Here is a 70310-nt window from a genome sequence, read left to right as displayed (position 1 = left end):
CTCCAAAACTACCAAAGCAAGATAGTATTTTTCAATCTGGATGGGCTGAAAACCTTAGAGATGTGCTGGGCTTTGCAACCACACATAGCACCGTGAGCCTTGGCAAGACCACGGTGTTAAGGGGTGAGTTGATGCAGGGAAGAGGGATCACGCTGGGTAGTACAGCTGTGGGAAGTCCTGTTGAGCTTGTCCCATACGAACATGTAAGGACACCACTCCTGGAAACAAAAGCTCCTTGTGTGCTGAGGTCTGAGCTGCGAGGAGGTCTGAGATGCTCCAAGGAAGCTCAAGGCAGAGGAACACCTGAGGGCATAATCCCCACTGCAGCACAGGATACCTGGGGGCAGAGTCTCTCTGTGAGTGGGGACATCACTGTGGGTTTTGGTTATACGCACAGGCTTTCAAGTGTGCTTTTGGAAACTCCTTTACTTGGTGCCTTGCAGGTAGCAGAGCCTTTTTTGCAGCCAGCAGTTGTGGGTCTGGAGAACAGCCCGTCTGTCCTGCACCCTACCCTGAGGCCAAAAGATCTGGGCGACCTACAGTTTACTATTAAACCAACATGCACAAGTTGCCTGGACTTGGCTGCACACTCGCAGTCTTTGTCCCCTGGCAGAACAGAAAGCAAAGAGAGCACAGATACCACCACGTACCGAGGGCTCAGCACAGTCAGCTTAGAGAAGGATGAAAGCCATCCCCAGTCAAGCGTCCCAACTGATGGCACAGCGAGCAGTGATGCTGATGGCCTTGCAAAGGGCCTGATGCCCAGCCTGAGTAGCCCGTATGAAGTGGTAAACAGGGACCACTCACATCTGCTACCCAAGAGAAGCCAAACATGCCAAAGCAGTTTTAGGGATTTGTCTATGACTCAACTTGAGCTGGGAACAACTGGCCTCCAACATACGAAGCCCATGGATATTTCCCCCCTGGAAAGTTTTAGGGAAGTTACCAGGAGGAAAACAGTGCTGCATCCCACAGCACCATGGGACATCCTGCAAGAGCATCCTCATTTGCGTGGCCAGAGCAGTCATGTCCTGCAGTCAGCCCCTACAGATGCTGGGAGCCTTCCCCAAAATGCCCAAGACCATGACTGTCCAGATGTTGAGAAAACTCATGTGTCTTCCTTGGGTGAACAAAGCTGCCACCACCAAAGTGACAGAGCTGCACAGCCAGGGCTGGTTGTACCCCCTTTGCCAACAGGGCTGGAGCATCCTCCCACAGCCATGTCCGCCCCAGGGACAGAAACAATCCCTGCACTGGTGGTCTCCTGCACAGAACCTGTCCCTGCAGACTTCAGCTCTACTGATTTCATCCCTGAAGTACGTCTTCCTCCGGAAGCAGAGCCTATCTCCAAGGTGGTCTTCTCTCCACCAGCTGCTTTGGATTTGGACCCTGCCAGTCTCAGGCGAAGTGCAGGCATCTCACTGGCTAGCCTGGGAGGACAGGAGATGGTCTCCCCTTCACCACATTGCCATCCATCAGTAACCGCTGAACTGGGCACAGATGGGTCTTCCAGATGCCTTGGCCCTGAGAAGCAAAATCTGGTGTTGGGGGAGGCAGGTGGCCAGCAAGGAGAAACCTCAGCCTCTGTGGGTTCGATGGCCAGGGGTCCCTCCCCAGCCTCTGTCACTGTCCCAAGGCCTGGTGTGGGGCTTCCTTTGCCTGAGGACCATGTGAGCAGTGGCTCTGGGGTGACACCAGCTTCCCTGCCCGGCACCTGGGGGGCGAGGAGAGAGGAGCACATGGTGCCTGTGCAGCATCAGGGCACAGCTGCTAGTGACAAACTAGCTTCTGCCTCCATCCACGGGGGATTTAAAATGCAGAAAACCACAGAAGTTCTCCGAGTGGGTGCAGGAGAGCAGAGAAATGCCTCCTCCAGCATCACTCCTGCACACCCTGGTCCTCCCATGGCCCCGTGGGGAGAAACGCTGTTGAGAGGCCAAAAGCCTCAGGAGCCCTCTGATGTATCCAGAAACACCCAGATGCCAGGAGGACAGCAACAGAAACATGCTGGTAGGTCTCCCAGTACTTTGTATCTTGGTGTAAGCCATCTTTAGAAGGCAGAAGTACTTGGCGGGGGTGAGGATGAGGCTGTGTCTTTCACCTGCAGTCCCTGCCTGGCAATCGTAACCCACTGTCTGGGGAGGGGAAGTGTGGTGGGTTGACCCTGGCTGGATGCCAGGCGCCCACCAAAGCTGCTCTATCACACCCCCTCCTCAGCTGGGCAGGGGAGAGAAAATATAGCAAAAGGCTCGTGGGTTGAGATAAGGACAGGGAGAGATCACTCACCAATTACCACCACGGGCAAAACAAGACTCGACTAGGGGAAATTAATTGAATTTATTAATTACCATTCAAATCAGAGTAGGGTAATAAGAAATAAAACCAACTCTTAGAACACCTTCCTCTCACCCCTCCCTTCTTCCCAGGTTCAACTTTGCTCTTGAGTTCTCTACCTCCTCCCCCTCTCAAGCAGCACAGGGGGACAGGGAAAGGGGGTTGCGGTCAGTTCATCACATGTTGTCTCTGCCGCTCCTTCCTCCTCACTCTCTTCCCCTGCTCCAGTGTGAGGTCCCTCCCACGGGAGACAGTCCCTCCACGAACTTCTCCAACATGAGTCCTTCCCACGGGCTGCAGTTCTTCATGAACTGCTCCAGCATGGGTCCCTTCCACGGGGTGCAGTCCTTCAGGAACAGACTGCTCCAGCATGGGTCCCCCACAGGGTCACAAGTCCTGCCAGCAAACCTGCTCCAGCGTGGGCTCCTCTCTCCACGGGTCCACAGGTCCTGCCAGGAGCCTGCTCCAGCATGGGCTTCCCACGGGGCCACAACCTCCTTCGAGCACATCCACCTGCTCTGGCGTGGGGTCCTCCATGGGCTGCAGGTGGATATCTGCTCCACTGTAAACCCTCCGTGGGCTGCAGGGGGACAGCCTGCCTCACCAGGGTCTTCACCACGGGCTGCAGGGGAATCTCTGCTCCGGCACCTGGAGCACCTCCTCCCCCTCCTTCTTCACTGACCTTGGTGTCTGCAGAGTTGTTTCTTTCGCATATTCTCACTCTTCTCTTCTGGCTGCTGTTGTGCAGCAGTTCTTTACCCTTCTTAAATTTGTCATCACAGAGGCACTACCACTGTCGCTGATGGGCTCAGCCTTGGCCAGCGGTGGGTCCATCTTGGAGCTGGCTGGCACTGGCTATCGGACATAGGGGAAGCTTCTGGCATCTTCTCACAGAAGCCACCCCTGCAGCCCACTCGCTACCAAAACCTTGCCATGCAAACCCAATACAGGAAGACTTCCAACAAGTGGTATTTGTTGGCCAAACTTCCATTGGAAGCAAAACCACATAATTCAAGCTGCTGAAGGCTGGATGGGCTGTGAAGGGCCAGACCCTTGCAGAGCAGATGGGGCCCAGGATCAGCCCCGATTGCAGAGCTGAGATGTGGCTCCAGGGGCTGAAACTATAGAAATCTTGCAGCAGGAGAGGGTCTGAAATGGGGCCTCTTCTGTGGCAATTTGCAGCACTCCTAGAAGTGCGATATCCATGTCCTGGTGCATACAATAACCATTGACCACATGTTTCTTTTCTGTGTTCCCAATGTGTCAGAGCTAGGACCTCCCTGGGCAATCAAGTACTTCCCCATCAGGAGCTGCCACCTCATCTTTCATGATGGGTCTGGGATGTTTTGCCTGCCGCTGCATGCTGACATTAAAACCAACATCTGGTGCAACTGGACCATCTGGGCAGGCCCCCAGAAGCACATTGTCATCTACATCCAGGGGTTCCAGGGGAGTGACGGCTGCGGCAAGAACCAGGACAAAATCATCTTCCAGGGGGTCTCGTCAAGCGTGGAAACCAAAGTGGTGTACGCCTGTCACAACCAAGGCACTCTGATCTTTGCTACGCAAGCTACCGCAGTCCATGTATTGTTTCTGGCAGGGAGTGGTTCCCTAAGCCATGAATACAGATATTTTAAAGGACAGTATTATGTATTCAGAGACTCTGAAACTGTGGGCTCTTCAAATGATACCATAGGTCCCCAAGAGCCTGTCCAGGAGACCTCTAAAAAAGAGAGCTGGAGGACAGCGGTAACAAAAGGTTTATTGTCCATGCTGAGAGCCTCTCCGGGCCCATCAGCTGCACTTACTGGTGGCAGGATTCAGCCTGAGCTTGTGAGCCCAGATGAAGAGGCCCAACACCCTTCTAGTCTCATGGAAGATGCTCAGTCTGGTGCTAACCTGAGCAAGCTCGACCTGCGTGACCATGGTCAGCTGTGGGATGAAACCAAGCTGGAAAGGAGCCTTAAGGATGGTGGCACTGAGGGCAGAGAAACCAAAGATGACGTGTTGGTGGAGCCAGCTCCAGCTGGGCATAAAGCTGAGCCATCTGCCTTGGAGATTGCAAAGGGGGATGTGGAGCCGGTGTTTGCTCTGGTCACCGTAGCCCCACGTCACTCAGCAGGTGTCCCTCCCTCAGAGGTGCCCAGCAGCAATGTAGGTGTCTCTGCTAAATCATCTAGCCTGGATCAAGCCAGTGACAGCCTGTCAGAAGAAATGGTTGCTGCTGCACGTTGCACGCAGACACCAATGCTGGAAGAGCCACTGCTAAACACAAGTACAAAACCTTCTCTCTCCCTGTCTCCTGGTGTGACTGCTGGAGATACGGTGTCTCTGGGAGAAAGGACTGAAGAGCTCTTTGGTAAGGTGTTTTTTGGGTTATTTGTGGCTGAACTGTTGCCTGACACTGTGCAATATCCACCTCCAGTGATGCAGCACTCTCTTAAGAGAGGTTTTATTTGTAGACACGGCTGTTATCTTCAGTTGGTCCTTCAGTTGGGGTGATTTCTTTCTAAAGAGCACTTCCCACTGTAGAGAAGAGTAGAGTGTATTTAGAGCTTGATATTTAATTTCAGTATGAGGAATACAGGAAGGAGCTGGCATGTGGCACTCTTCTTGCAAAGTGACACATACCTAATATACTTTTTCCCCCCTTACTGGTATGCTGATTCTTTCCCTTGCTCTGACAGATCTGGTTTCTGCCCTGGCATCTCTGGAGAATGACACAGCACTGCAATCCCAGCACCATCCTGGAGGTGAGCAATGCAAAAAGTTAAGCATGTCTTAAAACACTGCCCTAAGTTCAGTGTGCTGATTGGTGTTGTGCGTGGACATCGTCTGCTCATTAAGTTTAGAAAGTAGTGGAGGGTGCTTCTGAGTAGTAACCACTTTGAAGATTTTAATTTTTAAGATATCACTGCAATCTTGCAGTTGTGCTTTGGCCACTTGGTACTTACCCTGGAGAAACCTGAGTTCACCTGCTAAACCTGACATAAATGTTGGCTTGTTTGAGTTCAAGCATTGGCTGTTTAAAGAAGATTTTTCTAAGGTGAATGAGGGTGAATGAGCCTCAGTTCCTCCAGTATACTCCAATGGGTGTCTCATGACTACCTGGATCAGAAACCTGCAGGAGTCCTGTCCTCAGACCAGGGAGAGAAGCAAAACCCACTTATGCGAGCATTAGCAACTAAGCAGCATAATACTGGGCTTATATGGCAGAGCAAGCCACAGAAACAGCTTGCAAAAAGGAGACAATACAGAAGGAGCCTGAGCTTTGAAGAGGAGAAAAATTGCTGAATAAATAGGCTTTAAACAGCAGACTCTGGCAAATCTGTGCCAGCCTGCATTCAGCCAGACCACAGCAGTTTATCTAAGCTGATCCCAGAGATGGGTGAGAGAAATGGGCCTTTAGACTCCATCACAAATGATGATGATAGCTTTGGGAAAGATAATAGCTAAAGAAATGTGAATGTAATTGGATACACATTAATACTTTGTATACTTTTTTGCTGAAAGATCAATTCTAGTATTCAGCACTGAGCATTAGCTAAGGCTTGTTTTCACCTGTTACTCAACAACTTGTTCTACTTGATGCACAACCTCTGGAAATACCCATGTGGCACTTGTGGACTTACACAAGCATGTCCTTGCGGAGCTGTTCTGCTAGTGTTGATGTTTAAGGGCTAACTCATTTAAGGAGCCGGTTTGCGTTATGTGGACTTAAACATGCTAGGATCTTGTGTCTTCTGGTAGACGTGCTGTTTGAAGTAACTATTGAAATCAAACCCAAGGACTGGATTCCTCATGGTGGAAGTGAGCTCCAAAAGGGTCTTCTTGAATCTATGAAAAATCACGTAAGTCTGGGCGTGGGGAGGGGGAGGAAAACAAATGTGATGTCCCAAATCCTCAACTACTAGAGACCATGTTGTGCCCTTCATTCCAGGGATTTTCTGCTAAAGCCACGTGATGAACCAGCATCTGAGTTGCTTGTGCTGGTCATCATCTGAGGCTAATGCTGATGCCCTGGCAGGGTGCCCAGCTGCAGTGGCTGGTGGTTAGCTGCTGCAGCCCTTCATAGTGCTGTGCCATCGCAAGGCGGCAGAAAAGCATTGCAGAGACAGGGATACAACCAACCAAGGGCTGTAACTTGCCTCTAGAAATGGGCACGTTGTAAGCCAGAGCCTAAAAGAGGGCAAGTGTATGAGCATCTGCTTTCAGGGCCACGCCTAAAACTTCCTTTCTGGGATGCAAACTGGAGCAGGTACAGGGTTTAGCCTGCTGCCTAGCCTAGAAAGCCACCATCCATCCACTGCTGGTCTGCAATGGTTTAGCACCCAAACGCTTACCTGGGGCTACTATTGCCCTTCCTCTTCCCAAATTACCTCATATGTTTGCAGAGGTTGAGATGAAGCTAAGCAGATGGGAGCAATTAACATTCTCCTAGAGAAAAGGCCCAGAGCACTGGGCGATGGGACATCTAATGTGTCCTGAGTGGTTTGTGAAGGGGAAGTGCAAGGGGGAAGGGGAGACTGCGAAAAGTAACTGTTTGCTGCCATACTCCTGCCCATCAAACGTCAAGTCAGCACTGGTCACTGTTGCTTTGCAGATCCAGGAGAACCTGAAACTTTCTGCCAACAGAGTCAATGAAATAAAGTTAAAGGAAATCAAAAGGTAGGGTTACTGCTGTGCTGCTGGCTTGGCAGGCGACTCTGCTATAGCATGTAGTACTTCTTGGATAGCAGTGGCTTGGGTTCTCATTCTCCTTCCCTAGGCTGAGACCCAGCCTTGCTCTTCTCCTGGGATGTGTAACTTGTCCTGAAAGTAGAAAAAAAATCTATTTTCTGAAGGAAAGATGGTGAAAATGGATGTTTAGTGCTGCCTAGGGCCTTCATAGGTCTAGACAGATTTAAACTCTGGAGAAAATGGGGATCCTCACACCTGCCGTGGTGTCTGATGGAGAAAGCTGGGAGCTGTCAGCAAGGTCCCTGTCACACTTGGTCAAGGCTGACCTGGGGCTGCAAATTGCCACTACAATTTGCTTTACATGAATATCTAGTCACTTCAGCCTAGCTCCAAGTGAGGAGCCATTACCAGGCTTTCTTTTTCCCTTGGTCCAAGTCCAAAGCTGCCTCCTGTCACAAATAATCTTTGCAAAAGCCTGCAGCACCATGATCTGAGTGGCTGGAAGGTCTAAATGGGCTTTCAGAGCCAGGCCTGGCAGTGATGCTTTCCTCCTGCCTCACCCTGGGCTCTCCCCTGCCTGCAGGACGAGCGGTGCCAACCTGCTGCTCACCTTCTGGCTGCACCTGAAGCCGGAGGAGAGGAATGTGTCTCTGCTCCTGCGCTCCCAGCTGGAGGAGCTGCTCGGCACCTCGGGAGGAGTGGAGAAGCTGCAGCTTGTTTCGCTGTTCGTTGAAGGTGGGTGCTTCACTTTTCTCTGGGGTAAACCCTCTTATGCCAAGCCTGACTCAACTTATGGCACCTATTTCCCCCCGTTAAAGATGTGAATGAATGCAGCGCTGGGGTCGGTCTCTGCGGGGAGGAGGCAGAGTGCTTCAATGGCATGGGCACGTACCTCTGCCGCTGCAAAAAGGACTACGAAGATCATTCTCCCACCAAGTCTGGCACCCTCTGCATCCGTGCTACCGGATCAGGTAGAATACAAAGTAGCAGCTCTTTCTCCTGTGGCTGGGTGTTTTTCTTGTGGGTGTGGGTGTGTAATTTGTGCAGCATCACTCTTGCCACGTGCAACCTGGAGTGAGCGCATCGGGGTAAGGGGCTCTCTCCTTGACTGGGGTCCTGCCAGCTGTGCTTCTGCTAACGTGTGTTGCATGTGATGCTTAAAAATGGCACTGCTACTGGAGTGGTGGCTTTACATGTCTGGGCCTGGTGTGGGAAGGACATATAATACCTTTGCAAGGCAATTCCTAGCTGGTTGTCCCCTTAGGTTTCCTCCTTTGGCGTTAGGAGCTCTTCTTTGGGAGTTGTGTTCAGATATGAGCAGACTTGGAGGCAAATGTGATCCTTTTGGAAACTGAGGGGAGGGACGAAGAGTGAAGTTTAGGCAGCGTAGGTATCTAAGTTAGGAGAAGAGTCTTGTACTCAAAGGAGAAACGGCCTTTCCCGGACTCCCAAGGCATCAGCTTTCAGAGGTTAGCCTAGATAGGCATCCAAGGGGTGACCTGCATCACTTAACTGTGTCAGGTTAAAGTATCGTTGCTCGTTGGGTGTAATTTAGTGTGATATCTGTACTCCCAAAGGTTCTCCGGAGTGATGCCTGAAAGTGCTGCTACTTCTGGGCTCCTCAGTACAAGACAGACATGGACTTACTGGAGAGAGTCCAATGAAGGGCCACAAGGATGAGAAAGGGACTGGAACATCTCTCCCATGAGGAAAGGCTGAGAGAGCTGGGACTGTTTAGCCTGGAGACGATAAGACCCCTCTGAGACTTCTCAATGTGTATAAATACCTGAAGGGAGGGTGGAAGAAAGACAGAGACAGGCTTTTCTTAGTGGTGCCCAGTGACAGGACCAGGGGCACAAAGTGAAACACAGGAGGTTCCCTCTGAACATCAGGAAACACTTTTTTTTTTTTTTTTTTTTTGCTGTGAAGGTGACTGAGCACTGGCACAGATTGCCCAGGGAGGTTGTGGAGTCTCCATCCTTGGAGATACTAAAAAACTGTCCAGACATGGTCCTGGGCAACTGGCTCTAGGTGGCCCTGCCTGAGCAGGTGGGTTGGCCCAGATGACCTCCAGAGGTCCCTTCCCACCTCAGCCCCTCTGTGATTCTCCCTCCCTGCTCGAGGGAGGCTGTTGATGGAAACTCTTGGTAAAGCTTACGCTCCCTGGGAGCAGTGAGTTGATGCGACAGCCAGCACCTGAACCTGGAGCTTAGCCTGAAGTATTTAACGGGTGTTTGAATACCGGTAACAGCCCATGGTGTTCGCTGCCACGCTCTGCTCACTGGCTGCGCTGGCACTTCCAAGTATAACCTCTCCATGAGGCTTAGCCTCCTTTTCCCCAGTCTGCTACTTTCTCTGCATCAGGGTTATAACTTGGCATGTGTGAGCCTTTATTTCCCCAGACCTTCTGTATCTCCTGGCCTTGGCTGCTCAGGCTTGTTGCTATAAGCAGAGTGTGGCCAAGGGTGATTTATGAGTCACCTCTGCTGAAACTGATGTGATCTACGAACTTGGTCATTCCTCGGAGTGCCCTCTGTTCTCCTGTCACACTGTGTAGATCTTGGTGAGAAAGACCTTGATGTTGCTGGTGTTTACCCCATTGCTCCCCTGACATATTTGACACAAGGCTAAGCAGATGGCATGTCGTGCTTGACTATAATCAGAGCTGGCTAATCCAATCTTGCAGAGTAATGGGGCCTCCCAGCCTGAAAAACACCAATATTCTGCAATATGTACTCAAAACACTGCTGCTACTTTACCAAAACTACTACTTATCCCTGCAGCATTGGAAGTGGCTTAAACCTGAATGTGAGCTTGCAGCCAAATTGCATTTCTCATCTATCCTCTCAGCTCCAAATTCCTTAACCAGTTATGCAGTCTAAGCCTATCCAGACTGGCTGGATATGGTGTTATATTCATATATATATAATTTTATAAATGCATACTTATCTCTTGGGTCAAGGAGAGGGTCCCTTCAGGTCTGGATGGGAATGGTAGCAGGTCGTCTTGCCTCCATGTAGCTGCACATGGGTTTGGCAATGGCTTTGCTCTATCGGGGCTCTCCTGGGGTAGCACCAGCCCTGTGCTGTTCCTGCAGGCTGGCTCTTGGTCTAAATATTTCTTTGGGATGGAGGCTTGGGAGAGATGCTCTGCCCCGGAGGTGGCTGTGAGGGTTTCTGGAGGGGCAGCAAGGGAGGTGTTGACCCTCCTGGAAGAGCACCCATAGCTCCAGGTCTCACCCCTGAGCACTGCAGTCATGATGTGGGGGGACTCTGTGAGCACAGTGGGGGCCACTGGGGCAAGCAGGATGAGGCCATGGCCCTTCTCTTGCAGGGATCGGCTTCTTCCTCCGCCATGCTGACATCCTGGTGGGGGCAGCCATCATGGCTGGCCTGGGCATGCTGGTGGCTGCTGCTGCCCTGTGCAGGGCAGCCAGGTGGGGACAGCACCCCAGGAGGAACCCGAGCCCTGAGGAGCCCCCAGTGAGGGCTGTGGAGGAGCCGGCGATGGAGCTGCATGACCTGGCAGAGTGCCTGCGCCTTGACCCCTTCCAGCTGAAGCTGCGGGCCAGGCCCCCCGAGTGGCTGTGGGGTGCCCGGGCCCACCCTGGCCAGGCATACCGGGTCTTCCTGGAGCAGTCCCCCCCACTCTGAGGGGGTCCCGGGGCTCCCTCAAACCCCCTGTGGTCCCCATGACCTGTGCAGTCACTCCTGCCTTCCCTGGCTGACACAAGCCACTGGCTGTGCAAACCCTACTGGTTTGTTTTATGGACCACTGGTGTGTTTTATGGACCACGAATATCCCACCACAGTCATCTTCATCTTGTAATTTAATTTTTTTAATACTCACTCAGCTTGGGAAACAAAGTGCTTGCTCCACACCACTGTATGTCTTCTCCTGACTTACCCTGCTCAAGAGCTGTGCAGAACTGTCAGCGCATGGAAATTAAACACATTTTTTAAGGAAAAAAGGAAATAAGATGTTTTGGTGCTTAATTTAAGAAATTAAAAGTTATTCTGCATCTGTGCTCAGTGTTGCCTGCTTTCCCCTGCCCCTAAGGCAGAGCTCAATGGGAAGTCCTGGCATGACCAGAGGATCGGGGGGGGGGGGGGGGGGCTTCTTCTAGCCTGGCTGAGAAACACCCCAGAGCTTGACTTAAAGTTTTGGGGAGACTCCTGGCCAGGTTATGGCACATGGATCCCCTGTCACTGAACAATGGGGACAGCATTTTTGGTGCTTCTTTGAATGCTGGGTGCTGAGATGCTGGCTGCAAAAAGCACCACCACCAAATAAATTCTCCTCGCTGGCAGTAAAGCACAGTTGTCCCCCCAGCTTGTCCTGCAGCTGAAGGCTTGTAACTTGTTTGTTTGTCTAGTTTAGGGCTTTTAAAATTTGAATTACCTTTTTTTTTCCCTCTGGGAAGATGTGTGAACGGTGTGGTGGCAAATGCCCCACTGGAGGGCACTGTCTGCCACCAAAAACCCAGCAAGGGCTGCTGCTGCAGAGCTGTGCCCCTGCGGGCTAGTCTGAGCAGGGGCTGCCAGATGTGGGGCACAGCTGGAGCTGGGGGTCCCTGAGTGAACCAGGACCACTTCGTGCAGCTCATGGATGGTCTCTTTGCACTTGTTGACCAGCTTTGGCCAAGATCCGCTGTGGAGGTGCAGGCTGAATGAAGCAGCTCGCACATATGTGTGCCCAGCTCAGCGTTTGCTCTCCAGGGTGAGCTTAAAAGGGGCTGGAAAAGGCCCTGCTGCGTTTCTCTGCAGGGAAGTGGTGAGGATGCTGGTGAAGGAGGAAAAAGGGACCTCAGAGCTTTCCCTAGAGTAACTCTTTTCCATTCTTCCCCCCCCCAAAGCAATTCCTGTATCTCAGCTGTTGAATCATGGGAGAAGCAACATTTGCAGCATGGAGGGAGATATGCCAAGGGAGGGGGCTGCAGCACAAATCGGGGCATTATAAATGCCAATGTTGTGCAAAACCAGGCAAAAGCATGTTACTTGCACTGAGGTGATAAAGAAACGAGCATCACCGGTGCTTGGCTGGCAGCTGCGGTGCCCCTCCGGTGAGGGGTGACTAGGTTGCTCTCCAGTAACGGGCTTATCCAAACGAGTTGGTGCTGATGGGGCCCTCCTGCCTGCAGAGCTACGCAAAGCACAATGAACACCTCCCTGCACGCACTCCCCCAACAGCAACTCACTTCAGCACTGTGTCCTGGTTTTGGCTCGGATAGAGTTAATTTTCTTCTTAGTAGCTGGTACAGTGCTGTGTTTTGGATCTAGTGTGAGAATACTGTTGATAACACACTGATGTTTTAGTTGTTGCTAAGTAGCGCTTATCTCAAGTTAAGGATTTTTCAGTTTCCCATGCTCTGCCAGCAAGCAGGTGTGCAAGAAGCTGGGAGGGAGCATAGCTGGGACAGCTGACCCGAACTAGCCAAAGGGGTATTCCATACCATAGAACATCATGGCCAGTATATAAACTGGAGGGAGTTGGCTGGGAAGGGCAGATCGCTACTCGGGCATCGGTCAGCGGGTGGTGAGCAATTGCATTGTGCATCACTGGGTTTTTTTTCCCTTGGGTTTTATTTCTTTTTTTTTCCTTTTTTTTTCATTTGTTATATTCCTTTTCATTACAATTATTATTACTGTATTTTATTATTATTATTATTGTTAGTATTATATTTTATTTCACTTTAGTTATTAAACTGTTCTTATCTCAACCCACGAGTTTTACCTTTTTTTCGATTCTCCTCCCCATCCCACTGGGAGCAGGGAGGAGTGAATGAGCGGCTGTGTGGTGCCTAATTGCTGGCTGGGGTTAAACCACGACATGCTGTTTAGTGCCATCCAGGTTTGGGTACCGATAAGGTTAGACAAAAATAGGTCTCCCAAAGATATCCTCATCATTGCTTCCTTTGACATACATGGAGCAATCAGCTCTTACCCAGCATTTTCTATGCGTGGTTTTCAAAGTATTTGCAAATAGCAGAGAATTAAATGCAAATGTCTCCCTAGGAGGCAGATAAGTGTGTGTAATCTTCCATTGTAAAGAGAAGGAAACCATTAATGGGTTTGCACAGAGTGTGCTTGTTTCCACACGGAGGTCAAAGAAAAGCAGCAGGGGCTAAAATAATACTGTCCCTGTCTTGGCCTTGGATTTGGCCGGCCACCTTCTCCCCTTTTCCCTCCTTGGCTCCATGAAGGTGGCCTGGGGGCTCTTCAGCCTGCAAACTCCGCTCTCTCCCAGTAAGGTAAGGTTTGGATCCCAAAGCCAAGCAACTAATGAGAGATTGATGCTTCTGCTGACTTTTCAGCTTTTCCAGGAGCAGGGTGAGCCCCAAACTGTGCTCCTGCATGGAAAGCTAGCTCCTGTAATACTCAGCAGGTTAGTGAAAGTTGTTGTATCTCCCCAAGCCCGTGGTGCCATCCAGGAGTGAGTCAAAGGTACCAGCCTACCTTCCACAAACCTTTTGAGCTGCCATCCCCTGGCCAGTTATGAAACCAGTGCATCCCACTCTCCCATAGCCACAGCGTGTTTTGTCCCATTTTAAGAGGTTTCCTCAAGTTTGGTTATCACCACTGTGTAGCTGCTGGAAAGCATCAGAAGCCAGATGTTCACAACATCGCTCAAGAAGTACTGGAGGAAGGCGTGACACACATTGGGAATGCAGCTGGTGCTTTCAAGATCTCATGGCAGCTCCACTGCATTGGTGCTTCTGTAAGTCACGGTGCTTCAAAATCAAAGGACTGCTTATACATATAAAATAAATGTATTTCTACATCTGTGCCACAGCCACATGCTATGAATGCTACCCACATTGCAAGTGAAATAATTCCTCTCCAGGTCATTCCCAGCAGCTTGATCTGAAAATTGCTCTCAGGCTGACCCAGAGCTACCGTGGCACAAGGGGTCTTGCAGGTGACCCTGACTGTTTTGGCGCACTGGCAATGATGTGCCATTCCCCGGCTTGGCTTGTTGCAAATACGGAGATGACTTAGGGCCGAGGTCAGGGGGAGGTCAGGGACAGGTGTTGGGAGAAAACGCAGACTTAGAGATGAGCTTTCTGCTTGGCCTCAAGGGAGCAAGGTTTGTCCTGCCCTGTGGGCCAGGCCAAGGCAAGAGGTCTTTTCCCAGCTCCATGACTGCTCTGGGATGAGCAATCCCTGCGATCCCCAAAGCAGAGGTGCCCTATGGGGGTGGATGGAGACCTGTGTTTCGGGGTGTGCTCCAGCTGCAAAGGAGGGAGACATGCTGCAGCATCACCCACCGTGCAAGGGCGGGTGGGATGACTGCTTGGCAGCTTTCAGTCAAGGCATCAAAACTTTGAGATATATATACTGCCTTGTACATGCATAGGCACATACACAAGAACGCAATGGGCTGGAAGCCTCCTGCTCTTCATAGAGTGATTTCCTTCATTTTTTTTAACTGATGCCTCAGAGAAGAGATTGAGTGAAAGATCCCCCCCTTGTTTGGTTTTTTTTTGGTCACAAAGTATCTATGATATAGTGGACGTGTGTTTAAAGTGCTTAAAAAATCTGATCCATGCTGTGCTGATTCCCAGCCCTGCCTGTTGTAGCTGTATCATTAATAAGCAGATCATCTTCCACACACGGCGTTATGCTACTGCAGAGCACAGCTGGGACTTCTGGCAGCGCTGTGGAATTATCTCCCCCTTAATGGCTCATCCCCGCTCCGGCATTATGGCTGGGAGGTATATCCTCAGTGATACTACAGTGTACCACAGAGATAATAAGCCTGAGGATGGAGCTGGTGCTTCCCCCTAGAGCCCACGCTGCCTGCACCCGGACCAATGCATGGTTAGCACAACCCCATCAGTGCTTGGCAAAAAAAGGAGGAGATGCAAGGATGGAAATGGTTTGCTTGGTCTGTGCACTACAGGAGGGAAAGAGATGGTATCATTCCCGAAAAAGACCATCAGCTGAGCTGTCATTTATCAAGGACAGGTTTCAGGCTGGATATGTGCAGCACAGGCAGGGAGGAGGGAGCAGACTGGAAGAGTTTCTCTTCCCAGGTAGGATGCCAGCCAGCTGCATCTTTGCTGGCTTTCCCCCATTTGTAGAAATGTGGTGTAATCCTTGCCTAATGCAAAGGGATGCCCTACTCGTGAGTGCATTCCCATGCTTACATGCAAGGCGCTGCAGAACTGCAAATCGTTTGTCCCCTCCCGCATGATAAAGTCAGACAACACCTTTCCTGATGTAAAACAAGCAGTCCCTTTTACAGCTCACTCTTTGACAGAGGCCAGTGGGTTTCTCTGAGATTTTAGGTGCTTGGGGTTGTTTCTGGGGCGGGCAGAGCCAGAAGAGGATGGCCAGGCGATCTTGTGTCCGGCTCCTGAAGCGGGTGTCTCAGAAATGCTTGTTCAGCCAGGCTCGGGCTGGATCCCCAGCAGGAGATCACCCCAAGCAAGCAGCCTCCAGGTTTGGAGGCTGTGGTTTCTTGGGCAATGAGGACAACAGGCAAAGCTCTGCCTGCCTCCGCTTTGCCCAGCATGCGGCTTGCTCTTAAACCCAGGAGCGGGGAATAACTAACTCTGTGGGGAAAGTCCCCAGCATTTAATCTAACTACTTCAGCCTATTCCCATGCACTAAGCTTGCCCAGAGAAGTTGTGGATACCCCATCCCTGGAAGTGTTCAAGGCCAAGTTGGATGGGGCTTTGAGCAACCTGGTCTAGTGGAAGGTGTCCCTGCCCATGGCAGGGGGGTTGGAACTAGATGATCCTTAAGGTCCCTTCCAACCCAAATCATTCTATGATTTTATGACTTCTTAAACTCATGCTGTAAACCACTGAGGGAAATCCTGTGACTTTCACTGCGGCACAGCCAACTGCTGGAGGAGGACCTGGCTGCGTGGACCTGGTGGTCCAAGGCAAGGATGGGAACTGGTTTCAGCTGGTCATTTTTGATTTCTATTGCTTGCAGTCTGCACTGTATCCCAGGCACGAGGTTCCCACTGGACCATCTTTCCCTGCAGCCCTTCATCCAGACAAAATGTCCCACTGATGGTCATGCGCTGGCCGAGGGGGAGGGAGGAAAGCCCAGCGCAGCGATGTGCCCAGGCAGGGCTTGCTGCAGCCAAACCCACTACAGCAGCGGGTCCATCCGTGCTCGGTGTGAAAGCAGGAGGTGGAGCTGGCACACTGCCTCTCTCCTTATCGGGTGTGAAGTGACAGCACCTGCCCCTCATGGCTGCACTTTGGAGAAGTGTCAGGCTTTCACTGGAAGCATCTAAGGTGCACGTGTGATCTGTGTGCAAAACACAGCAGGATTTAGATCCAGGCATCAAGGCCATCATAAGCAATAGGTGTTACAGTTTCCCTGTTACAAATATCGACTGTTTTCAGTTCCAAATAATGTTGCTTTTTATTTTCCACTGAGGCCGAAGGAGCTGCACGCAGCCCTGCTTTGCCTCATGAACACCAGGCTGGCTTTAGGAACAGCCCACCCCTCCTTCCTGCTCTCTCGAGTCGAATCGAGAGGGGCTGAATTTCTTCCCTCTGCTGCAGGTCAGGCTATTGGCATCTGCTCTACTCACTCATCTGTGGTGGAGTGAATTAATAGACAATAAAACAAGACAAAAAGTAAATCTGCTGGATCTGTAAATCTGAATTCAGGCAGTGCAGTCCGAGATTGACTGGAAGCCCTGCTGCTTCTGACACGCAAAATGAATTTGTCACCTCGCTGTGCAGCGCTCTGCTCGCTCACAGCCCTTGGCCATATGAAATGACACACTCTATTGATTTATGGGCCACCAGGTACAATTTTTTTTGCGGCAGGAACTGTTCTCTCATGCATTATCGCTGAGCGACTGCAGTATGTGCAGAGGTTTCAGAGGGCCCGTGATTTACTTGGAGACCAGGAGATGTCCTAGGAGCTGCGGGGGAGGAACAGTATTTGAACGTTAGCTGACTTTTATTTTTTTTTAAAAGACATTTACTGAGCCCTGGTTGAACTCATTCTTCCAAAATGCTTTAAGTTCATCTGATATTGTTTTTTCCCTGGGTTTTGAAGCAGGGAGGGCAAGCCTCGTCTAGCCGCAGAGCACTGTCCTTGGACACGAATCACCAAGCTAGGGGAGAAGATGTGGAGGCAGTTCCTTGTGGGAGACCCCTTCCCCTATCCATTTGCACCTGCCTCATCAGAAAAGCCATGAAGAACGGGAGACATCTCCTTCAACATGTGGTGGCCAGGGCTGGTGCCTCAGCCTGGGTAGTGAAAGCAAAAAATAAAGTGTGGGGAGAATTGCTGCAAAGGGAGATACTGGAAAGGAGTTTGGTCTCCTTTCCCACAACCAGGAGAGAGATGGGAAAGGGATGTGGGCACTCGCAGCCTGCTGGGACACCAGTCATGTGTCTTCTACTGCTCGTGAACGTCTGCCCATTGGTAGAGGCTGGGGTATCGCTGAGGTTATTGTCATGCCAAGGGAGATCTCCAGAGGCTCAGATGTCCTTGGGTGTCCCGGCAGATTTAGGAGGACACCCCTCCTCTTGTTCCCTGCCGATATCCTCCTCTCACCCTCCTTCTCCATTGCATCTGCATGCTGGGGGGGAACCTCAGGCTCATCTAAGGCCTCATTTAAGGTACTAGATGGTAGAGCAGTAAATGGGCCATGAGTGAGCAGAGCGGATTTTCATGGAGAGATGATAAAGAGATGTTTATAGGAGTGGGGATGAGATCAGAGACCTGAAGGACGCTTCAGCCTTTGCTGCAATTGCTCTATGTTGCAGCGGCAGTAGAAAGGGCACCCAGGCACTCAGGGTGCCCATGGGGTAAATATAAGTATAAAAAATACTACTGGCCTTGCATTAAGCTTTGTGCTTTACTGAACTGGCCAGCCATGTGGCTATGTATTGTAGCACCACCGTTGTATAAGGCACTCTCCACCAAACCGAACCTTTCCTGGCCATGACCTTGACATGCAAGGTACATATGGGATGTCCCGAGCAATCTCTTGCAGTAAAGGAGGGTGTGGAGGCTTCAGCAAGCCCCATGACCCCACGGGAGGGCAGGAATAAGCCCTCCTGCAGGCAGGCAAGGCTCATAGCGAGTTGCCTCTGCTTGCGTTGCAGAAGACTGGAACAAAACCAAAGGCTGAAGCCCAAGAGAAACGGCAAAATGGCTTCAGCTTATTGCTGCTGTTCAAAAATGCAGGTAGTCGTGGGACTGGGTGGGTGATGAAAATGATTATGGTTTGGAAGGGCCCCTGAATGAAAAGCTTAGGGATTGGTGCAGCTTAGTTTAAAGGGGAAAGAAATAAAAGGCTGTGGTAGTGATATACATCCTAACTGGCTTGTCTCATGGCAGAGGAATGAGGGGACGCTCCCTGAAAGCAATCTGAAAAGGCAAACTTTAAATTCATAAAGGAAATATTATTTTTTAATCATGTGAAATGGGGCAGTGGAGTTCACTGACAGTAGATACGGCTGAGAGCAAGTTCTGTGGTGCCCAAATGGGAGTTAGGTACAGGGGTGAGGACTGAGGACAATCCATGGTTAAGTGAAAATACATGATGAAGGGATTGAAAGTTTCCTGCTTCAGGCCATAACTGGTGGGAGGAGTGAAGGGGTTTCTTTGCACTGGATACTAAACCACATGGGGCTGATGTTCTGGCACCTACAGCTGGCACTGAGCTGCACAGGGTCATGCGAGCCGAGGACAAAGACTTTCCTCTGATCAGTGTCCTGGCCAAAACATGCCTCTTTGTGAGGGCTGGTGTGATGCTCAGCGGTGGAAATGGCTCCTTGTTCCTCACCAAGCACTGGCATGCACTTCTGGGGCTTTGCTGCATGCAGGGAAAAGTGGAAATGTGGCTTTAATGCTGTGGTTTGAATGGCACTAGGCTGGTGAAGCTCTAAGATAACCACAAACCGAGGACAATCCCTCCTGGAGAAAGTCTTTTTTACCACATCAGCTCAAGTGCAGAAACTTTTAGCGGTATTTTGTTGACTGACTGGGTCATACCCACCCAAGTGAGTGATTGCGATGGAAAAATGCCGTAAATATGGCTAAGAAATTACTTGGGGATGCTGGGGAAAGCTGCATCTCCTGGAAAGCTCAGGCTGCTTCTGAGCAGTGATTTCCCACTGAACTTCCCTGGGCAGCCCTTCGAGAACCAGTGACGGCAGTTCGAAAGCCTGAACACTAGCACTTACACCATGGGACGGCCATTCCAGATGTACAGAGGCTTCAAGTTTACCCCAAATCCCTCAACATCAGTTGGAGCTGGGCTGCTGGAGAAGGTGCAGGTTGGGCCACGCAAGCTGGCATGCAGCAAGGCATGAAATGGGCATTGCAGGGAAGGGGCAAGCACAGGGAGGGCAGGCTTGGAAAGCCTGCGGCTTTGCATCTGGGTAGCTTTTGGGCTGAAAGCTTTAAATTAAGCCGTCCTGTGACACAGGTTTGAGGACGGATGGTGACAACGTGGGGAGGCTGAAGCAGTTTCCAGTTAGGCACCGCCATGCCACGATGGGAGGTGTGGTGGATGTATTAAGTGTAGATATATCTGCATCAGCTTCAAATTAACCAGGCAGAGCAGAGAAATGAAGCCTGCTCTGTTGTAAAAAGATGGTGTTTTTCTTCTAGCCTCGTCTAAAAGCCTGTTCTCCTATTTCCTACATCTCCAGAGGCTGAGGCTGAGCTCCCCACCCACCCTGTGGATATCACATGTGAGTTTGATTTCTTCGTTTCAGCTGCTGCCACGTACACAGTTATTACCTGCAGATGTGTGTGTGCAAGCACGGGCTCTGCAGGGATGGAGCAGAGAAGCTGGCTTTGTGGGGGTGAAGAGCACTGTCTAAATAGCGAGATTTCCTGGAGGGAGGCAGCACATACTGCGAATTGGGTCTGTTCCCAGAGCATCTTAACTCGCAAGTGATTAGCTGTTAATTATTATGCTATAAATTACTTAATAAATGAGTATTCTTCACAGCACCTATTGTACCACATGACATCTGCTAAGCTGTGTGAAATACACATAATTACTGTCGCAGAAATGTAATTCTAGCTCTTTCCCCCCTCAAATTCTTGTGCGGCCGCCAGCCATGGCATGGGCGCTTGGTGCAGGGCGATGCGCAGGCAGTGCCACCGTGCACCACCGGCCACCTTGGCCCCACCACAAGCTTGCTTTTGGCTTTCCAGCGAACACCGGGATTCAACATACGGAAGGCAAAAAAGCTGTGCCCAGCTGCACATCGCCTGTGTTTCAGCCTCAGCGTCAGGCTTAAAAGCACCCTGAGGATAACATTAAGCTCTCCATAGTTAGCTTTAAAAAAAACCCAACAAAACCCTACTAAACCTACTGATTTTATCCCCGTTTTGTTTATAAATGTTTTTGCTTTATAACACTTTAATAGTTAAAACTCCAAGGAAGAGTGCATTCTCCTGCTAGGGTACTTCAGTTCAAAATGTTTTTCCAGTGACCTAACTTTGTTTATGGCCCTGAAGAGGGAAAGGTGGGGTCTCTTAACTGAGATCATCAAAATATTTGTGCTGGTATGTGCATTTTAGACCTGCCCTTGAAATTATTCAGCTTAGCTGTGGCTTGACTTGTTTTGGGCATTTGAGCTTTAATTTTTCCCCCTAGTTCTTGTTGATGTGATTCGTGGTAATTTGCCGTGGGACTCTGTAATTGTGGGTTTGGGTGTTTTCAGCTAGTTTTTGGGGACGTGCAGTGGTCTGGGCTTGTTCAGAGGTGGAAGGGGAAATAGGGATGGAGAGCAGAGCAGAAAAACATCTGCACGTGGCTGAATAAGTGCAACAGCTTAAACTTATTTAAGAGGCTTTTTAACATATTGAGCCAAAGTGCCTCTCTTAGGGGCAGGCTGCACATGTGAAAGATATATTGCAGTAAAGATGTGTTTGATAATGCTAACTGTAGTAGGATTTTGGTCTTAGCTTCTACAATTAAACTACATGGTCACAGTGATGATGGGCAATTTTATTCTAGGATTTCCATGTTCCTCTGTATGTCCCTTAGACCTTGTCATGCTCTCCTTCTTTCCACTCTGGAGACAGATCATGGAAAAGACCTGACAGGGTTTCAAAGGTACAACCTGGGAGCATTTAAAGTGATCAGATTTTATTTTTTTGAAGAGGATGATGGGCATTTTCTAGAAATTAAATCTCTTAAAACAGACGGCTGAAGTCAGTATATCCTGGACAAAGAGCTGCGTGCTGTGTCTCAGCCGAGAGGCTGTCCTCCCAGCGCACACCAGAAACTTTTCCAAAGCACTTTTTGTTGCGAGTTCAATTTGCTCCACGATGCACCGCTTTAAAATCTGGGTCTGTTTGCTCTTTATTTCTCCCAACGGTAGAGCAGGAGGAAAATAATCCCTTTTCTATCGTAACTGGTGGGTGGTGAGCTACGCTACATCCACCCACACTGCCTCTCCCTGTGCCCATGCTGGTTACACAGCATCTACTGCATCTCCCCATTGACAGGTTCTGGTGCAGGCTGCTTATATTTTTTTTCCATTTTAAGGAGAATGAAGGCACCTGAGATATAGAGGGTTTAGATGACTTGAGAAGGTTTCAGCAGTGAATAAACCCCAATCCACTGCAACTCTGTGCTTGCTCTCCTGCCACAGCTTCTTCATAGGTTGCAAGGGAGCAGGAAGCTATCAACAAGGATAATAAGCACTAGATATTATAACAGGGATTTCTTACATTGCTAGCAAGAGAAAAAGCTGCCCTGCCCCTCTGCTGGTTGAAAACAGCATAGAAGATATTTCCAATAATTTTTTTTTCCCCTAAAAGGTTCCAGGCAACAGCATCCATGTAAGTGCACGCTGCTGACAGTGAAGCCCATGCCTCCATTTTTATTAGTTTCCAGATCACACTGATGTAGCAGTAGAGCAAACAAGACCGTAAACATTGCTCTGAACACAGCCCTGAAAGGCACCATTTACATGTCTAACGCATCAGAACCATACAGAAGTGAGAGCAGGAACAAGCTACATGTTAGAAAGCCTACAGGGTATTAATGATGTATAGTAAATGGGTGCTAAATAACAGGGCTGTCACTGCGAGGCTGCTGAAGCACTGAACCAGCTGTATGTGCCTGTTCTGCATACAAACAGCACCGGGATTTCTGCAGGGCTGAATTGCATGTGCCTGGAAAAGTGCCTAATTCCCATAAAAGTATGGGAAAAGCTGTGTTTTGAATATCCTTCATACAGGATGGTGATCTGATGGTATAAAATGGGCAATACTGTACTAGGTATGTGGCAAGCAGGACTGGGTAAAGTCTTTCAGCTTAGGGGGAGAAGGGGAAGGGGGAAGAAGAATCAGCCTTCAGACCCAGAATATCACTTGTTCACTGGCTGATTTCAGAAGTACTAACAACAAAGCAGTAAAATGGCTCAAAGCACTGTGCAGTTTCTCTAAACATCCTGATCTTCCAAGCATGAAGAAGAAGAAGAAGAATTTATTTATTTATTTTTACAAGCTCAAACCATTTGTTCAGCAGGGCGATGGGCAGAGCTCTTACCTGAAAGAGATGTTGTTCCCCCCAAGGGTTTGGCTTTAATTCTTTAAATTTTTTATGCTTGAAATAATAAGGCAATATCAATTTTTGAGTGCCTGGTCCTCTGAAAAAGACCAAAACCCTGCAGACACCTTTTCAGGATGAAAAGGTACCAGGTGACATTGTTGGAAGTCACTGATTTTCTGCAGACCTCATGAGAAACGAGTTATATTTACCCAAGGTGCTGGGGTAGGGGGAATACAACTGATTTCTCACTCAAGTGGGATGATATACATCCTCAGCGGCACTTTTACAGCCCATGTGCTTACTCTGGTTTTGCATTCAGATGGACGTAGCCGTAGCATGAAGGTAGGCTGGACACAGAGGTCCTGCTCAAGCTCCTGTCACAGCTGGTGACCACCCTGGCCTGGAATATTAGCAACTGGCTGCCAGCCAGCACTAAAAATTCAAGCTGCTGGCTGCCTGATTAACTCCAGCAAACAGCCTGAAACAATGGCAGCTGGCCATATGGTGAAATTAAAAACACAAACAAACTCTTCCTTGGATCCCTGCTGAGGGTTCATCTTTTTCTCAGAGTTAAAATCCCCATTGGCAGGGGCCAGATTTCAGGGCAGCGGCGTCGCTGCTTGCATTTGTGTGGCGCTGGCGCATCCCCCACCCAGGAGGGTCCCAAAGCTGCTCTGCGCCCAGGGACTGGCTTTGCTGAAGGAGGAAGGACCCCTCGGCGCACCGGGTGGGAATGTGCTGGCCAGAGAGCACAGGGAGCTGTACTGCTGCTCCCTTGCCTTCCCAGACCAGCACTGGTCCTTTAGCAACATAGAATTGAAAAGCTGTGCCGAGAAATGTGAACACGGGCAAACGTGTCCCATCCTACTCACAGCTGTTGGGCCGCTGATGTTGCGGGTGATGTTTAGGACTGAACCAAATTACTCTTTCAGTGCATCCTAAATAAACCCTTGAAGAATTTTCCTTGGTTGGGTTTTTTTTCTTCTTTTCCAACCTCTGTTATCACTGTAATATTTCATGCTTCATGCTTCTGGAAAAAAAATTCAATATTCAAGAACAAAGCAATCCACAGCTTTCCTTCATTTCAGTCTTTTGTATCCTAGGGCTGTCCTAACTCAATAACTGAGTTTTTATTGTGTCACATTTCACTGTCGCTCACTGCAGCCAGCCTGGCTAATCCTTTTGCTGCTGCCTTATCGGTATTTTTTGTAATTCATTGTTTGTCCATTCTACTTTCACAGCTTTTAGGGTTTTTTCTTGTTTCCCCCACCCCCCAATTCTAGGACATTTGTGGCTGCCCTCTGTGATTGCTCAGTCTGGTAAGTGGTCACATACAAAGACAAGCAGGTAGTTAATGTCAGGAGCTTGATTTTGGCAGCTGTCATCACATTTTCTCCAGCTGGGAAAGAGGAAAAATTCAATATTCTCCAAAGTCGACAACACAGAAAGATTTCCATTACTGATGGGAGTGGTGAAAGAGCAGAGAACCACTATATGATCCAATCTCCCTGTGCACGGGGTACAGATCAGCACATGCATTTGCACATATGGAGAATGCTAACCTCCATGATTTAAGTGGTGTTTACTTGCTAACGCCTGCCCAACACGGCATGCAAGCCCTAGTGACAAGATCCTACCTTTTCTAGGGCACAGGTTGCAGCTGCTTCTTTTTGCTAAGTAAAACTGCATAAAAGAATAGTTTTAAATTCTCAAGCCCCACCACACACTCAGGAGTCGGGGTCAAGGAGATCATAAAAGGACATGGTCTTGTTTAGAGAAATACAGATTGCACCATGCTGATGCTCTGCTACGAGGGTGCTATCACATGGGAGCAAGTGCCTTCGTGGCAGGAGAAGCATGTTGTTTCTGCTATCTATCAATCAAAGGAGCTCTATCAAGTAACTGGACAAGTTGTGATTTTTTTTTTTGGCAGATGAGAACACTTCCAATTTTGAATAAACGAATATTTAATAATCCCTCTCACTGGCTAAAAGTTCATGTGTGTATGTAGCGGGCAGTGCTCATTTGCTTGCTTGTTACTCTTAGCACAGGACTGTAGATACTGCATAGAGGTGGAGGGGATTGTTTTTCTGTTTGGGCATTATACACATAGATTTTTGCAGGCACAGGGTACTAGTATTTCAGTGCCTACCAGCACAAGACTAACCCTTATTTTTTTTGGTGTGATTGGTTTAAAAAAAAAAAAAAGGAAAGAAAATCATTGCCAAATGTCAAAACTGAGTGGTGTTTCTTTTCGGTGGGACACATCAGCCGAGCGTACTTGCTCTCATCACGTGCTCTTCAATGTGGCACACCTGAGCGGTTCACCAGGACAGTTCTGCATCACCTGCTGTTGCTGCTCCTCACCAAGTGCCCTTGTATCTCTTGGGCATGAGGAGACATCTGCTAATAGGCCAAAGTTACACCCAGGGCATCCCAAACAGCTGTCCCCATTCAACCCATTAATTCTGATTCTTGAGTTCTTTCAATCAGGGCTGTGAGATACTCCTGAAGTTGCTCCCAGCCGGCGTGCAGCCTGAGGTTATTTAATCCTTTTCTGCTCTGCAGTGAAGTATGCTCTTCTGGAGGCAACTTCTCAGGGTGGTGTTGGTCTTTCTAAACAGCTGTGGCTTTCAGGTGAAGCCTGAAGTAAGCAACCATCAATCAGTTATTCTTTCCTAGGAGCATAACTTTGTCTTGGCTAAAAGACGCTAATAACTTTTGGAGGTGTGTTTCTAACAGCATGATAACCTTGAAACTTTTCCATCGTCACAGTCTCTGTTCAGACTGCTCAGCCGTGCTTCAGGGCACCCAGAGCCACTGTCGCTGCATTTGAGGCACTCGGAATGTTGGGGATGCCTGCAGAAAGCCTCTGCCACACGCTGAGGATTTTCTACTCCCACCAATTCTGGTATTTCTTCATAGGGTGCTGGAATAGTTTGTGTGACTATTGGAAGATCCTTGGCAAAACACTTCCCCACCACCACCACCCCACCCCATGTTTTTATACATGCTCTGCTAACCATGCTGAATCATTTGAAGAAAAAAAAAAAAGTGAGCTTTAGGTTTCTCCAGGATTTTCAAAGCGAAGGCATTGTTCAAAGACTTGTTGTTCAACTACTCCCAGCTGCTTTACAAAGGGAGGATTTATAGCATTTCTGGTTGTGGTAAGATTTCACTTCAAACTGAGGTGTTTTAAAAACAAACAAAAAAATCAAATACAGAATCCTTTAGCTATGTATTTTAATTGTTGACTTTTACATTAATATCCTGCAGTCATAAGCATACTCAGGTATCTTCTGATGTGCTCTTGCAAGTTTTAATCTCATGACAAATTCTATATTTTGTATGCAAAAGGCCATGGGGTCAAGGGCAAAACAAAGAGAGAACAGATGTCCAAGCTAAAATCTTTTCTGTAATTCGAAGAGGAGACCAAACACATTGACTGATAGGAATCACTCTGGATTGACACAAGCAGTAGGTTCCTCTTTATGCAACTGGGGACCAGTAGCTGCATGGGATGAGAGGTTCTGTTCAAAGCTCCAGCCTGCCATAAGACTTCTCTGTGTAAAATAATAAGAAATAAATCTCCCCCAGCATTAGCAGTACAAGTGATTAGGAATAGGTATATCTGATATTCTTCTCACCTTAATGAATTCAGCTTATGGCAGGTTTTCAATAAATTGAGAACACGGTAACTAAAGTGTTCAAGCATCTTTGCTTGAATTTTTTACTTGGGAACAGCGTGGGTCTACCAGTGTGAATAGAGAAGGGTCTTTTCTATCCCTTAAAGAACAACAGTAGCTTCTTTCATAGGCTGCACGAACTCCTTCCCTAACACTGGATGTTCAAGGCAGCTCTCAAGGAAGTCATTAATACTTCCTAAATTCACCGGGGAAGCCATACGTCTTAGCATGGCTGCACTCGCAGCTGCCTGCCAGATTTGTTCATTTCTTTCTACGGTTTCTCTGTTGTGCTCATGTCTCTCGGCTACTATGTGCTTCCCAGGGACTATATTTTTATTACTTTCAAACCTTGGATCATCTGAAGAAGAAAGTTGTTTTTTCATAACAAGCTGCAAAAGTTGCATGTATTTAATGAATGTGGAACTGTGTCCTGTAGACTGCTGCTTATCCGGGGGAATAACGTTTCCTCTGAATCCCCGTAAGATTTCAAGCTAGTAACTTCGCACATTTATTTCCTTTTAATAAATCCTCTGCTTCATGTACCCAGGGACTCCTTCAGTGGCATCAATCATCAACATACTCGTTTTCCCTCCGTGTTACACTTCTTGAACCTATTTATTCTGTTATAGTTTAAATTCTTCTTGGTCTTATCAGCTGACCCTTATATACTGCTTTGCCTGCCTCCTATAGAAGACCTCTTTATTATCTTTGCTTTATTCGAAGCACTGAACAAAGTCCTTTTTAATTGCTGCCATCTGATCTTTGTCCTGGAGAAACAACATTTTTCAAAATAAATGATCTCTGCAGCTTTACCCAGCTATCAAATATTACTATTGACTATCTTATCAGACCGTGTAATGATGCCAATTCTACCTGCTTCATTAACTATTTAGAGATTAACACTAAGTCTAGCCTAGTTTATAAGAGACAAAGGCAAGAGTGAAATATATGATCTCATTCCTCTGGGTACAATTCTTTCAGCAATCTGAAAGAATGAATTGTTGATACAGAAAGGTTAATGCTGTACTCCCTTTGTTATCAATTGTCTGTTTTTTATCAAATCTGTGCCTTATCTCATGTCTGCTTTATCAGATCTGCTTGAGTAAGGTACATAATTGAAGCCTCTTCCAAATTTAATTTCCCCTTCTCAGAAGTCCTGCAACTATTAAAAAAAAAAAAAAATCCTTTTACAAAGTCTATTTCAGACAAGGAACACATGCCGAGTTCAGGTATTAACAACTTGGCAACTATGCCCTCGAACACAAAATACTCCTCATCTTCAAATTGATCAGTAACCTAAAAAAGAGCATTTTAAGATAATACGCCCATTCCTTATTTCTTTTCTTCAGTTAAAGGAAATATGTTGGTACAAATTTCTTTTAAAATTGGCTGTTGGCCTTTCCTAACAGTAAACTTGGTGAAATAAAATAACTGAGTTCTGTACATAGACTTCTGCCATTCAAAGATCTTGCTCGCGAAGGGAGAGCTATTGGTAGCTATCTAGATCATCAAAAAACGTTTTGCAGTTTTCTCTGCACAAACCCTAGTGTGGCAAAAAGCCGCTATTGTACAGCTTGTGTTCAAAACTGTCTAAATGCTGCTCAATGAACTTCCACTAGTTTCCAGTGTTCTTGGGTTCCCTCCTTTCACCTTTGTTTCCATCTATTCTGTGGGGGGGGGGGGGGGGAACACCGAACGCCCTCGCTAGCCAAACACCTGCTTTGCTGAATCTTAAATTCTCATGTTCTTCTCGTGAATATTTTGCACTGCAAGATGAGTATATTCTTCCTGTTATGGGACAACACACCTGCTCATAGCTATCTGAGTAACAGGAGGAAGAGGATTTATGAAGGACTGTTAGCCTTCCTGCTGTGCCCCTTGGAAGTTCTCACGTACCTTTCACTGCTGCCAGTCTGTTCTGGCAATTATTCCTGAACTTCTTCATTAAAAACAAACCTAGCTTTCCTACGTTTTTCTTTAAAACATTAATGCCATTATTCCTGCTTCACTCTTGGTGCTAAAAAGTTCCTCCATTTATTTTCTGATTTATACTTATTGTGCAAGTACCTTCTGTAGTGTTTTTCCCCCTTTTCTTCTCCTCATGTATTTCACTTGATGCTCTTCCCCACCCCGCAACGTGCTTATAGAAAGTTTCTGTTCCGAAGTTTGCTTTCACGTGTCTGAAATTTGACTGTTACAAGTGACCAGAATATTTTCTGCTTGTTTGACGTCTCACCGGTTCTTCTGAAATTTGGAAACTGAAGGGAAATTTCAGTGCAATTCTCCATTTGTTGTTCTGTTTTCCAGAGCGCTACTGTAATTTTCTTCTCTTGTCTCTGGGTACATGAGGAGTAGGAAACTCATGGAAAAACTGCAGCTGTAGGCACTGAATGTGAGTTCTAGGTACTTGCAGGCTTTCTCCATAATTAAATGTTTAAGCTAGTAATGATGAAATTAAAAATAGACTAGCAGGTCTGTTAGGAAGCCTGAGCAGAGAGAATGCAGAGATCTTGTGTTTGAAGCGTTACATCACAGACTGGTTTCTACCTTAAGCATTTCCAGGCAACTCTATTTCTAACAGTGTTTCTCTGAATTCTATTTCCTGTATCGCCTCATTGAGGCACTCTCTCCGTCCCCCCCCCCCCCCCCCGTATTTTGAATCATATCTCATGGCCAGTTCCTTGTTGCCAACATTGGTGTATGGTTGACTTTTTTTCAGCTTTATGTTGTATTTGGTGCACTTGGCATTAAAAACCTTTCCACCCATCACACTCTTAAATCTCACAAGAGAGTTTAAGTTTTAAACTTTTTAAGGCGATACAGGAAAGAAAACCAAAGGATATGCCATTTTCTAGTTAAGGCAAGGCATTGGATTACTACAGGTAATCACTCTATCTCCTCAGAGCTTGGCTTACTGTACCATCTCAGTGTACTTCCCTACTGATCTCCCATAGTGGGCTTTTAATATGGGGAACAGGCAAGCTACCTGCAGAGCAGAAGGGATGGCAACTGCCCTAGTGCCTCTTCTAAGCTGTCCCAGCACTTGGTCCTGTCAATGATATCAAGGGCAGACTCAGAGAGCCGGTGTACCTATGGAAAAGATACTGCTTTCCCTAACTTGTACGGTCTCTTAGACAAACTATTGGAAGGCACTGAAAACTAGCAGTGCTCAGCTTCCATGCTGCATCATTAACTGGCATTTCTCTAACACCCAGGTTTTCTTAGTGGTGGATGTGAGCTCCTTGGAGGTCTACCCCACATCCGTGGCTAGGAAGGGCAGCCTTTGGTGTTAGTCCCATCATATTTGGGGAGGAAGAGGCAGCTCTGTATGGTTACTGAGGCACTAAGACATCTGAGTTACAGTTCACAATCACTGGAGAAAATAGGCTCCAAGGTATTTATTTGATGTTTCTCTCTGGCCTGTCAGGACCCATTATGCCATTATCTGTTATTGTAATGGATCCTACCAAGCTTCTGTAGCTCATCAGCCCTGACCTTGGCATTCTCCAGCAGCGTAATTGTGGTTGACATAAAAATATGTGCAATGTTCCCATTGCATCAGTTAGGAATGTTTTTACAAGGAGTTTCTAATGCTGTAAAAGTGTTTTTGAAATGACGTAACTTCTGCTTAAACCTCACTGTCTCTCTTGCAGGCTCTGAATACAGGGCTCTAAATGTTTTATATTAACTGTTAAAGACACTCTTAGAGACTCTCTTACAGAAATCCTCTTTTTCTGCGCAACAGCCAATCCAAGCCAGTAGTTTGTTTAAAAGCAAAGGGGTATGTGCTCTGGTAATATATGCTTTATAATAACAAAACGAAGAAGGAAATTTAGTAGAATTAATTGCACCATTCACTCATGGATTAAAAAGAAAATGAACCGTTTTGGTATAAAACAAAGCTAATGCCTTCTTTTTGCTAAAGGTTCTATAAGCTTTAAGGATGCAGCAGCTTTAAGCATACGGTGCCTTTTTCATGTTAGACCTGTCTTCTTTACATTCCTTTAAGCAGTTTGGATGTTTGTGCCAGCTCTCAAAACTGACGACTCTTGCCCTGCTGAAGACTCAAAGGATTCAGATGAAAAATTTATTTTAACTTTTGATCCCCATCCTTCTTAACAGAAAAAGTGAACTTTTAGCCATTACCAAAACTGGAGAAGATAGTCCAGACATTAATACAAATAATAGGAATGAGAGAACCTTGGTATATGCCCTGGCTTGTGAGAAACAGGCTCTGCCTTTCAGTGACATAAACCAATTTTTTTAATGGCTATAATTTTGTTACTGCTGACTTAGTGAATCCTCTGTTTGAGAAAATTGCACCACTCTGTTTGAATGGCTCGATAGTTAAAACTCTAGCTAAGCCAAAGAAGATGAGTGGAGGAGTTTTGAGGAAGGAATACTTTTAAAATTCCATCCCTAGTTTATTAGTAAGGAATTCCTAGTGCTGGAATTATCTGGAAGACCATCTCTGAAACTGTAGTGTTCGTTCACTATATTTTCATGGTTGTTTTTGGGCCTCAAGATTTCTTGGGGTTCTTTGTTGGTTTGCGTTTGGGTTTTTTTTGGCTTAACTGAGGTACCAGACATTAAATATGTGCAACGTATCTGGAAGACTAGAGAGAAAACTGATAACACAAATAAAAATGTGTATAAAAGATTTATTGTAAACAAAACAATTCTGTGCAAACAGTGAGGAAAAAAGGCTTGTTTTTTTAAAAATATGACTTTGTAAAATGTAAAAACCACCAAATCTACTCTGTTGGTACTCTACGCAGTAACAGTCCACAAATAGTCCACTCAAACCAGTTATGTAATTGGCTTCGATTTTTCTTGCAGAGTGGAGCTCCAATCTCTGACGTTTAATGATGGCTCTTAAGCAAGATCTATTTTTTAATCTCTGATGTAGGAAGGTAAAGAATGACCCAACAAAATGGAAACAGAGCTGTAGCAACATGAGGCCCGCCTCTGTTAGCTCCTCAGGCCCTCAGTGTGTGACCCCCAGCCAGCACTGGGGCCCCTACCAGCCATGGAAACTGCTCTCTCTTCTTTACCCAGGCTGTAAAAATCAGGCACAGGATGTTCCTCCAGCTGGTCAAATTCGTTAAGGCGGAAGTGAGTTGCCAGTTTGTTCACCATTCTTTTCAGGGTGACAAAGGCTGCAACGACTTGGAAGGTGAGGAAGAGGGCAAAGACAATATGGACTGCTCGCTCCAGTGGCTGAATTTTCAGACCTTCATTAAATAGCAAGAAGAGAATTATAGGCAACTGCAGGAGGAGACTCAGGAGCCAAAACCCAGCCAGCTCAGGGACCTATAACAGGGAGACATCACCTGTTAAAAACTGGCAGTTGGAGACGGAAAAATCCAAAATCTTGTGAAGAAAAAACATTTTTTTAAAATTTTCCAAAAGCCAGCACATAATGTGAAATGGCAAAAAGTGAGGTGGCTTAATACTTCCATACACTGTGTTTCTAACAATACTTATTTTTCTGACAAAACAGTTTTAGGGAGCGAGAGGGCTCTCTTCTGAGGGAAAATTTCTTGGAATGCACAAAATTAAGTGGAAGCTGATGCCAACGGAATAGAAGATGCAGACTGTAACTTAAGAGAAATAACCATCTCCTCTACTTAAATCTCTTAGATGAATTGGTAGACCATTTTATTTACGTTAAACTCCAAAAAGCTCTCCTGCACAAATTAATAGGTACATGCGGTAACATACCTTCTCCTGCAGATTGCCCATGTATCCCAGGTAGAGTCGAATGACCTCTATTAGAGAGGCTAGGATCATGATTGTGACCAGGATGAACTTGTAGTAATCTGACAAGACTGGATACTAGAGGGAAGAAGAGAGTAAAAGTTTTGCTGAGCTGTTTCATAACATGTCGTTTGTGATTAAATGAAGACACTGTAGATACTGCAGTTGACAGTGTTGTATTGGCTTTCAAATACTCTTGAACCTCCAGTTTCAAGGGATTCCCAAATAAACTTAATAGCCTCTAACTCCAGTGAGCTCTACCTCAGTACTAGGAGGTGTTTGATCAGAAACATATTACATTTGCAAACCATCACTTTCCTTCAGGACTCACCTTCAGATGGAGCATGACAACTGTGCTGAGCCACCAAAATGGGAAAAAGTAAACGTTGAAATAGAGGGACATCTGCAGTGGTAAACTGGAAACTATTTCATTATCTGTAGATAGAGAGAAGTCTTTATCACTCCTAGTTTGTTCCATACTTCCCTTCCATAAATATGACAGAAAGATACTGCTCCATCTTAGCTTCAACTCTTCCCAGTCAAATTAAATGTTAAGAAAAGTATTTTTATATATCCAGAGGAGAACTTCTTACCCTATCTTGAGTTACACCATTTCCTGGAATCTAAAGCAACTTCAGTTCACAGGACACATAATTTTTATCACTTAGTCATATATTCAAGTTGACTGTCTGATTGTTGATTATCTGGTGGCTTATGGCTTACTCCACAGTCTCTGACTGATAGGCTTAGCTCAAGTAGTGCTGTATACTGACACTGCAGAAAGAGTTAGTGGTTATTTCATTGCTGTTCCTAAGAGAACGGCCAAAGTTTAAATGAGTACATACTGGATTGTCATTATTTTGTATATGATCCTCCTGAGTAAGGACTTACTGCCAGAGAGCAGGTTTGCATTGCCCACTCTTCATTTTCAATCTTTATCTAAATAGACATTTGGATGGAAGCGATGTTGCAAGAAGCCAGTAATTCTTCTAGTTCTTAAGAGCTAACAATTTCAAATATGTGTCAAACTAAAACTTATCCTTTAAAGTCTGGAGAGAACAAAATGCATTCATACAATGTAGAGAAAAGCAAATATTGAACTCTAACATGCAGGCAGTAAGTTCTATATTTAGGATTTTATAATAGACCTACAAGATTAGACTTAAAACAAGGAAAAATTTAAAAGGGCATTCTAAGGGAATCATTCATTTTTAATGGGTGAAGTTTTATTGCCATATTCTAGTTAACTGATATTGCATCCACTTTACTTCAATTACCAACAGTCTACTTTCTCATGCTTTCCCCAAATGAAGTCTGTAGGCACAACTTCACTTGGTACTACCTGAGAAAGTTTAGAAAGTATTCACTGTGACCTGCTGATTTGTATTCAAGTCCTGTGCCCCTGTCTGTCACAATGGTGATATTTGATTGAAAATAAGTCTGAACAGCCACGTTGTCTCGCTTCCAGCCTCAGAACCACCTCTCTTCTGACACTGCCTTCTCTTTCCATATCTTCCAACCACTCTCATACCTGTCTTTGTTCCACCTCAGTCTGGCATCCCTGTTTCCAGTCCAGCCACATGCAGCCTGGTACAGTCTGTTCCAGAAGTCTTTATGCCAGTTGCAGAAGTATTCATGGTAGCTACTAGACTAGGTGGGAAGGGAGGAGGATTTGGGAACAAAACTGGGACAGACCTTAAGGGTAGGGTGTGAGGGGCAGGGATTTGTTATACTGAAATAGAAGGTGCAAGACAACCAATATATATATATTTTTAATAATCCCATTTTTAAGCATCAACACTTCCTTACATCTGCAAAGGAATGAAAATCTAGAGGTACCTCAAAAACAGTTTCACGATCTACCTAAAATTGTCCCAGCTGTCCTAATGAATGAAGCTCTTAAACACCAGGAGGACTTTGGAGGGCACCGAGATACAATTCTAAAACACTGTTTTATCTTTCAGAAAACAATGACTATCCAATTATAAGTAACTATGTTTCTGCCCTATATGTATTGGATGAAAATTTATATGGTTCACGGCCATATTACTTAAAAACAGAGAAGCCAAGAGCTCTAATTTCAGTTGTGATGATAATGTTTTAGGTATGTTAAAGGTTTCATTGACATAGCATTCATATTTGTAACTTCTGCTCAAGTTTTAAAACTGTGTTTTGGATGAATATTTAGCAATGTAAGCCAATTCTAATTCATCTTTCTATCCCTAAATTGAACGAATGATTATTTTCTGGGATTGCTAAAATTCATGGAAAAGCCAGACACTATTGCGATGGCCAATTCTTTGATGCTAGAGCAACTCACTAAGGTATATATGTGTAAACTTAATTTTTGAAATCCTGATCTCCTAGAAGTTAATGGTGCATTTGCAGTTGGTTTCAGTGGGTTGGATATTCACATAAGAGTTTTCATAATGGGAAACGGAAAAGAAATTACTAAAACCAGAAGCTATTCCTGGAGTTAAGAAAAATATTTCAGTGTTGTTTGACAAATGAAATGAATAATTAGTAACTAGTAAGTGTTAGCAGTATATCTACACAAAGAAAATGAGTACTCCTGTCTTGAAATAAGAATGACTTTTTGATTAATTTTATCAGCTTGGAATGGATTTATCAGTTGAAACGAATATACCCTTTCTATGTAGACAGTGTTTATTTTCATGGCTACTCTCACTCTAAAGGTATGAAAAGGGGGCATATTGGCCTGCAAGTTTCACTGGCAATATGATGAAGGAACAGTTATTGGTCATTACGATAGACTTGGAAAAATAAAGAGAATGCAGGCATATTGCAAGCTTGAGTTTTTGCTACCTAGAGTAGCTTAGTACACCTCTTCATGCTTTAACCATCTGGTGTGCTAACTGTGCAGGACTACTGAGCTTAAAACAATAGCTTAGTTCTGTGTTCTCCATAAATGATTTTTACTTTTTATTTGGGCACAGGCAGAGCACCTGGTGTGTGACTAACAATGGATTTTATCTGCAATATTTTATGCAAACTTGCTTACTAAGCCGTGAAGGCGGGTGTAGAGTGTTCTCCATACCTGCTTTTAAACCAAGACTGTTCCCTGTTTAGTATTTTAAGGAAGCCTGCCTCAGGCCTGCAGTACCACAGCATGTGAAGTGCAGGGTGACGGAGCAGCTGCTGTAGTTTTACCCCTGACAACATCCACGAAGCCACACTACGTGACTGACAGTGAAACCAGACCTGATCTAAAAGGCATCTCTGCTTTTCACCGCTGGGCCGGCACCTGTGTCGCCGGGGTTACTCTGAGGCCCTCTCTCGGGCCCCTTGATCTAGAGGACAGCGACGGGGCTCTGGAACCGCCACCTCAGCCTTCCTGCCCGACGACGTTGGGGGCGAGGCGGCTACCCTGCAGATGGCACGGCTCTGCCTGGGCGGAAACGGGGAGACAGCCGAGGACACCCGCCGGTGGGAGAACGGAGCCCTCACGGCCCTTCCCCGCGGCGGGCGGGCACCGCCGTCAGCACCAGGCTCCGCCCCAACGGCCTCCAGGTGACCGTTGACGCCGCCATCTTCATTCCCGGGAAGCTCCCCCCGCCCCAGCCGCACCCGCCGCCATTTTTGTTGCTGGCGCGCCGCCCGGCGAGCCGCTGCGCTTTACCTGCGCGGTCGCCCGGGTACTGCGGGCCGGTGCGGTGGCTGTCGGTGAAGACGGTGCGGCTGAAGGAGCCCAGCCGCCTCCTCAGGGGCTCGGGCAGCGACATGCTGCGGCGCCGCGGCCCGCCGTTGCTGTGGCGACGGGGCGGCGGGGCGCGCAGGCGCAATGAAGAGGCGGGGGCGGTGGCGGGTTCCCGCTAGCGCGGGCCGGCCGCTGGCTCCCTCAGGGGTGCGGGACGGGGCGAGGTGCGGGGTGAGGCCAGGCCTCTCCCGGAGCTGAGGAGAGGAGAGGAGAGGAGAGGAGAGCGGTGCCTCTGCCCCGGGGACAGTGTTACAGTGGTGCTTTCTGGGAGAGATACCGAGCCCAGAAATTTATGATTGCTGGTATGATGTAAAGGCATGTTTATTTGTGCTGTGCCTGTGAGAGTGGTCACTGCTGCCTCGGTGTTGCACAGATAGAGGTGTGTTCCCGCTTGTGTGATGTATATGTATGTGCACAGAGGAGAATGTTTTTGCTTGTCACAGTCACTGCGCAAGCGTGGTGCTTTCCTGCCTGATTGGGACTGTCTGTCATCCCGGGAAAATGAAAAAGCAGCGCCCAGCAGGCAGGTCTCCCTAAGCTGTTCATGGCAGAGTCAGCGGTGAGCCCAGCGTGTGAGAGTTGCCCAAAACAGCGCCGTTTGCTTCGGAGGTGTTAGTGCGTGCCAGCCCTGAGTGTCTTCCCTCAGTTCCTACATTGTTTTGGTTCCTTTCTAATCAGTCAGAGTGGATTTTTTTCTAGTCTGTTAGGGCAGGGTTTGGGTTTTTCTGAGAAGGTAATTATGAAATATTGGTGCAAGGAAAGCAGTTGCAGGACTGCTCTGCTTCTGTCAGGGTACATCCAGGGGAATGCTGGTGCTTGATGATGGCTAGAGAGAGGAGGGAGTAAAATAAGGATGGATATTGACAGAGCTATTTTATTACTTAAGATGAATATGAATGATCCTTGTTGTATGATAGATTCAGATATAGCTAAACTAGAAAATACCTTTTGCTCAAGGAAACCTGTCTGTGTCACTGTTGAGTTAAAAGCAGCAGTGAGATCAGCACAGCCTTTTTATTGTAGTTAGCTTTTGTCCCTTATAGGAGACTCTCATGGCATTATGCAAAGTTAGTAATGAAAATACGAGTTCTGCTTGTTCTTCTTTTATTTGGAAAATGTAGTCCCCCTAAAAATGAGGTAATCTGTTCACCAGGTTTTTCAGCCCCCTTAGGGCCTGATTCTGTCTGAGGAGAAAGGATGCCATTCTTAAGTGTGCAGGGAATTATTTTCTGCATGATCAGAGTGAAAGAGTAGCTTGTGCCTTTTACTATGAGAACTGATAACATTTGTGATTTTACTGTACCTAATATGACACATCGACTCCCTTCTCCTGCCCCCCCCCCCCCCCCATTTAGCTACTTCCCTGGGTGATCATTCTCTAGTATGACTTTCCAAACTCAATTATCTCTGACTGAATAATTTAAAGCCTAGTTTAAATTTAATTTCATTCTGTCCCACTGGGAGAACTACAGAGAAAGGTGGCTAAACAAGCAGGAGTTCTGAGAAATCCGTTTGGCTTTCGAGCTGATGACTGATGTGGTATTGACAACAGATACTTTTCAAAGAACTTCTCCAGACATGGGTATGCCAGCAGGAATCTGCATTAAAAAAACCTGAAGACCTTCAGAAGAAATGAAGAGGAAATGATTTTTAAATAATGGCAGCAGATTGGAAGGGAGAAGGAATTAAAGATATCCCAGAATTTCAAGGGATGTTGTGCATGTCCCCTTAGAGGCAGGGAGGGCAGCGAGCTTTGCTGTGTTAAGTGTTCCTAGAAAACAAAGTTTTAAACACAGGTGAGGATTATCCCTATTTTACAGATAAGACAGAACGAGAACAGTTGAGTCCTGTGAAATGCTGTTTGCAGTTTGTGTTGAAACCTTTGTGTGAAAAAAGGCACGTAATTCAGCATGTCCTGGACATAAGCAGACAGATAAGTCGTCCAGTGAAATATACTCCTTACAAAGTATGAAAACATAAGGTAAAAGAAAAGAGGTGATGTAGCTTTTGTCATACAAGATGTGTCTGTACAGCAGTGAGCACAGTTCAGCAATGCTACCTGGTTTACCTTTGAACTAGGTAGCTCAGGCTTGCTGGCAAGACAGCTCTACAAGCAAATAATTTAGTAAAGGTAAAGAGTCAGAGTATTTTTCAGCTTTTTTGACCTGAATCTATCTTAAACTGTGAGGCTTCCCCTGTAATCAGCATAGTGACTGTGATGCCTGCACTAGCTAGCCTGGTTGGGGGTGGGGGAGTAAAGCACGACAAGCTGCAGTCATAGACATATACATTGTGTTGTGTCCTAGCCGGATGTGGACCTCAAAGCTCTGAGCTGTGAAGGCACTAGAGGTATACTGCAGTTTCAATGATAAAAATCTGTGAGTGGATGCCTGATAATTGGCTAACTACCTAATAAATAATAGAAGAGTTTAAAGATCACTTTTACATTTGAGGAAACATGAAAAACAGCATTAATGTTAGATAGGTTTCTGAACTTTTAAAAGTGCAGTCTATATTTGTTATCTTGCCAATTGCCAGTAGGTGCTAGAAATGTATTTCCTGTCAGGCTCAACAACTATAGTGGTGACTTTTCACTATCCAACAGATCTCACCATGAAGTTCTCTGCTATAGACAGTGGCAAGATGATGAATCTGTGCAAGATTTCCAATGAGATTGCCTGAAACCTTGTTTTACTGTTGTTGCCTTGGTCCTGATCTGGTTAACCACTCTTTAAGTTAGGGAAACACTAATCCCATACTTTCAGCTAATTAGATGTAAGGAACAGGTTTATATGAATTAAAAGTATGGCAGGGTTTTGATTAAGTCAGATATTCATGGAAGTCTCAGGTTTTTTTCATAGTATAAGCTGGGGGCCTGTAAAAGTTCAGCCTTTAAGGATTTTCCTTTTGATTACTTTTTCAGAATGAAAGAATGGAAGAATTTTCCCTGAACTGCACAATGTTATGCCTTTTCCTGATGCCGGTGGCTTTGAGCAGGGCCCCTGATCTCCCAAACACTTTGATTTTCTTATGTTCCCCAATTCTGAAAACCTGTCAAGCATACAGTCGGGTATCCTGCCAGCAGCTCTGTGGCAGTCAGTGGGACTTTGCAAAATTGGGCTCTGCTTGTTCAAAAACTGTGAAGCAATCCAGCTTAGCAGTCAGTGAAGTGTAAAACTGAGTAGTAGGTAAAGGAAAGGCCGGTGGAATGCAGACACCACAAGAAATGCATGGATTTGCCATGTGAACTCAATTTCCAGACTCAAGGTGTGAATCTGTGATATTTGGCAGCCTTACATTTTCAGCAGATGGCCAAGCATCCTACACGTCCCCACGAAATAAAATTGTGCACACTTTGTTTAATATCTTTGTCTATGCAGATGCTTAAAATATTCCCTGAAGATGGAATATGTACTCTTTGTTTTTACTAGTTCTGTTTAATTTTCTTTCGACTGAGGCATACATTTTTTGTCAATTTAATGAACGGAATTCTGATTTTCTGTAGGGAGGGTTGGAGAGCATCTACTCCAGTTTCAAGCAGAAGAGAATCTTAAAACTGCAAGGATCAGAACACCAGGGCATCTTCATTGACAAGTCAGAGCTTCCTGTAACAGAAGGATATAAATCTGGGCCATAAGGAGTGGAAGAAGGAAAAACATTTAACTGTTATGTGACTGTAACAGTTACGATGACCATCTGTATAAATAGTGTAAGTGACGTGATGAAATTGTATTTGGCCTTTTCCTTTTTTAATGGAAAGGCATTCCATTACTGAATTTCTTTGTGTCTATCCATGTATGAATGGTTAAGGTAGAAATAACCAGATTTCCAGTTCTCTGTGCTTCAAAATGAGCTACTGAAATGTGAAACTGGAAGAAATAGGCCCATAATTGTGCAGCATATTAAATGATTGTTTTATTTCTCTCCACACATGCTAGCTATAAATAAAACAAAATTCTCTGAAAATCTGCCTGAAAGCTTTAAATCAGAGGAATGTTGGATCTCTGTGTATCCACAGTAGTCCAGCTAAGTTGGTAGACACTGGCTTGGCTCCCAGACCGAAGCTCCTGGGGCTCTCTGGCAACAGCACTAAGCCATAAACACCAGATGCAGTATATCTAACGAAATTAAATATCGGCAGTTTTTTACAGTTGGCATTTCAGAAACACAGAGTTCATTTAAGTGCTGCCAGTGGTTTATCTTTGCACCTGAATCACAATTGCTGTATTTCTGAATGTGCTGGTGTGGAATCTCACAAATGCTATTTTCCCGGGCATGCCTGTGCTGCTGTCCCTTATATAGCCGTAAGCGTGCAAGCAACAGAAATCACTCTCCTCCTTGCTTGCCCCTTAATACCTGCCCAGTGTTTTAGCAGAAGTGCTGTAAAACATGTATCCTACTTGCTTGCCCCTTAATACCTACCCAGTGTTTTAGCAGAAGTGCTGTAAAACATGTAAAACATGCTGGTGAGCAGAGGTATGTGCAGGCAAGCAGACTACAGGCTTGCTTTCTCGTCATGTCCTCAGAATGAAGTGACAGATTGGGAATTCTAACAAATTACAAATGCCACAAAGACTCTAACGTGTGTGTTTGAAAGGGTCATGTTATTAGCTGTGACAGTGTCTGCCAGAGCAATTTCACAGCTGTGCTCCTGGCTTGCAATACCCCAGGACAATCTTTTCTTTGTGTCACTTGTACACTAGTCCCTGGTGTTCATTTAACACCTACAGGATATTTGTGTCTGGTAAACAATTATTGTTGCTGATGAGACTTATCCCAGGCCCCTGTTTCAAGTATTACATATTGCTGCAGTCATTCCATGCATTAAATATATCTTGGCTATTTTAGTCTTAAGCGTAAAGACAGCAGGAAAAAAAAAAAAAGAGCTATTACTTGCTCCTGTGGATTGATTTTCTTCTTGCTGTACTTGGCATTTAGTTAGAACCACTCGCTAGCTTGTTTTATTTTGTTGATTTGTAGTTTTGTCAAGCATGCTGGGAAACTCTCAAGGCTGGCACAGCTGTTAAGCAAGTTTTACAATTTGTGTTGCAAAAGTATTCAAGATTTTTGTGATTGTGGTGGGTTGATCCTGGCTGGATGCCAGGTGCCCACCAAAGCCGCTCTATCACTCCCCTCCTCAGCTGGACAGGGGAGAGAAAATACAACGAAAGGTTCATGGGTTGAGATAAGGACAGGGAGATCACTCACCAATTCCCATCACGGGCAAAATAGGCTCAACTTGGGGAAAAAACCAGTCAAATCAGAGTAGGATAATGAGAAAAAAACCCAAATCTTAAAAACACCTTCCCCCCACCCCTCTGTTCTTCTCAGGCTTAACTTTACTCCTGAATTCTCTACCTCCTCCCCCCCAGTGGTGCAGGGGGACAGGGAAAGGGGGTTGCGGTCAGTTCATCGCATGTTGTCTCTGCCGCTCCTTCCTCCTCACTCTCTTCCCCTGCTCCAGCGTGGGGTCCCTCCCATGGGAGATAGTCCTCCACGAACTTCTCCAACATGACTCCTTCCGACAAGCTGCAGTTCTTCACGAACTGCTCCAGCGTGGGTCCTTTCCATGGGGTGCAGTCCTTCAGGAACAGACCGCTCCAGCGTGGGTCCCCTGCAGGGTCACAGGTCCTGCCAGCAAACCTGCTCTAGCGCAGGCTTCCCACGGGGTCACAGCCTCCTTCGTGCATCCACCTGCTCCGGCGTGGGGTCCTCCATGGGCCTCAGGTGGATATCTGCTCCACTGTTAACCTCCATGGGCTGCAGGGGGACAGCCTGCCTCACCAGGGTCTTCACCACGGGCTGCAGGGGAATCTCTGCTCTGGCACCTGGAGCACCTCCTCCCCCTCCTTCTTCACTGACCTTGGTGTCTGCAGAGTTGTTTCTCTCACATATTCTGTTCTCTCTCTGGCTGCAATTGCTGCTGTGCAGTAACTTTTTCCCCTTCTTAAATATGTTATCCCAGAGGCGCTACCACCATTGCTGTTGGGCTCAGCCTTGGCCAGCGGCGGGTCCGTCTTGGAGCCGGCTGGCATTGGCTCTGTCGGACATAGGGGAAGCTTCTAGCAGCGTCTCACAGAAGCCACCCCTACAGCTCCCTGCTACCAAAACCTTGTCATGCAAACCCAATACATTGATATACAAGGAGGCTACTGTGAATGGATGGATTTTGAGCCAGATTCTCACTTCTGTGAAGATCCTTGATATGCCCTTAAAGGACTCTCTGCATGACCTGGCCAGTGCAGAGGCCCCTTACTTTCAAAAAGTGGATTTGGAATAGCGAGTGAACACTATGTTGTAACACTGCAAACAGACTGGGTACCTTTTTTTGTTTGTCTGATGACAAGCTTTGTCAGCAAAATTATGTTCTTCCTTTGCTTCCAGACCTTGTTGGGGATAAATTCTGCCCCAGTCACACCTGCAAGTCTGAGCAGGACTTGAGACTTATTCAGGCTTGAGACTTGTTCTTTCAGGAGGTAGTCAGGGACATGGTGGGGGCTCTCAGTAATTCTCAGCAAATCATGTTTTGTCCGGTGTGTGGTTGGAATAGCTGCACTATTCTCGTTGTGCAGAAACGTGCACTGAGAATCCTGCTTGGGCTCTAGAGTCGCTTTGCAGACCTCTGCAGCTTGCGGGCAGTATGTGTGGGAGGATCTTTATGGCAGAGGATGTGATGGCTTCAGTCTTGGTCTCATCTTTGCTTGCATAGGTAGGCGAGGTGATCTTTCCTGTGGTAATTTAGGTGTCTAAATATTACTTGTACAATCCAAGCTAGTTAAAGAGGCTTCACTTCTTTGGTGGGTTCCCCCAGAAGGCTGTTCATGGGAAGGAGTAATGAGCTTGCTGCATGTGTCTGCCCTTCTCTACTGACTACTGGTAGAGTCTAGTTGTTTTGCTAAATCAAGGTACCCAGCTGTTTGAAAACTGAACACTTTACAGAGATCTAAGCTCTTCCAGAGCTTGTTTTGTGGATCTGAGCTCCCCCGGATGGTAGGGCTGTTTGTGTTCCCTGGGCATCACACCAGATGCTTTGCTTGTACTGAGTGTAAATCTTGCAAAATGCTGCCTGGCATGTGGGCCCTGAGAGTGCCGGTGATTTCTCTTGTTATTGCAGAATCCAAAGATGGCACAGTATTTAAAAATTTACCTCCAAGGTGGCATGCATCAGCGTGATGATAAACCCATGCAAAGGCAGGGTTTATTTTGCTATTGCATGCTGCTGACGGTTCCCTGTAATAGCTGTTTTGCACATCCTTTGCAATTAGTTCAAGCCCAGACCCTGAGTGATGCAGGATAACATTAGTAATTTGATCATTTTGGGGGGGGGGAAGCTACTAGGCAAAGAGGACTGTCGTTTAGTTAAGAAACTAATTGCAGGGTTGGGGTTTTTATTTTTAGTTTCTAAATTCCTATTTGGGCAGTTACATAAATGCCTAATTTCAAAAGTGTAAGTAAGTTTGTCAAAACATCAACGCAACTTAAGTGGAAGCTGCAGCAGTGCCCTAAATTGAGGCCAGATATTTGGATTCTCTGATATGCAATTGGGTGCCTAAATCTGGATTTCCAAACAAGAGCAAACTCTCCCTCTGCTTTAAAGCTTTGCTGAATGTAAAGGTACATGTTATGTTGTCAGGTCAGCATCAGTGTGTTTCCTTTGTCTGTTCTTCATGTCCAGGCCAACACTTCCTCCTTGTGAGAGTAAAGGATTGTGAGAATGACTGGAAATCCCCCAAGTCTCACTGCCTAAGATTAAGGCATAGAAGCAGAGTTCTGGTTCAGGGCCTTTAGCTTCAAGCATTATGGGTTATGCTTTTGGGGATGTTAGTGCAACACCACTGCAATCTACAGCATCTCTCCGGTGGGATGTGGATTTGGCTCTATATTTATTTTTGTTCTGTAATCTGTTAGCTTTAGGCTCTTTGCTGCGTTTCCAAACAAAGCAAACTTGGCTCAGGTTCTCATCAAGTAGTAAGAACAAAGAGTGTAGTGACTCTCCGAAGTTCCAAAGAGTGCTTAATTCTTTCTTTATTACATTTTCAATTCTTTAAAGCAGGGGCTTCTTATTTGTGGGTACACGTTGGCTACTTGCGCCATTGTACCTCAGTCTCAGCTGTGATACTAGTTGCTGTCATAGTATGAATGATCATTTTGAACTCTCCAATCTGCTCTCTTTGAAATGTAAAACTTCTATTTGTCATTTGAAGATGGGAGTTTTTCATGTAACCCGAATCTATAAAGTGGTGCTTAAGACTGGAGAAAGTCTAAAGGGATTTTTACTATAAAGATGTTGCTTAAAATCAAGGAATTCCTTTCCAGCATGCTGCATTGTTCCCATTCATGGTGAAGGAGGCAGGATTGAAGGATCAAATCCAGCTTGGTTGCTTGTCCTCTCTCTCCCTGAAATGCTTTATTATAGGACTCAATTAAGAGCAAATTTTTCCCTCAGACTCTGTCTACAACGTCTCGCCTGCCTTTATGAAAAGTTGAATTTACAGCTACAGGATTTATTACAACTGTATTTTAAAACATTAAATGCTGGTGCAGCAGCTCTAATTAGAAATGCACCAAGTTCACTGTGCAGGTTAAAGTGTTAAACTGCAGCATCCACATCAAGAGGCAAATACAGACTGTGTTTATACATGTTTAAAGGACAACTAGAGGTACCCATGAGAAAAACTAGAGTCTTCTGTGAAGTGCCACTACACTGTGATTTCTTTCTTCTTTAATTTGAATTTGGCACAGTTTGGGCCAGATTTTTTGCCTCTAATGTCACTGAGTTGCAGCAGTTTAGGTGAGAGGGAAGACCTGTGCTGAGGTGCTGTAGGCTTTGTGTTAACAGTGTAGCAAATTACGTACTTTGCCATCATGATCAGTAAGAAGTAATTAAAATAGAAGGTGGAAATCAACAAAGTCGACTGCTACTTGACTAGTTGATTTCTATTCAGCTAGTGGCTTTTGCTTTTAAAAAATCATGAATACCCACTAGGTCTTGTCTGATGTAACCTGGCACATCTGTGACTTCCCTAAAATCCTCCATGTAAATTAGCCAGGCTCTGGAGAGGGAACTTCATCCTCCTGTCCCAACGCCAGGCCAACCATGTCCAAACCACACCTCTCCAATGACAGAGACTACTCAGCCTGCCTGGGCAAACCTGTCCTGGTGCTCAACTGTCTGTATCATTATGAAATGCAGTCCTAATATCTAGCCTAAATCACACTTTTTTCAGTTAGTCCTTCTCATCCTACACACCATGCACATGCAGCTACTTAACTGCTTCTTTCTGCAGCTACCTTTTCATTTCTGTATTGTATGTTCCCTCATCTGCTCTTCTGTAAGTAAAACAAATCTAACTGAACAGATCTGTGTCTGTTTATGCTAGATGTTTATCACAGTAGGTCTCCCCTGATTTCCTTGAGAGGAAATCTAACAGGCAGGGACGGGAAAAGATTTAGGAGATGAATACACTAGAAGAGTTTCGGTGTACATTGCAAATTGCCCACTGCGGTACCAGACAGCCCTCATTGATCACGCCTAAAGAACATGTTCTTTCCTTGAACATTAAATGTGGCAACCCACTGTACTAGGACTCAGGATTGATATTGCTGTCCTGCAAGGATAATTAGGAATTTACCAGCCCAGATTAACAGATGCCTTGAGAGACGCGAGTATGATTAACTTCATAAATACATATTATGAAATCATGGGCAGTGTTCTAACTGTAATGTATTTTCCCCGAAGGAAAATATGCCTGAGTAAAGAAATCAGAAAGAACTTGGTGCCAAATGCAGAATGGAAGGAAATTCCTATAAGGCTCGAGTCTATCCACATTTTTTTCTGAGTGGTCTTTTCCTTTGAAGAATTAGATGAGGAGTTATTTCTCTTCATTTTATTATCCCATAATCTCCAAACTCCGTATCACTTTCCTAAAACACACTAGCATGTATCATGTGCATACATAACATAACATAACACTCCCTAGGAGACTTGTTACTGCTTTATAGTCACTGCAGGTGAATTTTTTTATAAAAAGGCAAGCAGCTACTTGAGACAGAGGGAGTATAAGTCAGTATTTACTCCTGTGCTGAAAGTGGATTTCTCAGTGTGTTACAGTATAAACGAGATGATTTTTTGTACAAAACTGTAAGACCAAAGAGGTGAATTCAAGCAGTCCTCATAAAGATTTTTTTATTATAAAAGTCTCAGTTATCAGATGTGGAAGGCCTTTAACATCAGATCTGGGTTAGCTGCTTGAGTTTGCAAATTAGTCTTAAAGCTGTCGGTACCTCCAACTCGACATTCGGCCTTGCCTCAAGGAGTCCTAGTTTAAGAGTGACTGAAGAAAATTGCTAGGCAGTCCCTTCTTGTCAGTCTGTCCTGGCAGAAGGTGATGTGTTGAGATTATTCCTGGATCACACTGACCCTTGCTTGCGGGAATATCTGTTGGCAGCAGACGTGGCATGGAAGAGCTTACAGATTGCCCCAGTTTGCATGAGCGATTGGGTCTAGGATCTGGCAGCCCTAGATTAGAGGTGCACAAAGCTGCCTTAAAGCTGCCTCACGCCGAGGGTGCGTTCTGCATTGCCCAGAGGGAGAATTGCAGCCTCAGAGCCTGGACTGACAGCGCTTTATTCCAGCCATTATGTCCCAAAATCTCATCCTGGTGAAGGGTGGGGTCAATCAACTGAATAACTTATCCTTCTGTTATTTCCATTCTGTTCTCAGTTTTTCTTTACTCTGTGAGAGTGAACTTCTGCTAGACAAATATTTTAGAGCAGCTTTTTGCTGTATGCCTTTCAGAGGAGAGAAGGAGAAGTGCCAAGTTAAACTAAACTTCAGAATGTCACATTATTTGGGGGGGAAGGCTCATCAACTAGAGTTTCCAGTGCAATGGATAAAAAGCTGTAATTCCTTGAGGCTGGCTTACTTTTGCTGAGAGTAGACAACTAGTGTAGCCGTATTTTCAGTCCTGTGTGTGATCAGGGTCCTGACAGCACCAGGCACTCTGCTGAAGTGGGTTAAAGATGTGGTTTATTTTTTTCAGGTAAGGAAGAGCTTTAACCTTTCACATGAAACAAGCCGTACAACTTCACTAGGCACTTCTGCAGTGAGCTTTGTAACTCCTGATGCAATGAGAGCTTGGTTCTTGTCCAGTCTTGATTTAACTTGGTTCAGCATGTGCTTAAGAGCTTTGCTGAGGCTAGGCTGAGAAATACTTCTCACATAGGAATGCTGCAGAAAGGATAATGACCACAAGAGTCTGGGTAGCAGCAAAGGCTTCATCCTGCTCCCTTTGAGCCTGAACTTGGCTTGCTTTGACATTAGCAGGATGTCAAGATGTAGACTTTAGTTGAAGTAGAATTTTTCATCCAACAGATTTGTTTACTTGGTCTTTGCCCCTTGCCACCTGCCCCTTTTCGCCTACGTGCAAGCACTTTTCTAGTCCAGGACACCTCAGATAAATTGTCATTTAAAAATCCTTTGCTAACTACAGCTGAATTTTCAGTCAGAACTTTCATCAAATTTAAGTGCTATTCGGTTCGTAAGTGTTGGCTGGTATTTAGGCTTTTGGGCTGATTGATTTCACATACTGCTTTCTGGAAACTGCAATACTCCATTGCATAGGCAAATATTGGCCCAGCATATGGAAAATGGCTAGTGATCCAGCTGCTTTGGGGCTCCCAAGTAGGGATGCATTAAAAAGACCTGGTTTTCAGAGTGCCTCCACCTTCTGAAATGGAAGTTATTCTTGGGCACTGAGGTCTTTAAAATCATTGCTGGATTTAGAATATTCATTGATGACAAAAGCAGTTCCACTTTGTGCTCCCAGTATTATTCATCTTAATTATGGCAATGGGTTATAATCAAGTAGTCGTGGAATAAAGGGACTAGTATGCCATGCAGATGCAGCTCAATACTTGTTTGCAGAAGATACCTGAGACAGCACGAGTACACGGTGCTCAGTGTGGCACAGCTGGCAGTGCTGTACATGGTATGCCTCTACGTTAATGTATGCTGGAGGTGTTCCTTACCTGGCATCAATCTTTGTGCTTTTGCAGTAATCCCTTGTGCACACCACCAGTGTGCTCAGAGTGGTTTCCTTCCTGGTGGACCAAGGTTGAAGCCATGTGGGAGTTCTGATGGTAACCAGCTTGTGTTGTGAGCACAAGGTCCTCCAGCAGTTCGTGCACTGCTTAGGCATGTCTGTGACCCGCAACTGATACAAGCCACATCGCTGGTAAATGTTATGTAGATAACAAGTCCTAGGACTGTAGCAGATCATGTCAAATCAACCCCCAAGCTTCCCCTCTTTATGCCATGCCAGGGGGTGTTGTAGATGCACCCAAAAAGCACAGTCCTGATCCAGCTGTGCTACTTATGGATGCTGATAGTAGAGAGCACATTGAGACATACACATAGAAATAATTTAGACCAGACGCCAGCAAAAAAGTCCATGGGTAACTCAGGCAATCCCGCTAACTTCAATCTGCTTGTTTGTCCAGATGTGGATTTGCAAAAACCCACCCCATAGCAGTTTGTGCATACCAACATGGCCAAGCCACTTTCAAAGGATACTTCCTCTGTTCTTTGTGGAAGTGGTGAGGGACTTCCTCAACCTCATGGTGAGAAGCCAAGAATCAAAATCAGTGGTTTTATTTTTGCTTTTTGGATGGAGTTTGTTCTCACTCTTTTTAGCCCTAGGGAAATTTTCTGGTAAATGTTACGTGTTGGTGGCCTGAAACATGAAGTCTGAGCAATATGGGGTTTAAAACACAAGAGACAAAGCAGTTGCTTAAAATTTTGCTCCATGAGAAAGTTGGTAAATTTTTCTCTCTGATCATGTAACTTGTAAGAGGAGAGAGGGAAATAAAAGTTGACTATTAAACAGTTTAATGCAGAAATTACTCAACACTTGTTTTTCTAAGGTTGAAACCAGAAAAACAGTGTTCTGTTCAGTGTTTCCACCATGTATATAGACAAGGTGAAATGTCTACAGTCTTGAGAGAAAGCTGGTAAATTTGGCAGGTTACCAACCTCTACTAAGGCACATGTCTCCATTGCTGGTGATCCCCAAACGCTTCTATACATGGTGGTTTGGAGCATCGCTCTTTTCAGCAGCTAGACACAATCATATGTAAAGGTCACATAGGAAATTCACATTGTTTTCGCATTTCATCTTACAGATCGACCTTGACAATCTCTCAAAACAGAGGACAGCAAAATTGTCAGTGCCATAGAAATACAGTGTTTTCCAGGTAGCCAGCTCTGCAGATTGGCACAGCTTCCTGGATTGTAAAGGAATGATGCCAAGTTATACCAGCATGGAGGTGGGTATACCTATAACTGTAACTTCCGATTCTGATGTACTTTATTGTCCTTGCTGTAGATTGCAGTGAGGATCCAGTAAGTCTCTACTTCTTTGATTTGTGCAAATAGGACCAGACTGAAGTATGAAGGGTTCTCATCTCTGCAGCTATTAAATTGATAGAAATACAGTTTCTCAAATAGTATGTAGAGTTGACAGTTTCTGATATATTAGGATGTCTGTAAAAGTCAGGACTGATATATATAACATCTGTAAGACATCTGTGTCTTGTCTTTTTTTCCAGGTATCTTTCAAGAGGTGCCTTATTATATATCTGTCATACACCAAGCCAAAGTAGGAGCAACTGTTCATTCTAAGGTAAAATTCTGATCCTGCTGAGAGCAAGAGAAGTTTGATCGGTGGGAGCCAGATTTTTGGCTGGTTTCTTTCAACTGTTGTCTACAGCATGCTTCACAGTTTGTTTTTTGAGTATATCCCTGAGCTTCCTCAGTAAGAGGTTGTAATTTATACAGCTGGAGCCTGAATGAGCCTTTGGTCACCAGCTATGGTTACTATTTCTGTCTATACTGCATCATTTCAGACACTAATAGTCAATGTAACCAATGGATCCAAAGGGTGTTCACTCGTGGTGTGGCAATGTAGTTTAGTGGTTAGTGTGCAGGACAAGAAGCATACTGTCTTACACACACAGGATTAAATTTGGGTTGTTTTGTGATTGGCATTTTGTGGGGTAAAGAGAGGATGAGATTGCATTTATAGTAAGTTAAAAACTTCATCCTGAAATATAAGTGCATAGTCTAGGTGGCTTTTCAACTCAGTCCAATAAAACAGAGTTTATCTCCTGTCTGATACTTTTAGCAGAAATTCTTCAAAAATATTGTTTGTTTTAGACAACGCTGTGACTCTTCACTCTTACCACTCTAGGAACTGGGTACAGGTCTAGGCTTGTTGATTTGTGCAGCTGAATATTTCATTGCCAGAGTTCAAAGGCTCTTACAGAATGCTCTGGCCAGTATCAAAACTGGATTCCTCCACTAGAAATTCAGAGTAACTTCACTGACTTTTAAAAATCCGCTGCTGCGTTTGGCCTGAGGGGTTTTCACTTCAAGCTACATGATTTTTCTCAGCTGTTTTTCTTAAGTTGGGCATTTTATAATTGTTGGGCTCATCTCACAATTATCTTGGCCATCTTCTAAAGGGCAGATATAATTTGGGTCCCTCTGCAGTGACAGCTGTGTAAAGATGAATTCCATATTCTTGCCAGGACCTCAGTTACTTTGTTGGCCAGTGCATTTAGAAAGCCGTTGTCAGTCCAGCTGATTTGTTTCAATGGGATATCTTGAGTTTTTCCAGTGCTCTTCTTATTTATTTATTTTATTCCTGCATGTTGGGTAGTGTCTTCAGCATAGACAGTGACCTCCAGAATAGCTATTTCTTCTGCCTTTTTCTAACCCCAATCATACTCCAGTGTGAATACTGATTGCAAAGACATTGTTTGGCTTGGTTGCAGCCTCCCTGTTTGATTGCTCCTTCTGCTTGCTGGGTCTGTCAGAGCCCTACTGTTTCTCTAGGCATCTCCCTCCTGATACACTTAAGGTATTTTATATTATTTCTTCTGGCAATTTATTCTCCTGGATTTTTTCTTTAATATCTCTTTTTCATTTTTCCTGTCAAAGTCTGTTCCATTGTATTAGAGACACATGAACTGGATTTACAGTGCCTGAAGTACTGTTTTGGCCCTAAAACTCACCCCCTGCCATACCACTGGAAATTATTGCAACTTTTCTGCATCTTTAAAGTAAAGATCCCCCTGAACTCAGGCAGGCATGAGTGGCGTTTTTCTAGCAGGAGAATATTTATTTAATCCCCGTATAGAGAAGCAGAGAGTGAAATCCTAGATCCATTCAAATCCGTGGGGCTTTCCCTGGGCTCAAGCTGAGCTGTGCCTTAACGATCAGGCACATGTGGTTGATAGTCAGCCTTCCAGCGAGGGGAGATGGAAAGCACAAAGCAGGATTTTCACTCCCATATTCTGGGATGAGTGGCTGAGCCGAGGGACAGCGTGCTACAGCAAGAGGTGGAAGACTTGGAGGACAAAGTTTTCTTCCTGGTTCTTGCACTGGCCTCCTAAAAGATACTTATTTATGTTTTAGCGTTTGCCTGGCTGTAAAATAATGAAGTTCCTCAGCAGCACAGTACTATTTGGATGCGTAGTTTTGCTGGTGTATTGCAATTATATTCGAGGTTCATACATGTCCATCTGGGACATGTTAAGCCCATAAAGCAACAGATAAGCTTAAGCTGCCTGTTTATTCAGGTGCTTAAGTGCATTGCCTGGATGGGGCCTTAATTTATTCCCTGTGAATTGTGGTGGTGTGTCTCAGTGGAAGTTGTCTGGTCTGGTGACAAGCCTGGCTTATTCTCCCAGCAGAGAATTTTGCTGAAATAAGATGGGTTAAAACAGTTTCCCCCTATTCCCATCCCTAGCTGAAGAGCAGTTTAAACAGCAAAAACTGTCAAGAGTGCTTATTCAGAGAAGCAACGTTGGAAGCTGAAGATAAGAGCATTTATCTTCATGTCAAAACTACTCAGTGTCTTTGATGGACTCCCAACATGCTTTAACAAGGAGCTTAGGCTGGAGACACTGGAGTCCAAGGAGTCCAGGGGGTGGTGTTTATCCCGCTGAAACATGGCATACATCAAATCAATTACACGGTGCAAGCGTATTTCCCCCCATCACCAGCCAGTGTTGCAAGCTTGAAGAAAATATTCTCTGAAAAAAAAGTTCTCCTAGGCACTAGAGGAGCCTCCTCCCTTAGATGCTGATTTAATGTGAGATGTATATTAAAGGGGAGAGAGAGAAAGAGGGGGAGAAGGGGGAATCTCGTATGTTCTGCAGCAGATTGCCACATCGATCTTGTCATTTAGGCAAACACAGTTGGACCTGAGGCTATGAGTCTGTGGGATGTGCTGTATTTCTGTCATGAACTGTCAGCCTCAGAGAAGCACAGGAGAAAGAGAGGCACCATAACAGAGTGGAAAATGCAGTAATAAAGGGACCAGCAAGCCATTTAAGAGCCAATCAAAGCAGCTGCCATTTTGGATTGTACTCGCCTTCAACAGCTAGAAATGTGCTCTGCCCTCGCCTCCTCCCCCAGTGAAGCGTTGATGGGAAGAGGCAAGACATAAGGGAAGGACTGGTGTTTCTATCAAGGCTGCTCCCATCCATGCTGCTTGGCGTGAGTTCAGCTGTTCCGCATGGCTAATGGTACCTGCAGGTCCCGAAGGAGGCCTCAGCCTGCCCTGTGCCTGCCCTTGTACCACTCATGCTGTGGCTTGCCAAGCCGTCCCTGGTGCCATCTCTGAGCCAGCTCCTCCTTGAGGATTTCTCCTCTGAGCTTGCACCCCGAAATGACAACCTGTGTTACACATCGCTGATGGCCAATTTGGGAGCTGACAGGATCATGCTCAGGTTCTGCAGGGACCTAATCCTGGATCAGAAACTTTCCTGGAATAGTTCTGTCCATCAGGAATGTGGCTTAAAAACCTGTTTTTGTTTAAATGACTGCTCTGGGAGGCATTGTGCTGCTGGTGGGGGCCACAGCGAGATAGTTGGAGTGGCTTCCACCAGAAGGTTCAATCAAACAGATACGCTGGCAAACTCATCCTAATTAATAGCAGGCCTTGAGCATCCCTCTGCCTAGATGTTTGTACCATGCTGTCTGGAATGATGTCAGCGCCTTGGGATACTTGTGTTTCTCCTGAGCAGAGCGAAGACACTAGAGAGCGCCATGTATTTGCAGATTTTGACTTGCGAAGCGCAGTCTGAGGACGTGAGTGCTCCCTGACGGGAGGACATGGGAGAGAACTGTTCTCAGGACCCAGCCTGGGCTTGCTGCTGTGTGCTGCTCAGGAAGACTTGTGTATGGAGAGGTGGTTTCCCTCTAGATGTGTGTAGCTGCGGATGCAATGTAGCTTTGCATTTCCTCCAGCGAACTCTGTGTCTTTGGGGGAGAAAAGGCAGTTTTGCTGTCAGGAGTAAATCCCCGTAGTCTCATTGCTAGCAGAGGAGATGCATTTGAACCAGCAGACCTTCCCAGCCTTTTGTGCAAACCTCCTGTCACATCATCTTGAACATAGCAACCAAGAGAAGGTACCAGGAGGGACCTGTCCAGCAATCTCCCATCTTAAGGAAATTCTCAGAGCAGGCTAGGGTGAAACGTCTCAGGAGGTGCCCTTGAGGCAGGTTCGCAGGAGGATTGCCATTGCTTTTGAGCTCACACTTTCCAGTCCTCATGAAGAAAACATTTACTTTTCAAGTACTTCAATACCTAAACAATGTTTTGGTATATTTGAATGGCTGAGTCATTTCTTTAAGGGCAGGCTGGAATCAGATTGTTTTGCTGTCTCTTATTCCCACTCCCCCAAATGGTATAGGCTCCACGTGGGCTCTACCCTCCTCTTCCTTGTGGGAGGGTGGGAAGCTCATGACCATTCCAGCAGTGCTGGAGAATAACTGTCCTTGCTGTTACACCACGCACTGTCCTGTATCTTCTCCCATCACCCAAGGCCTCCCGAAGCTCCTCTCTACCCTAACTTGGTAGGGAAGCAGTCTACATAGCATCATGCTCCTCTTTATCACCGATCATGCGATGGTGATGACTAAACTTTCATTGCAATGAGCTGGCTTTTTTTTCCTCCCCAGTGAAATGTCTCCTGCAGAAAAAATGAGGCTTCATCAAAACCTGACTTATCTTTCAGAAGATGCCCATCTCCATGTATTCAGAAGTACTTTTTGAAAGAAAAACTTCAGAGTTTTTTTTAAGGGAGGTGATAAGTAGATATTTCAGAATTTTAAGTTTGTTGTTTTTCTCCTCCTTTTTGTGTGCTACTAAGTCTAAAAGACTAAATGAAGTCTTGCAGTTATTTTTCTTACCATTTCATCTTTTTTTTGTGGATGTTTTATTATCTTGCCATTTCTGAAAACATTTCACGTTGGGAAAGCTCAAAAATAGTAAAAGAGAAAGAAAATGGTAGAAAAGGAAAAAAGGTGGTAGTGAAAAGATGTTTAGGAGGAAATGTTTTTATTGCAGTTGCCAGCAGGAGGAAAAAGAAGAGGGAATACATTTTTTTTTCCTCAGCAAAATTCTTAATGATGTAGATGTTTAGAAGTTAATTGAAGAAAAAATCATATTTGGGCACGTCTGAATGGATACAATTTTTCCTGCCCTGTTTTGACCTTCCTCAGTTCTCCTTGGCATTACTGCTAGTCCCCTCTGCCCCTTAGGCTGTGTCAGAGGCATCTGGAAATAGCAGATAAGAAGGAGCCTCGGGACAGCGCAGCTTGGAAGCAGCGGCCACACTGGAGGGCAGGAGGCATCTGTGTGCTTTGGGGGAACTATACGGACATGAAGAGCTGCTGTGTGCTCGGAGGAGCTCCTTTCCAGGGGGAAGCCATCAAAGGGAGAGCCTGCGCCTGTGTGCTTTGAGAACTGCCTCCTCTCTCCTCTCCGTGCAAGGGGGAAGACACTCATCCAGCACAGATCTAGGCTGGTATTTATCAGGAAGATGGTGTGCCTGGCAGTGGGCAGAGAATTACTGGCTGCAGAAGTAACTTTCCAGGAAGCGCCTGTTGAGATTTTATCTTTTCGTTTGGAGAATGTTGGGTCTATGCAAATCCCTGAGCACAGGGAAGAAAACAACCCTGGGCACAGGGCCTTTGAAATGAAGAAAAATCAGCCTTAAGTTAGAAAAATGGGGCAAAGCACTTGGGCCCAGAAATACGTTAGAGTTCAGTGGAGGTGTTGGAAATAGCTTCAAAGATTCCTTCCCGTTCCGTAGTAGTGGTTGAGACACTGGTGGGAAGCATGAAGTGCCTCTCTGAAGGCTCAGTATCCTGTTAAGTGCCATGTGTTATCTGTGCAATATCAGCAAATAATTGCTAATTAGACAGAAACACCCTCAGACTTAGCACTCAGCACGTGGTGAACAGTTTGCTGGATGCCCCTTTGCACTTACACATAGCAGATAAGAGTGCAGATATGAATTGCACTTACATGTGGCAGGTATGAATTGTGTTAGTCTGTTCTCTTATACTGTCCATCCATTCTTTACCCTAAAAAGCTTTGGTAAGTGTTGAGCAGTTTTGATCAAATTTGGCCAAGGGGGAAAGGTCGGAAAAATATTTTTTCCTGAAAATCAGTGTCAGAGTAGGGGGGGCCCATAGGAGTGTTGGTCCCTAAGGAAAGGCAGCCACATGTCTGGTCTGAGAAGGAGGTAGTTTCTGGGACCCTGCAGCTTCTAGCTTCTTTACCCAAGGAGTAGTAGTAGGAGTAAAGATAATAGAAAGGAGCTGGAAGGTTTTGTGATGGGAATATTGCCAGACTGCAAATATTCTACAAATGTAATGGCTGGGGGAGTAAGGCATATAGGATATAAACCTCCAGAAAACCAGATTTCATGGCTCTGCTGCTCAGAGAACAATGTGTTTACTGGGAATGTTGGATTAAAACTGGATTTCTCCATCAACGACTGATCGGCGTGTGCTGTGTTGTAAGTGGGCAGGGGACTTTTGCCTGCATTAAATTAAGGAGTGCAGTGTTATGAATAGTTTCCTTACTCAGGATGGCATTACTCCAAGCCTCAAGGTAATTTATAGCTCAGGTAGGCATGCTGTAGTTTAACAAGGCTAAATATGGAGAAATGAGAGCCTGGTGTGGGACCATATGCTCTGTAAGCAACAGCAGAGTTTATGAAGGGTAGTTCAATATTCTTCATATTGTAGGAACAAGCATAAGCAGATTTTTTTTAATTGGATTTTGGGACAAAGCACAGCTGGTACAAAGCCTTAGCAGGAATTCAAATGCTGCTGCTTATTAATGCAGCGAGTGATTATTTACAAGTCCTGTTTTTTTCTTTGCTGTTTAATACTCTGACAGCCAGAGACCTACGTAGCATTTTGCAAACATAAGGTTTTTAGAGAAGCTGCTTGTTCGTACAGCCCCTCTAGAATTAAGGTATTTTACCAAGCCTCTGGAAGGTACTTTGCAAGGCAGGAGAACTTAGCCACAACTTGCTAGAGGTAATCTTGCATCTTCCTTGGCAAAGAATGGGTGAGAAGCAAGAGACGGAGAGTGTGTAAGTATCCTTCTGGTCAGCGTAAAAATAGCAAGTTGGAAAAAGGTCACACACATGGCTTAACCATTTTTCTTCTCTCTGCTTAGAGAACTGGGAAAAAGCGTGTTTGACAAATGAGTTATCGCGTCAGCCCCTCAGCAAAAGAAAAGCTTTTTGAGCAAGAAAAGAACCATCCTTTCCCAGTTACTTTGTAGTTCTTATTTTAGTGTTTTGGGAATAATGGTCATTTGGGGATTTTTTTCAAGTGTGTTTTTTTTTACAGAGAAGAAAGGAGGCAGCATGTAGAGACATTAATTGGTTGCTCCTTCCCTGCTTCAAGATTGCTGGTGGAAAAAGAAAACCCAGCGATCATCCTTAGTGCACATGGGCTTCATAGTATTTGGCACAAGGCAGCACGCAAGATGAAAGTGTGTCTCTTGACAGCCAGCTTTGTACTGGCAGCCTTTACTCCAGGCAACAAATTAATCCACTCAACTGTGTTCTGCATAATTGTTGATACTGTCTTAATTGGTACCATACGTTTCTCCGTGTCGACATGTCCATCATGTTAATGTCTAGGGACTGTTGTTTCCTGCCAACTTGGGAACAGCACAGCCTGCTCCATCCTAACTGAACTCCTACCTAAAATACCTTAGTAAGAAATTTTACTTTATGGCAAAGTGAAAATGTAGAGCCATGTTGGGGCATGACTCAAAATTCATGGGGAAAAAAAATGGGACTCCTGATTTCAGTAGCATTTGGAGATGAGCCAGCTCTTCCGGGGCTTTCTAAAGGCAATCCTGTTCAGCTGAAGTCAAGTCTGAAGGCAAAGGAGCTTATTCTCCTGCTCCCAGGAAATCTGTTGCAGGGGCTGGCAAACATTTTCCAAGCGTGTCGCAGTGGGGCGTCCAGGGCAAGGCAGCTGCAGAGCTAATTGACCCCAGTGCACTGGTGGCTTTGTGGATTGGGATTAGCATTTTGAATTTCGCCCATTAATGAGCTGGCAGCCAAGGCGGACCCTGGAGTGCAAGTGCAGTCTGCTCTCCCCCCAGCTCCTCCGTATGCTGTGGTGGCAGGGGCAGGAAGATGCCGGGGAGGTAGAGAGCTGGGTGCAGCCCAGGCTGAAGTGACCATGCCTGGGCATCGATAGTGTCAGCTCCTGAGAGGAAATAGCCATCTCATCACCAGGCAAAGGCATCACTGATCCTTCCCTCCCTGGCAAGGCAGGGTGGAGGCACTAGGAAGCATTACTGGATGCAGTTGCCTCTGAAGAGTCAGCCCCTAAAAATCCCAAATTAGGCACTGAAATAAAAGGGCACTTCTGACCATCTCTATGGCCACTTCCGCATCTCCTAAATAAGAAGTACCACCATTCCTTTGTTTCACCAAGGAGTTGCATGGTTACAGTCCTTAAAGCTTGCAAGCAGTCAGGATCTATAGGATAGGCATCTCACTGAGAGCTATATGGAAAATGAATAGTTCTGTGTTCAGAGAAGCGCTGGAACCATGCACGGTACGTAAGGCATGAGTCAGCAAACTGAGTGATGAGGACCAAATGTTGAATAACTTTTTATTCAGTTAGTGCCACCTCTGCTAAGCATTGAATTATCTGGGATGGAAAAAATGGCATGTGATTATGAAATGTGAGGCTCTAGCATAAGGTAAATGTGCAGGGAGGGCAAATAATGTTTGCACAGGTGACCTCACTTCAGACACCTCCGGGTGCTAGGTTACTAGACTTCGCTTCTGCAATGAAATTGTTTGCTATATTATTGCCTGTGCACATATGCACACACACACTCTCTCATTTCCTCTCTCTGCTCCTATGGTTAATTGATATGAGCTACACTTATTTACATCATTTTATGCGCCATCATCTCTTGTTCAAGCTGTTGGCCAGTTTTAAGCAAAAATATTTATGTAGAGATGAGAGAAAGAAGGCTTCTTCCCTATCCTTTTGTAAAGCCATCAGTAAATATTTAGGCTACAGCCAGTGTATGGTTGAAAAGCTCATTTAAGAGAGCAGCAAAACACATGGAAACGTGTTTTGTGGAGGTTTTAAATTCTAATGTTGACATTTGACTCTGGAGAAGAGAAAAGCAGGAGGGGAATAAGGAAGAAATTTTGCATGGATTTTTTCAAGTATAGCTAGAAAATATAAGTCTACTGAGCCATAGTGTTTTAAGAGTCTTGGCAATCTCAGAAACCTGTTTTTGCATGTGGAGTGCAGTGGCAGTATTGGTAATCAATATGCCTAGAAAAATGTCATTCTTTTGAAAGCTGTGGGCTGCCTCGCCCTTTGTGGTTCCCAGGAACTGGTATTGGGAAATAAAAAAAAAAGAAAAAGCTGCTTCAGCAAATTGGCATGAGAGACAGATGAAATGGCTGAACTAAAGGAAAACCTTTATGCAAAAAAAAAAAGCAAGTCAGACCTCCAAGCTATTTCTGGCATCTCTCTGTACACCTTTGGTGTGCCAAAGCACATTTGCAGTGCTGAGAGTGTCCTGTCTGATGCAACTTTAAGCTCAGAATCATGCAGTCCCACAGCTTCCACCCCAAATCCTTTCTACCCTCAGAGCTCAAAGGATTTGGGTAGCAGCTGGATGACCTTTTTTCTTTCCTAAGTGTCTTGAGGAGCCTTCCATCAGTTTAGTCACTGCAGATAGGTGCAGCCGAGAAATGCAACATTTCCAGGTAGCAGAGGGAGGTGTGGGCTTCATGCACAGAGGGATTATAATCACTAAACTGTCCTAATGAAAGAAACGGCCCAAGAGGTGATTTGAGACCTCACACAGAAAGCGAGCAGGCTCAGCAGCTTGTCACCTACCTGGGGGCTTCCCCTGCTCTGCGGAGCAGGGCAGGATTTGGCCCTGCCACTGCTGCTGCTTGTGCAGAGCAACCCCCTCCCTCTGTTAGTGCTGGCAAAGTCAACGCAAGCCATCATTCTGGTCCCAGCGTGGCTGGGAACAGGGAAGCAGGCAGGAGCCACGATCCCATGGCCATGATCACACGTGTCTCCTGGGGGAGAGTCCAGCAGGCGCATCCCGCCGGGTGCCACAAGACCTGTGCTGTCAGGTGCTGCCTAAATGCTGTTTAAGCATCGCTTAGTGCTGACTTGCTTTAGCAGCTGATGGAATTGTGGTATAAAGCAGTTCAAAACAGGGATCAACCTCAGGATCCTTGAGCTGCTGCTAGCAGGGACAAGGTGTTTCTGAAGGAAAAAAACCCTATACATTTATGATTATTTTCAGACACCTCCTCCTCCCCCAATGACTCTTTATAAAGCAGTGTCTGGGGAGCCTTTCAGATTTCTGCACTTGTCTTGTGTGCTTCAACCTGTGAAGAAATCATCTTAGCTAGGCTTTCTAGAGAGCTCTGAAATATTTCTCTGCACTTAAGCTGTAGCAACAACTCTGTAAAGAATCCTCAAAGATGTGATTAAGTGTGTTTTGTCAGCACTTGAAGTGGAGATTACATCATCTTGTAATATATGTATATAAAATCAAGTCATAGCAGTCTTCCATTTCATAATGCATATCATTTGAGAGGGAGACTTGAACGCTGCATCTGCTGATCAGATGCGTAGTACAGCGCTGCCTCATTGCCCTACTGCTTTAATTGCATGTGGTAGCAGTTTTTTAGGACAGAAAGTTTATATTATCTTTTCCAGTTGAAACTTTATTGAAGTTGAGTAAGGAATTGGAATTAGCATAGGATATTGTGTCTAATGTAGTTACTTGAGCATTTGGAAGATCACTTAGGGACCTCAAATGATAACAAACTGGGCTGCCTGATGCTTCTAAATTACATGTTGCTTTTCATGAGAATTCTCTCTTAAAATATATTTCTATAATAAAATCATCAGGTGTTGTTTTTCCATACTATTCAGTTTAACCAAAATACCATTGTTTTCTCCATTCCCTCTATGTTTCTAGTAGTATTTTTTGCAATTTTCTGGGGAAAGAAAATGCCACAAACAGATTTGGCTCAAACGGTACGGTGGCATTTGGTTGCTTCTGCTTTTGACCAAGCCTAAAAAGATGTCACTTCTGGAAATGGGGATGCTTTTCTGGGCCTAATGCCGGCTGAGGGAGGAATGGTGTCATTTCCTTATCGTTTCTCATAGGCTGCAGTGGTGGATGCTGGATCTGCCAGTGACCTGAGAGCCTTCAACCCTGGCTGTCAGCTCCCACCTTGCCCTCCATAAACACCTTCAGCCAGTCCACCCTTGCTCAGCTTGTGAGGGGAACAGTTTCAGTCCAAGCCAGAACCCTTGTAAATCACATATTAGAAGTGTTTTACAAGCCTGTGCACTAAATGGGAAACATGCACACAGGGTGCATTGTTCACGTATGGCTGTAACTGAAGCCAGAAACATCAGGAAAAGGGGAGTGAGGCCACGTAAAAAGCCCAAGGGGAATGGTCCCCACTCAAGCAACTACACAACCATGGGCCCCTTCACAGGTTGCTGGCTGGTTGCTGCAGCTGCATTCAGCTCTCAGAAGCCTTTCTTAATTCAGACACGTGTAAAGATGCCCCAAAAGCACCTAGGAGCTAGACAAATTTGAATCCCTACTCAGTGAGCAAAGAGGCTGCTGATGGTAACGAAGGTGAAGGGATCAGCTTCCCCTCGTGCCTTGGGGCGGAGAAGTGTCCGGGTGGAGGGCAGCAGGGGCTGCAAGGGGAGAAGGCAGCAGGGCACCTGGAGGGATAAGATAGGCTGTCTCCCGGGTTTGAAGGATGGGGCTGTTTGTCAGGGAGCAACAAATCAGCGCAAGCCCCAGAGTCAAGGGGAAAACGTGCTGAGGACTCGCTCCAGCAGCACAGTTCTGGGCTTAAAGCCTGGGGATGGGTCTCCCAGCGGCTGCAGGCATCGAGGCAAGCAGCTGGGCTGCTGTCCCCCTGCAGCTGGAGACCTTGCACCCTGCAATTTAAATTAAGCTGGTTCGGGCCTCAAGATGATTGTGCTTTCATCCTGGCCTAGCTAAACCTTGTCTCCTTGCTTTTTTTTCAAGCATGCAGACAAGACCAGGGACTTGTTAAATGGGGAGAAATAACCTTACATTTAACATAATTATAGTATTTATATTTGAAGAAACAACTTGAAATACTTTTAATGTTTAGCTGTAAAAATGACTTTAATACTTTAGATGGGCTTTTATCCATCTACATAAGTCTTTCTTTTTTTCCCCCGGGTTAAACTTGAACTTCATAAGCACTGATGATATGAAAAGATACAATTAAATATATGTATCTAAAGAAATTAAGTGCATTAGGATGCTGCCAAGCTTTGTGCAGGGCTTACCTCTCTTACCTCTTCTTCGGTGTTGCATCTAGGCTCTCTTCCAAAAGTTTTTACACCTTGCGTAGCTTTCTTGGCCTCACTAAAGCTGCATCCCAGTGTACAGTGCTCTCAGATGTAGCCGTGGGAGTTGAACAGGTGATCCCCATGCTAAAGGCTGTGCCTAGCTGGGGTGGTAACATCTGAAAAGACAAGGAGGTATAACATAAATGTAAGTTATGACTTTCAGAGCTGATTTGAACATCATGTTGAAAGACAGAGCAGGGCGAGGGAGATCTAGGCTGCCTTTGATTTTTTTGTCAGCTGATGGTGGTGCTGGCCGCCCGTGATCTTGCTGCTGAAGCGTGTTGTTGGCAAGCAGTGATTCTTCTGCTGTCCTGGTAGCTATCAGCTGGGCGCTGTGCTTCTCACCAGGGAGGGTCTTTATTAAGAGTTGCGCTGAGAGAGGCAACTTTGAGAGGTGTAACCTGCAGTTACTGGAGATTCTCAGTGGTGATAGCTTGGGGACCTCAGCTCAGGATTTTCACTGACTTTGTTTTATGAAGGATTTTTTTTTTGGTTGTTAAATGGGTATTTAAGCCCTCATGTTCCCCAGGTGAGTGGAGGTCAGCAGGAGCACCCTGCACGACCAGGCTGGGCATATTGGGCTGTGAGGGGTGATTTCTAGGCAGTGCTGCTGAGCTGTTTTACACCGTGACATCAAACTGCTGCTCTCCAATGTCTGCAGCTGCCTGGGGCTGGGAGGGTAGTCAGAAAGCTGACTTCTTGGAGCTAAACCCACCGTATTTCCTCCCACGTCCCCTTCAGGACTCAGCTGTTAGAGGCTGGAGTGTATGCAGGAGGGGCGTCTTGTCTGGAAAGGGAGTGCAAGGCAAGCAGAAGTGATCCATCAGAGTCGGTGTGACTCCTTTGGCTCAGTGCTGGCAAAAGCGACCCTAATGGTGGCCACAGAGGAGCCTCCTTTTCTGTAGCCCACCCTTTACAGCTTCCGTGCCAGGGATCTGAACTGTCACTGTCTCCTGGTCTTTGCTTTGTGAGCACCAAATTTTGGTCTGTTCTGTGGACTTCTAGATTTGACAAGGTAAAGCTGGTCTTTAAAGTAACTTGTACCCCAGTTCAAGCCAATTCCTAGGTCCAGTCATGTATTTCCTAGGTGTCACTCGGCTGGAGGCTCGGTCAGCCAGTACAGTGGATCTGGTATCTGTGACAGCTAGTCGATGTGGATATGCTGATACAGGAGGCATGCAAGAAAAGAAATAGTGACAAAAATCTTGTTCAAAAGTGCCCTTTTGGGTTAACCAAAGAATGACACAATAACAGAGGCTGGTAGGAGTCTCTGCATGTCCCTACTTCAACCCCTGCTCAACACAGGTCCAACTGGATCAAGTTGCTCAGGGCCGTGTTTAGTTGATGTTTGAATATCTCCAAGAACAGGGGTCCCACCACCTCTCTGCACCCCACTCCAGTGTTTGACCACCCTCAGGGTGAAAACACTTTTCCTAATATCTAAGTGGATTTTCCCATCTTCCATCTTGTGCACATTTGTCCCTTGTCCTTCCCCTGCGCACCTCCGAGAGGAGCCTGGCTCCGTCTCCACCATAACCCTCCACCAGTATGGAGTGAACTGGGCACTTGGCCGGTTTCTCAAAAGCAAGACGAGACGAGTGAATAGCTCTGTAAAACCAGCCTGTATTCTGTGCATGAGGAGAGTGAGGTCATGCTGATGGTGACAGTACTTTGTGTTGGAGAGTTCATTATTAATTGTGTTATCTAGACTTTAATGCTCTCTTTGTGGTGTACTAAACAACCACTGTTTAACAATGCAAAGCACTCCGTCTCTGGGTTAAAGAATACCTCTGGGTTCTGTCTTTCATTAAATTTGTTCTGCTGTATGTGCACAGCATTCCTTTCCACTTAGCCAGCCGTCCTCCTAGGCTTTTAAGCAAGCCAGGCCATAAAAATATTTACATTTTTCTGTAGCACTTGGTCTGTACACAGTCAAACAAGCATGGCACTCGCTAAGAAGTGGTGGGACTTGGACTCAGTGGGAGCATGCCGTCTTAAGCTGCAGCAGGCTGGCTTGCCTGCTGCCATCCCTGTAGTGAGGAGACCTTCTCATGCAGAAATGTCTCCATTGCAATGAAACTTCTTTGCAGGCCCCAGAAAGAGGCAGTGTGTTGAAACTGCATATCTAGACATAATTCCAAGCAGCAGATTGTTAACATTGTTTTACTTGGAGGAAAAGCTCTTCTTTGTTTTAAAGACAGATGTGGTGTTCATTCAAGACATGTTTGACAGTTAAAGCCCCATATGTAGCAAGGAGATTATAGCAGATGCCCTCACCGCTGCTTCAGGCTGTTAGGATAGCGTTAGAGGTGTCTTCTCTCCTGAGTCAGTCTTGATCCTTCACCCGCTCCCCTGCACACTGCTTACGTCAGCTCTGTGATTGATGGTGCAGAATCTGGCCTTTGGGGCTTATCTTGCTGAGCAAAGGTTTGTTGCTTCTATGTGCACATTTGTTGTTGCCTGTTCTTTGTACCCCGGTTTCGGAGTAATTGTGGCAGCTAGAGGAAAAGTGAGCTCAATGGGAGCAACTAGGCTGCAGCATGGATACAACCCAGGGCACGTGCTCCAGTCCTGCAGCGCTGGAACTTACTGGATCCAGGTGTCCCAGTTCCACTGAAATTCAGTGGGATCCTGGCTCCAGGCACTCTGTCACATGCGCCATGTTGTTACAAGTGAGACTTAAGTAGCTACAGGGATTTTCCAGCATGCCTAGGCACCTCACTCCTGCTAATGTCAGCATAAGGTAGCAGCCTTGGTGTGTTTGAAAATCCCACTAGACATTTACTGCAACCCTGCTCAGCCAAACCCCTCAGCCAGGCTCCTTTTCCTTTTGACTGTACTGGAGTAGCCCTGGAGATAGAGGGAACAGAAATGCAGGAATCAGGCCCCAAAACTGCTGACCTGATACCTAGTTGTCCTGGAAGACAGTAAATCCTTTCCAGATGTTAAGAAAAATAGCTTAGCTGTCTTCCCCTGTTATGAGGCAAAACCTTGGACTGAATTTATATCAATTTATGTATTTTTATATATATCTATATGTATATTGCTGTAGCTAAGCACAGTACACATTACACTATCTGATGTGTCCACTGAAAGCCAAGAAACAGTTTCTGTAAAAGCCACAATGTATTGCCCTGTTCTACTGAATGGATGTATGAATTCGATTTTATATATCCTTTCACATCTGTATGTGTGTATAAATACAAAAATACGGCTCTATAGACTCTTATCTATCATGCCTATAGACTCTCCTGTCATTTCTATATATACTGTATTTATGATCTATCTATCTGTACAGTATAGCTCTATATTCATCTGGTATATATCATGGCAAAGTGCTTGTGGGTTTTACAGAAATATTTCTTTGGGTTTTGTTTTGACACAGATACATGAAGCGACTTTCCAAGATGACCCTCCGAGGAGTCCACTAAAGAACTCTGGAGAGCCTGAGGGTTGTACGTACAGAGGGGGGCAACACCTCTGAACTGCTCTTGACTGCCCTGAGACATCCCACTGAAGCTGACATTTATGTTAAATGACTTCCTGCTGATCGCATTATTGCAGTAAATACTAAATGAGTCTGATGTTGAACGCTTAGTCTTACCTTTCTTGATAACTCTATGTTAATATTACATTAATTATTCCTGACTTACAATGCTGTTGAATGTTGATAAAGGCTGAATTGCTACTTGAAATGCTGATCCTGACAGTCCTGTGGCAGGCGCTAAAATGTGATTTCCAAGTCATAGGGGAAAAGAGGGAATACATTACTACTTCTGATTAGAGGACTTCAGAAGAAACATATTCTAGTCACATCTCATGGAGCACTCGCCTGAATCCCTCTTGCTTTCAGTAGCTGGTGCCTTTGCACAAGACATAAAAGGAATATACACTTCACTTTTTTCAGTTAGAATTTTATGGTGATTGCTGATGTGGAATCAGTTCAGCGTGTATGAACAGTTCCCCACAAGAAAGATGCTGTATGTACATGGAGCAGTGGGCATTTCCTTCGCCTGTGAGAGCTGACACATGGGAGTAAAGCTTGCGGAGCAAACACAGAGACCACTTCTCACTGCTGTCACCTTCCATGCAATTTTGGATCTGAGCTTTTTGACTCCAAAATCTGTCATGGCCCATTTCTGTGCACCTACTGTTTATCTCTAGGTATCCCTTGTGTAACACTGCCATTTTCATGATGTAAAGAGCACGGGAACTGTGTAGCAAAGTTGAAGACTGCCAGGACTGGGAAATCACAGTGCTTAATTTCCCAGTGAGTTAAGTGAAATATTGGAAGAAAAAGGGTTTGGGACAAAATTAACAAAGCACCTAAATAGCTTAGGAAGCCTCAGCCGTAAATTATTGAAAAAAACCTCTGTGGTGACCTCAGGTACTGCCTCTTTCAGCTGGTGGTTCCTGCACGGGCGGATGCTCTGATGAACACCCATCAAAGGCTGTATTAATGCAGGGTCCCATCAGCTATGTTCAGCTGTCGTCCTCCAAAATCCCCTCCTCTTAGGTGCTGCAGGAGGAAATAAGCAGCTGTGACATTTCTCAGTACCTCTACCCCTCCCCAAAGTCTGGATGACCTCTGTGGCAGGGGAAGGGACGAGGAAGGGAGGAGAAATGTTCATAAAGTGGGATTTTGAGGAGTGGGGGGACCTTCTTCCTCTGTCCTGCACAAGCAACCCCTCTGGCCTTCACTGTAGGAAAAATATTCCATCTCTCAGAGGGTGTTTGAGGTTTCTGTTTGTTTGTTTTTTTAAAAAAGAAAGCATCTGGCATATATAGGCAAACATTAATGAGTCATTTAAAATATATTCAGCACTGCACTTGTGAGGCTGGGATCTTCCAGCTAGAAGAAGAAATGTGATGGAAGGGAGCAGGCAGACCCTCAAGGACCACTTTCCAAGCATAAGGAGGGGAGACAAATCTTATTTTTTACCTCCCTCCTCTTGCCCCCTCACCACCTCTCCCAGGAACTTTTCCAGCCCTCTAAAACCCCTTGGTGAGGACTTTGAAATCCAAGTTAAAATGACTGTTCTTGAGGCTGCTGTGCCCTCCGTAGAGAGCCCAACACTTGCCAGTGGGTCTCTCCAAGAAAAGCAGTTTATTTCCGGCACTGTGCAGGGCCACAAATAGACTTGCCGGTGGGGAGGGAGAAGTGTGGGTTGGTCTAGCTCTGTCCTTTCCGCAGTGTGAGCCGGCAGCTGGAACCGGTCGAATCAATTAAAATTCATAAATATATGAGAAGTGAAGGTCTAAGAAGACTCAGCTGCTTTCTCGAGGTTTATGAGCAGCACAGCAGGCTGGGAAGCTCTGGCAGGAGCAATGTTTAAAGGCTTGCAGACCTGCGGATCCATTGCAATGCTGGGATTATAGGAACTTCTGGAGCTTTTACAGGAGGCAATTTCTTAGTATAAATTGAACATTTAAATCTTTGGCAGTGTAACACTCAGAGAATTCCAGTTTGGGGAGCAAGAACTCTTCCTGCTTTCGATCTGTTTCTGGGAAGGAGGTATAAGCTAAATCTCCCAACAGGAAAAGATACTCTTGTATTGGGTTACACTTTCAACATGTTGTATTAGTGGCAGTATGATTATATTGCGTTGGCTGTGCCAAGCATTTTCCTTCTGTAAATGAGCCCACGTGCTCAAAGGCTATTAGAATGAAACTGCTGTGCAGTATACAAATACTTGATTTTGTTTACTGCTTGGTCTTGTCTATTCCTGCTTCTCAGGCCTTTACTGTAGAGAGGGAAACAAGAACTGAAGCAACTCTGGCACCTGGGACATGTTAAATGGAGAGAAGACTTGTGTGATCCAAGCATCTACTGAAATGTCCCCACTCACCCAGAAAGATGCTCTCTCCTGGTTCTTCCTTCTGTCCTAGTGAACTCATTCATCTTCCCAGTTGCTTTTTGTAGACAGCTGCTGAATCATGCACAGAAACATTCATGGGTTGGAGAAAAGAGTCTTCCTCAGACAGTGCTCAGCAGTAAAGGGTGGTTGAAACAGGCTTTCCTGGCTGCTGCTGCAGAGCAGGCTCTGGACATGCAGGTCTAGCACCCCTGTTTATGGAAGTAGTTTGCATTTGAGTAAAAACTATCAATTTTTTATTTATTCTCAATTTAGATGCTTTAGATAGATACAGCTTATTTCCTTTCACCTTTGGCAACAGCTGTGCCTATGTTGTGGGGAACAGCTTTACTGTGGCACAAACTGCATCTGCTCCAGAGGCATTTCATGCTGCACCAGCGTGCATGAACACTTACAGCTACCACGTGCAGACAAACCTCAGTGTCCCTCTGTCTTCTGGAAGTGTCAGTTCCCTGCAGACAGCTGGGTCCAGGCTCCAGGATGCAAAGAAAAACCATATTTCAGTCTGTCAGGGCTCTTTTGAAGAAGCGATACAGCTGCTTCATCTGCCATGGCAGAGCTTAGATGCCTCCCAGAGACTGCTCCTGGGTTTGTTCATCATCCCACGGGCTTTGGGTGGAGGATGGCTTAATTTTGTCCAGGATGTTTCATACTTCTAAATACTGCATGCTCTAGAGTGCTGTGTGGCTGGAAGGTTAGAACTGAACCATACAAAAGTGTATACGAAGGAGAGAGGAGGCACCTTCTCAACGTGGTTAATGAAGAGGGAACCAGGGTGCCTGAAATGGGCCAATGCTGCACGGAAGGATTTTCGTGGTCCTCTCTTCTAGTGCTGCTTGTGAGGCTGAAAAAGGACGATGCTTGGGCAAGAGGGAGCAGATATCCAGCCCCAGAGCTAGAAATATAAGAGGGATGAATGAAAGAGTGGAAAAACAGGTGAATTTTTCTGCAGATGGCAGCGGTTGCTGAAGGGGCCACAAAGCGTCCGATGACGAGTGCGTCTGCAGAGAGAGTCTGCATTTCCGCATCCAGGCTGGTACAATAATTAATCTTTTGTGATTCTGACAGATGCCTGCAGAGGAACAGAAACAAAAGATCACGGTCTGACAGTGATTAATGTATCGTTAGTTGTCAGACTAAGAATTTTGCAAGTGGGTAAATAAGCCATAGGCCAGGCTGTTGATTGTGTTTGAGAAGACTGCAGAGGATTACAGCATAGGGGGAGCTGGGGTTCAGGACTTATTTACCACAGGCACTTATTGTCTGAAACCACCCTGTTCCCAGAACAGGAGGAGAGGAGGGGAAACGGGCGTACAATTTCTGAAACAAAGCTCTGCCTCCAGCCTCGGTTATGCATTAAAAATGGCAAAAGACACAGCCGACCCCAGCCTATGTTGCCCTGGCATCCTCACGGGGTATGGAGGTGGCTGGACGATGGCTGCTACCGTCGTCCTGGACAGTGCAACACCGCAAAGCATCTGCGAAGGAGGGAAACATGGTTCTTGCTCTATGTGCTCGCAGCTGTGGATGGCTTTAAGGTAACTGAAGGCTCTTCCATGCTGTGTGGTCTGTTGCTTCGGCCTCGATCCAAGAAAGGCCTCGTAGCCACTGAACGCCTGGCATCCCCTGCCAGGCGCCAAGGCTGCTGTGGCATGTGAGCCGAGCCACGTGGCCGGGGCAAAGGGCAAGGCCCGGCTTGCTGCATGGGAACTGCCTGGGGGCAGCCGATCCCCCGCTGGGCACCTTCCCACCAGTGCAGGCTTGTGCTCCTTCTCCCTCTTGCCCTGCCCTGGGGCTCGCTGTGTCTTGTTCCCTGCGAGGCAGCTGGGGCGTGGGGGGGCTGTTGGGAAGCTCCTCATGCCCCACAGGGCGGATAGCAGACAGGATGGGAGCTGCATGGGGCAGCACGTGGGGTCGGCTGCTCCCAGGGAGAGCTCGACCTCTTGTGCTGCTGTAGCAAAAGGCATTTCTTGGGGAGGCGGTAGTGCTTATCACCATGTTTCATCTGCAGGCTGTGTCACAGTGTGCTCCCGCTGCAGCTCCCAGGCTGGTCCCTGCTGGGGATGAGGACAGCACTGCCAGCCCTGGGCAGCGATGCCAGACCCTGGCAGCACTCAGGTACGAGCTCGAGTGGAGATATTTGGACTGGAGCAGCTCTGGACATGCTTGGAGCCGGTTAACAGCCGCCTACAGAGGCTGAGAGCCGAACCAGGAGGCAGTGGGCAAGTTCAGGCACCTCCAAGGCTAGGCAGCAGCTGAACAGGAGTACGGAGCTCCCGGATTGCAGTTTTCAACCCAGGTGCCCAAATTCTGCCAAAATCTTGCTTAAGGTGCCTATGGTATTTGCAGGTTTTGTTTTTATTTTAATGGCGGCAGCCTTTAATCTCTGTGGCTCACGTTCTCCTTGTGTAAGATGGGGTTACTTATGCTCAACCTTGTTTTGCAAAGAGTGCTGCTATCTGTGTGTTAATGTTCCTGTAGACAACCACAATATTTAACATATAGCATCGCTCTGTGGCTATGCCTAATTCTCACATCGGTTTCCAAGCTTCTTAAGGCATGTACCTTGGGTCTGAGACGTTTGTCAGTGAGTTTTTGGAAGAGGGATTTGCCCAGGAGTAAATCTCCACAAAGGGCTGGGGAAAGAGGATGGCTGTAAGCCCTCGTTAACCTTAATTAGTATGGCATGAACAGGGTGGGGGCTGCACACATCCCTTCACCTCGAGCATCCAGCACTGCACAGGACCCACTGCTCAGCGCTGTGCGCAGAACCGGCATTGAAGTGTTAGTTATAGTCGCACACGGCTGTCCTGTCTTTGCTGATTTTCTTCTGGGTGTCTGAATGGAAGTGCTTTAATCCTTTCAGTTCTTGGTATGAAAAGCTCTTGATAACCTGTGTCTGTCCCATGGAGGTGATGAGTATCACAGTCCGAT

General features: G+C 46.0%; 2 protein-coding genes and 1 long non-coding RNA gene across 5 annotated transcripts in view; 2 read left to right on the top strand and 1 right to left on the bottom strand.

Annotated features, from left to right (window-relative positions):
- LOC127014877 (uncharacterized) overlaps positions 1-11092 on the top strand; it is a 13476-nt gene extending 2384 nt beyond the window's left edge. Inside the window, exons 3-10 of the mRNA XM_050894518.1 lie at positions 1-2010; positions 3602-4693; positions 5022-5087; positions 6085-6185; positions 6938-7002; positions 7598-7749; positions 7833-7985; positions 10348-11092. The exon at positions 1-2010 is cut by the window's left edge and continues 444 nt beyond it. Of these exons, the coding sequence (XP_050750475.1) occupies positions 1-2010; positions 3602-4693; positions 5022-5087; positions 6085-6185; positions 6938-7002; positions 7598-7749; positions 7833-7985; positions 10348-10667 (3959 nt within the window). The 3' untranslated portion in view covers positions 10668-11092. The remainder of the gene's footprint in view (positions 2011-3601; positions 4694-5021; positions 5088-6084; positions 6186-6937; positions 7003-7597; positions 7750-7832; positions 7986-10347) is intronic.
- A 19779-nt stretch (positions 11093-30871) lies between these two features.
- Positions 30872-35716, bottom strand: TMEM17 (transmembrane protein 17). Of its 2 annotated transcripts, none has more exons than XM_050894527.1 (4): positions 35614-35716; positions 32305-32408; positions 31938-32051; positions 30872-31526 (listed from the first exon to the last, which is right to left on the bottom strand). In XM_050894527.1, the coding sequence occupies exons 1-4, from the start codon at positions 35714-35716 to the stop codon at positions 31185-31187; spliced, it is 663 nt and encodes a 220-aa protein (XP_050750484.1). In that variant the 3' UTR covers positions 30872-31184. The 2 variants fall into 2 exon arrangements, with proteins under 2 accessions (XP_050750484.1, XP_050750485.1); XM_050894528.1 differs by having other exon boundaries at positions 32305-32437; positions 35634-35716.
- A 177-nt stretch (positions 35717-35893) lies between these two features.
- On the top strand, positions 35894-65142 carry LOC127014883 (uncharacterized). 2 transcript variants are annotated; one of them, XR_007766230.1, is made up of 5 exons: positions 35894-35993; positions 39197-39400; positions 48874-49017; positions 49300-49373; positions 64886-65142. It is a non-coding gene; the product is annotated as an uncharacterized LOC127014883 (long non-coding RNA). The 2 variants fall into 2 exon arrangements; XR_007766231.1 differs by lacking the exon at positions 35894-35993 and adding an exon at positions 36006-36070.
- Positions 65143-70310: the final 5168 nt, after the last annotated feature.

Source organism: Gymnogyps californianus, chromosome 3 (assembly GCF_018139145.2).
Source record: "Gymnogyps californianus isolate 813 chromosome 3, ASM1813914v2, whole genome shotgun sequence".
Classification (NCBI taxonomy): domain Eukaryota; kingdom Metazoa; phylum Chordata; class Aves; order Accipitriformes; family Cathartidae; genus Gymnogyps; species Gymnogyps californianus.
The sequence above is the reverse complement of the archived record's forward strand: the minus strand, read 5'-3'. Positions and strand labels throughout refer to the sequence as shown.

What these genes read in the sequence shown, in the direction of transcription:
- TMEM17 (XM_050894528.1), bottom strand. Translation starts at nt 35,716, where the DNA reads ATGTCGCTGCCCGAGCCCCTGAGGAGGCGGCTGGGCTCCTTCAGCCGC. An exon ending in AGCCACCGCACCGGCCCGCA is followed by an intron (nt 32,438 to 35,633) that starts GTACCCGGGCGA and finishes GGAACAAACTAG; the next exon opens with GAGTGATAAAGACTTCTCTC. An exon ending in TTGTCATGCTCCATCTGAAG is followed by an intron (nt 32,052 to 32,304) that starts GTGAGTCCTGAA and finishes TCTTCCCTCTAG; the next exon opens with TATCCAGTCTTGTCAGATTA.